General features: G+C 44.2%; 1 protein-coding gene across 16 annotated transcripts; it reads left to right on the plus strand.

Annotated features, from left to right (window-relative positions):
- The first annotated feature begins 12,276 nt into the window (after positions 1-12,276).
- SRRM1 (serine and arginine repetitive matrix 1) lies at positions 12,277-42,836 on the plus strand. 16 transcript variants are annotated; one of them, XM_059376681.1, is made up of 18 exons: positions 12,277-12,418; positions 15,071-15,160; positions 15,422-15,544; positions 17,659-17,829; positions 18,952-19,067; positions 20,449-20,562; positions 21,045-21,239; positions 21,522-21,641; positions 23,433-23,701; positions 28,701-28,781; positions 29,287-29,373; positions 31,313-31,457; positions 31,852-31,893; positions 35,455-35,565; positions 37,877-38,341; positions 38,905-39,100; positions 41,067-41,282; positions 41,791-42,836. In XM_059376681.1, the coding sequence occupies exons 1-18, from the start codon at positions 12,398-12,400 to the stop codon at positions 41,893-41,895; spliced, it is 2,667 nt and encodes an 888-aa protein (XP_059232664.1). In that variant the 5' UTR covers positions 12,277-12,397; the 3' UTR covers positions 41,896-42,836. The 16 variants fall into 16 exon arrangements, with proteins under 16 accessions (XP_059232664.1, XP_059232656.1, XP_059232654.1 ...); XM_059376673.1 differs by having other exon boundaries at positions 12,278-12,418; positions 20,359-20,562; positions 23,433-23,707; positions 31,337-31,457; XM_059376671.1 differs by having other exon boundaries at positions 12,278-12,418; positions 20,359-20,562.
- Positions 42,837-69,594: the final 26,758 nt, after the last annotated feature.

The following is a 69,594-nucleotide window of genomic DNA, read 5'->3' on the forward strand; positions in this document are numbered from 1 at the left end:
AGGTTTATAGGCCCTGGAGTAGAAGAGTTCAGTCATAGGACATAGATAACAGCTAATTTGACTAAGTACAACTGAAAGCCCTTCCAGGGAAAAAACACACATCATTTATACCTCTATCAGCAATTAGTAGAAAATCCTGTTTCCTCCATATCCTTACTGCCCTTTGAGTTACCTTGAGTTTCTAATTTTTGGCAATATGATGGATATAAAGTAGTATCTAACTGTTGCTTGAGTTTGGATTTCTCTGTTTGCCAAGAAGGAACACTTACAGTTTTAGTACTAGAATCTGTAATATTTCAGGGGTCTTGGTGGGGGGAGGGTAAATCACAATTTTTTAGACATCAATAAAATTTATTAAGTCATTTATTGACCTTTACCTTCATATTTCATTGCTTTCTTCTGGGTTCAGTTCCCTTCTCTAGGAGTGATTTCAAAGAAGGTCTTTATGTGGCAGTACTTCTGAGGCTTTGAATAAATACTTACTTTACTCTAGCGTTTAAATGACAGTGTAACTAGAGATAAAATTCTGGTTTCAAAGTTCTTTTCCTCCAACACTTTGGAGTGTCTTTCTGTGTACTGGCCATTAAGAAGTTCTTTTGTCTACAATCTAACTATATTGCCAGGAGTTTTTCTCTCCCCTCATACTGTGTTATATTTGTGAAATACCAAATCAAATATGTCACATTTTAAAAAATGGCTCGGCACATACTCCACTGAACTCAAGAGTTGGAGCATTACCAATCCTGTTTAATAATTTACTTCTGTGCTCTTTCCCTAGCTCAACCCCCTTCCGATCCCCAGGGGGAACCACTTTTCTGAACGTCCCTCACTGTAAAAATAATTTTGTCATTAGTGCGTACTTCCCTAAAACAATACAATGTTGAATTTTGCTAAGTTTTTTTTTTCCCAGTTTTTTATAAACGAGCTCATCCTGTGCACAGCCTTCCGCAACTTGTTTTTTTTTTTTTTTTTCACTCAATTTTAAAGTTTTATATTTTCTGGCATTCAGCTATACTCGATTCTGTGTCCTTTAAAACTCCATTTTAAAAATTATTTACGTATTTATGTCTTAAGATTTTAATTATTTATTAGAGAGAGAGAGAGAGAGAGAGCAGGGGAGGAACAGAGGGAGAGAGACAAGCAGACTCCATGTTGAGCATGGGGTCCCAGTTGGGGCTGATCCCAGATCCCAGGGATTATGACCCAAGCTGAAATCAAGAATCAGATGCTCAACTGACTGAGCCACTCAGGTGCCCCTAAAATTCCATTTTAAAAACATAGTGCAATCTATTCATGATTCAGATGATAGACATTTAGGTTATGTCCAGTTTTTCCCAGGAAGAAGAATTCTGCAATGAATATTTAATACATGGCTCTTGGCACACATATGCATTGTTTGGAGTGGAAATGCTGGGCCATACGGTTTTCACATTTTACATTTTATTTGATAATGACAAATTGTTTTTCCAAGGTGTTGGCACCAATTTACTCTCTCACCAGTAAAATATGAGAGTTTTGGTTAATCTACATCTTTAGTAACACTCTGAATTACCAGACTTCCTACTTTGGAATAGTCTAATAGATATTTGGTATCTTATGATCTTAATTTGCATTTCCCAGATCGCTAAGGAGGTTGATAGGTTCTTGTGTAGAATGCTGGTTTAAGACTTTGCCCATCTGTCCATTGGGTTGTCAATTTTATTCTTACTTGTATGTGATAGTTTTGAAAGAGTATGTTCTAGATACTAATCTTTTCTCAGTTATAGTAACATTGTCACAAATTATCTTCTCCCAGTTTTCAAGTTGTCTTTTTTACTCTCTCTGTGGTATCTTTTGAGAAGCAAACACTTTTAATTTAACATAGTCAAATTTAATAGTTTTTTTCTTTTATGGTTAGCACTTTATATCTGGTCTAAGGAAGTCTTCCTCATCCCTAGGCCTGAAGATACTCTCTTTTTTTTTTTTTTTAAAGATTTTATTTATTTATTTATTTGACAGAGAGAGATCACAGGTAGGTAGAGAGGTTGGCAGAGAGATAGAGAGAGAGAGAGAGAGAGAGAGAGAGAGAAGCAGGCTCCCCGCCAAGCAGAGAGCCCGATGCGGGGCTCGATCCCAGGACCCTGAGATCATGACCCGAGCCGAAGGCAGCGGCTTAACCCACTGAGCCACCCAGGTGCCCCCTTGAAGATACTCTCTTAAAGCTTGCTTTCTTTCATCTTTCTTTCTTTCTTTCTTTCTTTCTTCCTTTCTTTCTCTCCTTTTCTTTCCTTTCCTTCCCTTTCCCTTTCTTTCTTTCTCTCTCTTTCTTTCAAGTTTCACCTTTCACTTGCAAGGGTTTCATCATTGGAAATGGACTTGTGGGTAGAGTGAGGTATGGCTCCAATTTCTTTTTCCCCCAGGTGCATGACGAATTGTCTCAGTCCCACTCCCCAGGATCTGCGATGACACCTCTATCTTATACCAAGTTTTCAGATACATGTGGGTCTTTTTCTACGGTGTTGTACTTCTTTGATGAGTTTATCAATCGCTGCACAGATAACTACATTTTCTTAATTAATACAGTGGGGACAGGCCTCCTATCCTAAATTTCTCCTTAGGAGTATCTTGGCTATTCTTGGATATTTGTCTTTATAAAAATTATTGCATCAGACTGCAAGTTCCTCAAAAATTCCTTTTGAATTTTTATTGGAATTTAATGGGAGATGAAAATAAATCTCAAGTAGATAAAAATACATCTTGCCATTTGCAACAAACGCCAACCTTCCCGTTTGGGTAGGTGGTGGTTGTTTTTACCATACAACAAAACTTTTATTAACATTTTGAACAGCTGTTGAGAAAACCAGCAATTCAGTTATTACTGAAGTTAGTAATTTCTAAACTTAAATTGGGGGCAAAGGGCTAGAGTGCAGCACGAGGCCATCATTGGGCACTAGAGGGTATAATGCTTAAGTGAAGAGTCAGAGAAATACAGACACCATATGATTTCACTTATATATGGGATATAAGAAACATAACAAATGAAAAACAGACTCTCTCTTCTTAAAAGATTTTATTTATCTATTTGTTTGAGCGGGCAAGAGAGAGAGAGAGAGATCGCGTGTGCATGCACGTGCACAAGTGGGAGAGGGGTAGAGGGAGAGAGAATCTCAAGCAGTCTCCCTGCTGAGCCCAGAGCCAAAGCAGGGCTCCATCCCAGGACCCCAAGATCATGAACCAAGCCAAAATCAAGAGTCAGATGTTTAATTGACTGCGCCATCCAGGTCCCCCTGAAAAACAGACTCTCAACTATAGAGAGCACACTGGCAATTACCAGAGGGGAGGCAGGTGGGGGGTGAGTGAAATAGTTGAAGGGGATCCAGAACACTTATCATGATGAGCACTGAGAAATGTACAGAATGGCTGAATGACTATATTGTACACCTAAAGCTTATATAACACGGTATGTTAACTCTACTGGAATTTAAAATAACTTCCATTTGGAGAAGATTGACATGTCCACAAGGGCACAATTCCATCCATGTACACTGTTACTGTCCTTTGTGCCATAATTAGCACATATATTACATCTACATATCTTAAAAAGACCCCAAATTACATTGTTATTATTTTTGCTCTAAAGTCAATTGACATTGGGTGCCTGGGTGGCTCACTGCGTTGAGTGTCCTACTCTTGATTGATTTTGGCTCAGGTCATGACCTTGGGGTCTTGAGATGAGCCCCACATGGGTCTCTGTGCTCAGTGGGAAGTCTGGTTGAGATTCTCTCTCTCCTTCTCCCTCTGTGCCCTCCCCCTGATCTCTCTCCCCCACCCTGCCTAGAATAAATAAGTAAATCTTTAAAAAAAAAAAAGTCAATTGACACGTAAAGATTTAGGAAAAGAACCAAAAGTTGGCTTTTTAAGTATTTATCACTTATTTACCATTCCCAGTATTCTTCCTTTTGTCCTATAGATCCAAATATCTAAATGCTATAATTTCCTTTCGGCCTACAGAACTCTCTTCAGAGTTCCTTGTGGTGAGGGTCTGCAGGTGACAAGTCACAATTCATATATTCACGCACTACAACTCGCCTACTCGCCTAAGGATCTTTTTCTCGTGCTCACAGCCTACTGAGCGACAGTCCCTCAGTAATTCCACGGGGCCACAAAAGGAAAGTATGTGAACCAAATTTTATGTTTGCTGACTGGTTCCCATCTGGTCTCTAGCCAGCTAGACAATGTCTCTCGTTTTACAAGACAAGGTCATAAGGACCCTGCCCAGCTAGGGAATTTGGGTGTGGAAGATAGACAAAAAAGATCATTCAGAATAACAAAAGTTGTTGCTTATTTTTAAATGAAGTCAAGAATGATTTGAATCAGGAACGACTTAAGGCTACTGTTGCCAGAATGGTCCTGGGCCCCAGTTAAAGAAAACTCACCCAAGCCCCTCCGGCTGTCCCTTTCTTTCACCTGTGTTTGGGCATAGACTGGAAGGCATTTGCTGACCAGAATAAGGAAGTCTTTTTTTTTTTTTTAAGATTTTATTTATTTGACAGAGAGAGAGAGATCACAAGTAGGCAGAGAGGCAGAGGCAGACAGAGGGAGAGGAAGGGAAGCAGGCTCCCTGCTGAGCAGAGATCCTGATGTGGGGCTCAATCCCAGGAGCCTGAGATCGTGACCGGAGCCGAAGGCAGAGGCTTTAGCGTACTGAGCCACCCAGGCGCCCCAGAATATGGAAGTCTTATTTGCTCTTTCACCAATAGGATAAGATCTGTCTACATTCCTCCTCTGGCTGTTTGCTTAACACCTACATAAATGTCAAGCCATTTATAATGTTGTGGTCTTAACCCTCAGCAGATAGACCAAAGCCTGAAAGGGAGTTCTGTTGTAGCTGGCTGTATAATTTTAGGAAACTAACTTCTCTTTCCTGGGGCTCATTTTGCTCATTTAAAAAATTGGGATAACAATGATGTATGAATTTTCAAGAATTGCTGTAACAGACTGTCACTGACTCGGTGATTCAAACTACAGAAATTTATTTCCCCACCATTTGGGAGGCTAGAAGTACAAGACCAAGGTGTGAGCAAGGTGGGTTTACTCCGAAGCTTCTCTCCTTGACTTGCACATGGCCACAGAAGGCCACATCAAGATGTAGGGAGGAGATGGAAACCACCCTTCGGGCGCCTGGGTGGCTCAGTTGTTAAGCACCTTCGGCTCAAGCATCCTGAGCTCGAGCCCTGCATCCGGCTCTCTGCTCAGCGGAAGCCTGCTTCTCCCTCTCCTATTGCCCCTGCTTGTGTTACCTCTCTCACTGTGTCTCTCTGTCAAATAAATAAATAAAATCTTAAAAAAAAAGAAAGAAAGAAAGAAAGAAAGAAAGAAAGAAAGAAACCACCCTTAAAAGGATTTTACGCCACCCTGGAAGGCGCCCTCAACCCTTTCCCATAAGGTAGATAGGGGACAAAAACCTGATTGGATGGCAGGAAGGACTAATCAAATTAAAACAGCCTGTCAACAAGCCCATAAAAACCCCTACACTTACAAACTTCAGTGCCAAATCTCCCAGGTACCCTCCTACCCCCACAGCTTTGTACCATTACTTTGCTAACGTTCATGAAACCTTGCTTTGCTGCCCACCAGGCTGTTTGGTCTCCCTCTTCATTCTTTCTTCCAGTGGCATTACCAAGAACTGCAGGCACCAACAGAGAAAAAGGTCCTATAACATGTTTGTGAAGACTGAATTATCTAACGTGTTTAAAGCACTAATATAAAGGTTGGCGTAATATATTTTCTGATACGGTAAATGCTAGTATTATGAGGTCCTCCATAAAAAGATACGGTCACTTAAGTACAAGGGAATGTAGATAGGAATAGAAAAAGATAATTCTGCCAATTACGGTCCCTCGTTCCCCCTCTGATGGGTATCTCCATTGTTCTTCCAGCTCTTCTAAAAATAAGCCAACACAGTGCCTGAATGTAACATCTGCGGGGGACCTTTCTACAGGATGAAGAGCAAAACAGGCAAGTACATTTTTCTGTTGTTCTATTTGCCTGTGGCTATTATCTTTCTGACCATATTATAAGCTCCCTGAGGACTGTCTTAAACATCCCTGTATCCCTTACTCTCTCCAGGAACCCCCGTAGTGAGCACAGAGTCAGGGCTCAGTAAAAAAACCACCAAACCACTGTACAGTGTCTTTGTCATTGTTTACTTTTTTCTGAAAGGATTGATCGCCATCTAGTGAATCTTGCTATAAGACTGGAAAGGGGAGCGTCTGGAAATCCCAGATTGCGGCTCCCCTGTCTTACATATTTGATATTTGTATATGCAAAAACAGCTAGAAATCTTTGAGTTCGACGGCTCTTTCTTTAGTGATCAATTCAACTAAGCTTTTATTTTCCTTTATTGCCAAGAGATTGCTGGCCTTCCTATTGTTGACCTCATAGTGAATCTGATTCTTATAGAGTGGAAAAGAAGTAAATAAAAGTGTATTGCAAATATTAGCAACCGTAAAATAAAAATGTGCGGTATGGTGAATGCAGGAACACAGCAGTGCCAAGAAGCTGGTATCCCTGTACTAGAATACCAGACTTAATTTACTAAAAATTTGACTATTAAATTTTTTAAAGATTTTGTTTATTTATTTGACACAGAGAGAGAGAGATCACAAGTAGGCAGAGAGGTGGGTAGAGAGAGGGGGGAAGCAGCTCCCCACCGAGCAGAGAGCCCAATGCAGGGCTTGATCCCAGGACCCTGAGATCGTGACCTGAGCCGAAGGCAGAGGCTTAACCCACCGAGCCATAGGCTCCCTTATTAAATTTCTTTAAAGATATTATTTATTTATTTGAGAGGGAGAGAGCAAAAAAGAGAGAGAGAGAGCATGATAAAAGTTTATTCTTGTATCCAAAAGTTTATTCTATGATGGAAATTTTCAGCTTTGGCAGAATATTGTTTTTTAACACTCAGCTGCTGTGCCCTTGGCCAAAGTGTGTGTGTGTTGCACATATACTTGGAACTTATCATTTGCCAAACTCTGGTTTGGGTGCTCATGATAAAGAGAGGAGACACAGTTCCGCCTTCAAAAAGTTGTGTGCGTTGGGGTGGGGGAAGGGGCACAGGAGAGGAGATGAGCATGTACATAATTAGAATATAGTGGAAATATGCTAATAAATAGAATTCAAGGAGCCTGTTTGCAAAGATCTGGGCCTAGGGGTTTGGGGGGCTCAGCAGTCCCCTAAAAGATTCTCAGATGGTAAGTATTAAGTCCCACTAACCAGAAATGCTTCCTGGAAGAGGTAACAACACGTAAACTAAACCCTTGAGGAGAATCAGAGCTGGTTAGTTAAAAGGATTAAAAGTAGAGAGACTAGATGGGGAAGAGAAAGCAAAGGCTGGAAGGAAGGGAACAGAGGTTCTAGATCAAGTGGACAGAATATGTGGAAAGGTTCTGAGGAGAGAGAAAAAACACGGTCTTTTCTAAATCTGAAAGCATACAAACTCTTACACTTACATCTTTTGTTTTCTTGTTAATTTTATTTATTTATTTTAAGGAATCTCTGCACCCAAATATGGGCCAGATATCACGAGTCACATGCTCTTCTGACTGAGCCAGCCAGGTGCCCTTATATTTTCAACTTTCAAATACTTATGCTGGTAACCAGCCTCCAAGGTGACCCCCAAAGGTTCTCACCTAGTAGTATTCACACCCTCGTGCAGTCCCCTCTAACACTGAATACAGGTAACCTGTGTAACTAATAGGATAGTGTGGAGACTATGGTGTATGACTTCTTAAGGTAGGTCTTAAAAGAACCATGGCTTCTGTCTTGCTCTCTTTTGGATCATTCGCTCTGGGGGAAGCCACCTGCCATGCCATGAAGGTACCCAAGCAGCTTACGAAGGGGCCAATGTGGCAAGAACCTGAGGCCTTATGCCAACAGCCATGTGAGTGGACCTTCTTGGAAGGTCCTTCCAGGCCCAGGTGACTATAATCTAGGCCAATATCTTGAATACATTCTTTTGAAAGACCTTGAACCAGAACTATCCAAAGAAGCCATTCCAGGTTGCTGAGGCACAGAAAGAGTGGGTGATGACTCATGTTTATTGTTTCAAGTTGCGAAATTTGGGGGGTTATTCAGCAACAGATAACAAACACGCACACCGATGTGCTCAAAGACACCTTCCAGAGCAAAATGCAGCAGCTTTTGTCCATCAGGCATTTTCATTTCAGTTATGGGATTATTTTAGTCCGTAGCTTGCTCAGTAAATTTGTGCTGGGTTTTTGAGATATTTTACGAAGATTGTTATTCTGTTTTATCTAGGAAACACAAAAGCAGAGCTGAAGGAAAGAAGCAAAAGACAGAGATGGACATGGGGATGAGAACAAAAGCTGTAAGGGGTGAGAGAGTTACAAAAAGTGCACTTGCCTAAGGGATAGTTGTGTTAAGTCACCGTGACTCTAAAGGACAGAGGATAGTGGCAGCAGGTGGAACACGTCCACCATCAACGGTAATCAACAAGCAATGAGGAAAAGCAGTTGATGACTTGGAGAGATCTTGGAATCTGTGCCTGAAGGATCAACAACAAGGTTGGCTGCCCGTTAGCTTTTTGAGCCTCAGGACTTACTTGAGGACTTAAAGACCAGACCTAGCAAAGAGCCACCAGTGGCTCACTGGGGATGGCTCCTTGGCTTTAAGACCCATTTTGATCTACACAGTGTCAAAATGAGCAGAAGCAAATACCTTCACTGCCAAGGATCCTCCCCTGCATGTATAGGGAGAAGGCTTATCTGCTCAGCAGATTTTTCAATGTGGATACTTCCTGATAGAATAAATGGCTATACTATTTCAAAGAACAGACTCACTCATTAGTAGAAATGCCTTTGGTGACTGATCCTTTTACTTATACACTCATTCAACAAATATTTATTGAGCTCCAAGAATGTGCCAGATACTGTTCTAGACACTAAGGCTTTAATGATGAATAAGAAATTCATGAAGTTTCATTGTTATTTTTAATGGGGGCAAAAACAATAAGCATGTAAGCAAACTAGATAACAATGTCAACTACGATCGAGTGCTGTGAAGAAAGAATAAAGCAAGGTAAGATAGAGTGAGTGGGGAGAGTGTCCTGCTGTTTGCAGAAGACTGGTCAGAAAAGGGCTTGTTTCAGGAAGTGATATTTGAGTCACCTCTCCGTAAGTTTAGGTTTACCAACATACAGACAAGAAACTGACTTTGAAACCTAACCTGTTCTTAACTAGACCACATCTGTACTTCAGTGTGGCTGTGGCTTAGAAGTGGAGGATGTGTGCACAGAGAGGATTGGTCCTTGTGAAGAGTCTGAAAGAGGGAGCAGTAAAAAATCATAAGGGATTTTTAAACCACAGTAACTAGCTTAGGCTTTATCCAGAGGACAATGGGGAGCCACAGAAAGGTTTTAAGTTGGGGATCAAAAGGATCAAGATTATTATCTTAGAAAATAACTCTTGAGGGGCACCTAGATGGCTCAGTCAGTTAAGCATCTGAGTTTGGCTCAGGGCATGATCTCAGGGTCCTGGGATGGAGCCCTGAGTGCGAGTTCGGCTCTGCCCTCCGTGGGGAGTCTGCTATCTCTTTCCCTCTGCCCCTCCCGCTGCTCGTGCTCATGCTCTCGCTCTCTCAAATAAATAAAACTTTTTAAAAAAGAGAATAACTCTCAATATAGGGTTGAGACATCAACCCTGAAGGAAGGGTAAATAGTTAATTGGTTGTTGCTGCAATGATCCAGATGGCAATCCAAATTAAATTAAAGAGACAATGGGGCTAGAAGGCAGGCAACAGAAATGAAAGGCAAGATCTGGTGATTGTAGAGTATGAAGAAGACAGAAGAATGATGACAGGGAGAAAGGTAGGCTCGTTTACGGAGAATGGGAAACATAGAGGGTTGAGGCAAGTGAAAGAAGATAAATTCAGTTTGGGACATGTTGAGTGTGAGGTGTCTACAGGACATCCCAAGTGATTGTAATAAGAAGTTGCACATAAAGTTCTGGGGCAGAGCTGTGTCTGTGATAAATAGGTTTGGGAGATGAACTGGTCATTGAAACCAAGAAAGGACAGATAGGTCATCTTTTTTGAGTGAAAAGTAAAAGGGGTCAATGACAGAACTGCAAGGAAAGCCAACATTTATGGGATTGGCAGCAAAAGGGTAGAGACCGCAAAGAAAAGATAAAAAACACAATGACTGATCAGAACCAGTGAGAAACATCAGTGAGATGTGGCGCACTGTGATTTCATAGTTCCATCTGGTCAACTCGCGTGTTCTGTGGAAGCCAGTCACTTCCCCATCTTTGACCCCCTGACAAAGCTGTTCATTCAATAAATTTCAATGAGCCTCTACTATGTGCCAGACACCGTTCTGCTAAAGACACATCAGTGAGCAAAAAAAGACAAATGCCCTGACTTGAAGGAGTTTACATTGTAGTGTGAGGTACATATAACAAACAAACATTAAAGGGGCACCTGGGTGGCTCAGTGGGTTAAGCCTCTGCCTTTGGCTAGGGTCACGATGTCAGAGTCCTGGGATTGAGCCCCGCATGGGGCTCTCTGCTCAGCAGAGAGCTTGCTTTCCCCCCTCCCTCTCTCTGCCTGCCTCTCTGCCTATTTGGGATCTCTGTCAAATAAATAAAATCTTAAAAAAAAAAAAAAAGAAACAAACATTAAAAATAGGTAAGTATTATAGGGTGGTTAATGGTATGAAAAAAAAAAGTAGTTAAGAGGCATCAGGAGTACAGAGAGGGTGTATAAGCATTTCCAGTGGAACAGGCAGAGTAGACCCCATTGACTTGGTGATACTTAAGCAAAACCTTGAAATTTGCTAGGTATGTATCTGGGAGTAGAGCATTCTAGGCAAAGGTCTTGAGGCAAGAGCAAGCTTAGGAAGTCCAAGCAGTGAGGAGTGCTTAGGGTGCCAAGGAGGAAATGAAAGAAGCAGCAGAGGAGCATCAGGTAGAATTTTAGCCTTTGTTGTGGGAAAAGAGAGGGATTTGGATTTTGAGCTTAGGAGTGACATGTCTAAGGTTTTCTAATAGGGTCAGTCTGCTGCGTTTAGAGTTTAGAACAGATACTGAGTGGCAAGGGCGGAAGCAGGGAGACCAGTTAGGAAGCCGGTGCAGAAATTGAGGCAAAAGATGAGGGCTGTGTGGGTTTCCGGGTAGTCTGGAAGTGGGATGGAAGGGAAAGAAAAGATGAGAAGGACATCAAGGCTTGTGTCCTAAACAAAGGAAAAGTAGCCATCAACTTAGGCAGTAGACTGGGAGGAGCAGATGGGTATTCTGGGGTGTGCGGGGAGGGAGGGAGAGAAGGGTAGGAATCAGTCCAGTCCCTGGACTGGTTAAATTTGTAATGTCAACCCAAGTGGGAATGTCCAGCAGGACGCTGCCTGTACGAGTTAAAGGTGGGGAGAGAAGACTGAGCTAGAGGTCCATGAAGCTGTCGGCATCGAACTGGTACTTAGAGCCGCGGGGATGAACAAATACACAGGATGGAGTGGGGTGCCTGAAGGGAAGGGAGGAGCGAGCGGGAGTGCCTGCGTGTGTGTGTGTGTGGGGGGGGTAACTTTATGAAATATGGCCAGAGGGACACCAATGTGGCGCCCTGCATGCGATTTGGAGGCCCTCTGGGCCAGAGCAGGGCGCCGAGGCGGCAGGGCGGCCCACCAGGCCCGCGCCCAGGCTCAAGGCCACCGTTCTCTCGCCCGCTTCCTGCCCCGCGGCCGAAGCCGAAACTCCTCTCCCCGGCATTTTCAGCCTCCTCCCCCAACGAATGAGCACTGTGAAGATGCGGGCCTGCCCAGGGAACGGCCACAGGGCGGACTTCATTCATACTATACAGCTCGGCTGCTTTAGAGTCGAGCTTAATAACTCGTAAAAGCAACACAACCACAACTTTTACGAGGACACGAGAGGCCGGCAGGCTCTCTTCCGCGCGCGAGCCGCCTCGCCCGCGTCACTCTGAGGTAACAGCCTTTCTCTTCAATCGCTCCATGGAACCCCCGGGGCGGGAGGCCTCCTCCACTACGGGTCGGAGGATGGGTCAAGTCACGCTGCGCGAACGAGGCTGATCCAGCGCCACAAAAGGATTCGCAGGGCGGGGCGACCCGACGACACTCTCTCTTGTTTTCATTGGCTGCGATCGCGAGACTCTCCTCCCGGACTGGCTACTTGGGAGCCTCGGAGACCGCAGGAGCCCGCCCCCTTGGGCGCGCGTGCGCACGCGTGGCGGGTGCTCACCTCACTGAGCAGGCGCGGCCTCGTGTCGGCTGAAGGGGCGGGTGGAGCGGCGCGCGTTGCGTCCCGGCGCTCGGCTTTCCCTGCCGGTCCCGCCCTCCGTCGCGGCGGCGCGGTGTATCTTGGGATAGGGAGCGATCTCCGAGCGAGGCAGCAAGATGGACGCGGGATTCTTCCGCGTAAGTAGAAGCGCGGGGATCTGGGGTGAGGTGAGGGGCTCATCGGTGAGGCCCAGCAGGGGGCCTAAACTCGGGACGGTGTGGTCAGCGAGGGGAGGCTTCGAATATCCTGATGATCTTTCGTGCCAGCGGACGCTCCCCCCTGCCCTGCGGCGGAGACCGGTGCGCCCCTGCGCAGTCTCCTCCTCCGGGATCGTCCCCCCTACGCGGCAGCGACGGTCGCCGGAAAATGGCGGCGGGAATGGGCCGGAGCGGTACCCCGCCGCCCGCCTGCCTGGTGGGGCCTTCAGGCCGAGCTGCGCGCGCCGCCGGGTCCTGGGGCCTAGTTGGGCCGCGAGGAGGAAGTCCCTGGGGGGAGGCCGAAGGGAAGCTCTGAGGTGACTGGCGGCGGGAGGATCCTGGAGAGTACGGTTTTGGGGGTACCGCCCCAGGAAAGCTTGTGAGGGAGGACAGGAAACGGCGTTCAGCGGCTTTTCTTGAGAGAGCAGCGCCGACTCCCCCCCTCCCCCGTTCTCCCTCCTGGTCCTAAGTCTTTGCGAAGGCGCGGGGTCAGAGTTCGCGGGAACTCCCGCCCAATTTAATATTCCTTTAGGGAGGGGAACTCGGATAATAGGTAGTTGGAATGTTTGAATCTGAGACTCTCTAAGGGCAACGGGTGCAACACAAAGTGTGCACGTGTATAGGGGCCGGGACAAGGGGGGGATCAACTCTCCTTACCGCAAACCGGTGTCTCCCCCGCCCCCACCCCCCGCCCCGCGCTTGTTTTACTCTTTTGAAGTGCACTGGAGGAAAGGGGCCTCTTACCTAGGTTCTCCCCGGGCTGCGCGCCCAGCACCTGCAGGCGTCGAAGTTGGTGCCCAGGGCCCAGAGTTTCTCAGGCTGGGACTGCTGGAACCTGTTTGTGCCATATTCCACTCCTGTAGGAAATGATTGCCTCGTAGAGATTTAGGTGGGTGGGAAGTGACACTAAGGACTAGAGTTTGCGAATGCTTTTTGATGCAGAGGGACCGCATAGAGAGACCAGTGGTTTTGGTAGAAATTTATACTTTATGTAACGTTGGTTGGCTCTTTCCACTCCCTGGAGCATATAATTCTCGGTTTGCGTGTTTTTCAAGGGAAAGTTGGAAGAGGGGGAAGACCAAGACTTTTTAAAGAACATAATTCTTGCCATTCTAAAGCCAATATTGAAATTCTTTAATTGAATTTAATTGTGCCAACTTATTTTTCACCCAAAGTGGCCAGATTATTCTAAGCACCTACTTAAAATAAGCAATGTTTGTTCCTATCCTTTGCAAATGATACTGTAGTTATTTCTGTAATGATAGTTTCAATTGAGAGTTTATCAGATTTTCATTCTGTTGATGAATTTGTTTTTTAATTTCCATCAAAATATTTTGTAGTGAGTACTCAATAGTCCCATGATCCAAATGTAGTATTTTGACACAAAGGCCTATTTTTTTATTTCTGTTGGCGGTTATTTCCAATGGAAAGGAGTTCCATAGGAAAAAAGGTGGTCAATAAATTTTTATAATAACATTTGCTTTTGGTGTTAGTAAAAACTTGGAAGCAAAGGGTGTGTCTTTTTATATACTACCTATAATTGCGTAGAGGAGTTGGCTGGATTTAAACTCCAAGTTAAAAGAATTTAGGGAGTTACCTTGTTAGTACAGCCAGCCAGATAGTAAACTGAATTTTTCAGTCCAGATAGAAATGATAGCTTTCATTTGCTGAATTTCTGCCATATGCGATTTACTTTACATACGTTATTTTTGAGATACGCAACCCTTGCAAAGTAGATTTTGGCAAGTAAGGAACCGTTCTCAAAGAGGTTAAGGAACTTCTTTTGAATTATATGGCTTAAGTAGTGGCAGAATTGGGGTTCTAATCCAGGTTCTTTACCTTCCAGTAATGATCCAGGTTCTTGATCATTTTCCAAGGGACATTGGCCAGTTTAGTGCAGTCAGTAGATTTCACATCATGTAGCCATTTATTTTTGTTATTTGGTCCAGTTGTAATGGCCAAATAAATGCAGACTAATTAGCGATCACTTAATGGTCTCAAATAGTATTTGTAAGCCCTTGTTTTTCCAAAGTTATTGCTGAAATTGAGTGAGTTCATTAAGGTAAACCTGTATTTTTCCTGCATTCCAAGTTCTTCAAGTTGTGAAAACAGTCCTAGGGTGATTTTCTTTTTCCTTTTCACCCTGTTTATACGTGTTGCCACAGTAATTCTGTAAGCATGCTACTTACTGGTTGTCACAAGAGGATGAAATTTAGTGGTCTTGTTTGGAAGTACATATTTAGTAAATATTCCAGTGTGTTCTTATTTATACAAAAAACCTTAAAAGTCTTTTAACTTAGAAAAAAGTTTAAAAAGATATACATCAAACTTTTTTGTGGGGGAGGTGCTAACTATGTTATAAACAGCTGTATTGGTTGATTTGTTACAGTGAGCTTGTATTTTAAAATACATCAAGTTTTTTAAACTTTTAGCTTCGTTGGGAAAAGAGTATACATTCTACTATGGTTGTTAGCTGTGGTGTTTTTATTTACTTGATCACTGTTTTCTTCTGTAAAGGTCATAGCCATCATTAGCTGCTAAAAAGTAAGCATTTAACTTTGAACTCTTAATTAAAATGTGTTTCTTTTTCAGGGAACAAGTGCAGAGCAGGATAATCGGTTCAGCAATAAACAGAAGAAGCTACTGAAGCAGCTGAAATTTGCAGAATGCCTAGAAAAAAAGGTATTCTGGATAAAACTGTTTTTGCACCTTTATGGCACAGTTGATTCAGATATTTTGGGACTGTTTTAATTAAACATTTTCCACTTTTTAGCAATAGTGCATGCAGATTAGCATAACCACACAAGAATGAGCCATTTTGTACCATGCTACATCAAAAAATTTCATAAGTTGAAAAGGAATTTGGTTGGACAGAATTCTTAAGTGAGCTTTCTTTTAGAATTATGAACCTTGTACTCAAGAATTTCTTGCATGTTTTATCAGGTGGACATGAGCAAAGTAAATTTGGAGGTTATAAAGCCTTGGATAACAAAACGAGTAACGGAAATCCTTGGGTTTGAAGATGATGTTGTGATTGAGTTTATATTCAACCAGCTGGAAGTGAAGGTAATAATATACAAATGGCTCTTCTGAATATGTGACATAATTTTGTGAATCTATGGAAAACGATTTTTCTATGGAGTACAAATATAGGAGGGTTATTTTACAATGTTTGTTGTGAAAAGAATTCACTTTGTAAACAACTATTAAGCCTGGAAGTTTAGTGAAGGTACATAGTTTTGAAAGCTACACAGGTGAAAAATCAAACTTATTGTTTGTAATTTTGCTGTTACATGTTAAGTTACTTTGACAGCAATTTTCTAATGATAATGTGATTTATGATTTAAAAGGCCTGAACCAAAATGGAAGTTATTCCTTGCGTCTGAAGTATAGCACCATCACCTTATTAGGTCACAGCAGAGTGAGTGTCCCAATGTCGCTCTGACCCAACTCCCTTGATGATGCAGTGTGTGTTTGGAGGTGAGTTGTGTAAAGTGGCCGAACATCAACAACAACAACAACAAAAAAAACACAGGAAAGAGCAATTGGGTAAATCTATACACTGCTCTTTAAAAATACTATTATGAGATGGACGTTTATGTGAAGCATGAGGGGCAATTCTGATTTGATTGGATATTGTTTTTAAAATAATCAAGTAACTGAAGTCTTTAGTTGTAGCTGCATGTCAGCTGGTCATCAATTAACATTTTAGGCAGATTTTTTTGTTTACATTATGCTTAAACTTCAGACTGAAATAAATTGGAAGCATTATTAGAGACAGTTAATATAGTTATTCCTTTCTTCTTCATTCATGAGATAATATGATGATAGAATTAATGTTTAGAAACAGTTTTATTATGAGATAGTTTGTTATTTTGCCACAACAACCCAAAGGATAGTAAGATGTACCATATGACCTTTTGGCAAATATACCAATGTGAATTTACCTCTACATTAATCCTTTTCCCAAAGAGTTCGCCCTTGTGTTTTGACAGAACAGTTGGCATTTCAACTGATAAGGTATTTCTATTTTTAAAATAATTTGGTAATTACATTTGTTTGAGTATTTTTAAAGATTAATTTTAAGAAAGCACTTCCTATAAAATGTATACATTTTATTTAGAAAACCAGGAACGTGGGAAACCGTTTTTAAAATATTAAAGATAGATTTTATTGGAGAAATGCTTTACTGATTTGTATTTTAGTGCTTTTTTAAAACCTAAGTATCTGGTAGTATTCCCCTTGTAGTGAGCATGAGATTAAAGTTTAGAACTTTTTTAAACAATCTTTTCTTTTTTTGTGGTTGTGTACTCATTATTGCTTGTTCGTCTTTTGCAATTTAGATAAATGATATAACATTAAACTCAAGGTGGTTGAGTTGCAGTAGGGAGTCGGAAGCAAGCCAAGGGAACATCTTTCTCTACAGGGGACTTGGCGATTCCAAACCCCCAAGGTTCCAAGAAGAAACTGAAGACACCTGGAATCTGTACTTGCTTTGTGCTATTGAGCTGTGCTTGTTATATGGACCTTGTTGCTTGAACAACAGATTTAGCATTTAAAAACCCAGTTATTTTTGAGAAAACTTGACCTCTTAGCCCTTTGTGGACAGTTGAGAATTTCAGGCATTGTTAAAATAGATTTTCCTTATGTAGAATTCAGGCTTTCAGCTTAGTCTTCAAAAGTTACAGAGTGCATGCATAACCTTGTTAGTTTTCATAACTGGATGGTAGATATTTTATAGAAAGCTGTTTCATAGTGTTAGAGAAGTGAACAGTTTATGTACTTTTTCAGTTTCTCATTGGGGGAAAATTCCCAGGCAAGCAAACATTTTCCTTGTTAGTAAATACAGGAATTTGTGGATGTTTATGATGGTTTTTAAAGTTAGTAAACATAAGACCCACTAACAGCCACATAGTCTAAAAATACTTAGGAAATCCACAGAGGATTAATAGGCTGCTCTGATGCTTTTGGTAGAGTGAGAGAGAGAATTTGGTAATTGTGCTAGAGATTATATTGCTGAAAAGCTGTTAGGGAGAAATATTTTTTTAAATAGTAAAGAATATATATGTATTTAAGCCCCTATGGTAGACTTAAAAAAATACTAATTTAATGAGTTTTAGGTTGGTTGGTTGGCTTGTTTTGAAGTAACCTGTTTCTCTTCCTGTCATGTCTTTTTGCAGAATCCAGACTCCAAAATGATGCAAATCAACCTGACTGGGTTTTTGAATGGAAAAAATGCTAGAGAATTTATGGGAGAACTGTGGCCCCTCCTCTTAAGTGCGCAAGAAAACATCGCTGGAATCCCTTCTGCTTTTCTAGAACTGAAGAAAGAAGAAATAAAACAGAGACAAGTAATAGCCTTTTTACTTTTCTGTAATGTTGAGAGAGACACTTTTAAATTTTATATGACTTAGAGCTAGGATCAGCATGTTGTTCTGCTTTGCTGTAATATATTCAAACATACACTTTGATTCTCCACTCCTTCCACCGAACCCCAGCCCAGACATTGAGTTGAAAATGTCATTTTCCAGGGTTCCTGGGAGGCTTAGTAGGTTGAGCATCCCAGCTCTTGGTTTTGGCTCAGGTCATGAGCTCATGGTCGTGGGATCCAGCCCAGTGGGGTTTCGTGTGCAGCAGGGTATCTACTTCTCTCTCTCACCATCTCCCTTTGCTCTTTCCTCTCCATGTGTATGAGCCTGCTTTCTCTCCCTGGAATAAGTAAAATCTTTCAGTAAAATGTCATTTTTCCAGAGCCCAGTAATTGGGCAAATACATTTTTCTTTAACATTTTGTCAGGAAGCAAGTAATGCACCTCTGGGTGCACAGTGGAGAGTGGCAGGAAGAGGGAATGACAGACAGAGGGAGAAGCAGACTCCCCAGTTAGCAAGTAGCCCTATGTGGGACTCCTTCTCAGGAGCCTGGGATCATGATGAGAGCTGAAGGTGGACGCTTAACTGACTGAGCCACATAGGCGCCTGATAAATTTTTTCTTAATATGTGCATACTTCTAGCTCAGAAGAAAATTTGAACTTTAATAACAATGTAAAAGGTAAGCACAGGTTCTTCACATGAGCAGTGTATATTAAATCACCAAAGAGTAAGATGAAAGTGAAAAAAAAATTTTTTTTAAAGATTTCATTTGTTTAAGAGTGAGAGAGAGAGCATGAGAGGGGAGAAGGTCAGAGGGAGAAAACAGACTCCCTGTGGAGCTGGGAACCTGATGTGGGACTTGATTCCGGGACCCCAGGATCACGGCCTGAGCCGAAGGCAGTGGCTTAACCAACTGAGCCACCCAGGTGCACCGAAAATGATTCTTTTTTTTTTTAAAGTAAACTTAAGAATAGTCTTGTTGAAAAGCAGAGGCCAATTAAGTGATTTATAGCATTGGTATTTATCAAGGGTGTAAAGTCTTCAGTTTGTTTGTTGATCTCAAATGTTCAGCTATGTTTACTTTGAAAACTTGATCATTGCAGATTGAACAAGAAAAGTTGGCTTCTATGAAAAAGCAAGATGAAGACAAGGATAAGAGGGATAAGGAAGAAAAAGAAAGCAGCAGAGAAAAAAGGGAGAGGTCTCGAAGCCCAAGAAGGTATGTTACAACACACATATACCTAATGTTATGCAAACATTAGGTATGTTAGTAAAGTTAGCATTCTGTGTCTAGAACGTTCCATAGTTAAAAAGGAAGCTAATAGCACTATTCAGAGAATTTCTTCCATTTTCTGCAATTTTCACGGTGGACTAAGGCTTGTGTGTGGGCTAAAATACTTGTTTTGTTTGAGTTTGATCCTTTGACGATAATTATCTCTAAAGTCCTGATGAATTATACAAGTCTTAATTCTTAAATCATAATCTAGACTTGCCTTCCATATTGGATTTGTTTAAATACGGCATTTAATTGTTTTAATCTATTCTACTTCTTTTCTTTCCTTTTTATTAGAAATCTGTGCCCATTAGCTATTCATAATATACTTGCCTAATTCCCTGTTCTGCTTTTCTTAGATGGTTGTATTGAACCCAAAACAGATCATTTATTTGTTTTCTTCTTCTTCCAATGAGGCTATGGTTAGGTTTCCATTTTTAAACCCACGACTCAGCTTCTACTGTATTTGTGGTGAAAGGTGAGAATTCTACTAGGCTTTTCATTGTTAGAGTTCTGGTAATTTTTTTGCATAAATCTTTTGAATTAGTAAAGGGAGGAGGAAATTTCTTTGTTCATTTTAATTTGTATATTTGATATTAAAACCTCCTTTTCAGGGAAGAAGTACTGTTTTTAGAGTTAAGCACATCACTCTGATAACTACTTGGCTATTGATGAACCAGATTTGCTGTTTGATATCAAGTTAGGGAAGCCATTGTAAAGGAAAGGGGACTTCTCCTTTTTCAAAAAGGCTCCATAGGTTTGACGTATTTCTCTTCTCTTCCAAAGAGCCCATTACTTTAATGGTACTATTCATTTTTCTGGAATTCCTAGACTACCTGACAGACTCTGTGGTGGGAGCTGTCTGCCTCTAAGCTGTTTGGGTTTGAGTTGTTATCATGGAATATCTCTTTACTTTCAAGCATCCTCTTCCTCTGAAAAGTAGGTCTTTGGTCTCCTCATCTCTGGGAATGATTAAGAATCTAAATCTAGAGTCCTAGGTCAATGCTTTCCTCTTACAACTGGAATACCAGAAAATGTTGTTACCCTTTGTTTGTTTGCCTTCCTGGTTTTCTTTTGGCCCTTCCCCTGTTAAGCTGACAGGATACCTTATTTTTATAAAGAATTTCTCAGGTGTAAAGAGCAGTGTTGTATTTAAAAAGATTAATTCACACTTTCCCCTTTGACCCTCTCCCAATCCACATGATACAAAACCTTAAAAACATTACTTTCATCCTAGACGCAAATCCAGATCTCCTTCCCCTAGAAGACGATCTTCCCCTGTCAGGAGAGAGAGAAAGCGCAGTCATTCTCGATCTCCCCGTCACAGAACCAAGAGCCGGAGTCCTTCCCCTGCTCCAGAAAAGAAGGAAAAAACTCCAGAGCTCCCAGAACCATCAGTGAAAGTAAAAGAACCTTCAGTACAAGAGGCCACTTCTACTAGGCAAGTACATGAAAATTCATTTATAAGTATCACAGTTTTAGGCTATTGCTCACTGACTGCCAATAGAATAGCTCTGAGTTACAAATACAGAATCACTTGATTATTTCCCTTTTATATTTTTTAAATCATAAAATCAGCTCTTTGAAAAGATTCTAGCTCTACAGGAAAGTTTTAGTAAAGGACCCTAAAGATGACCAGTGCTATTGGCTGGTTGTATTGTTTCTTGAGATTTTATATATTGTGAGTTGCTTTTTTTCCCCAATACTGTGGACAACTGTATACTCTTAAAAATGTATGTGGTTAGAATTGTTGGTTGCTCTTTAACTTTCACTGATGTGTATATATCTTTTTGGAGCTAAGGAGAAGTCTTCATGGATTTTGAAAACATTTTAAAGAGAAACATAACCTTATTACATCATTGTATTATGACTTGGGAGTCTGAACTGCAGAAGGGAAAAAAATCAGCTTTTTTTTTTCTACAGTGACATCCTGAAAGTTCCCAAACCTGAACCTGTACCAGAGCCTAAAGAACCTTCTCCAGAGAAAAATTCCAAAAAAGAAAAAGAGAAGGAGAAGACCCGACCAAGATCTCGGTCACGTTCCAAATCAAGATCCCGGACACGGTCTCGCTCTCCTTCTCATACTCGACCTAGGCGACGTCATAGATCCCGATCAAGGTGAGCTTCAGGATTGATACAGATCTTGGGTTTTACATGCTACTTTCTGGGTAGAATTAGATAAGTAATTTCAGAGCAAGAGAGAGCATTTAGTACAAATGTTATTCTTTGGACCTACAGAGAGAATTTGAGGACATTTTCTGTGCACCATAAAAATCTCTACATAAATGGAAAACTGTATGCCTTGAAGTCCATTTTAAAAATACAGCTGTTGAGAAAGCGGTCAAGGAATTCTTCCCTTGTTCTCGTTTATTCAGGCTCTAATTCTGTTTGTTATGGCAGATCATACTCACCTAGAAGGAGGCCAAGTCCGAGAAGGCGGCCATCTCCTCGAAGAAGAAGCCCACCAAGACGAATGCCACCTCCACCCAGGCATAGAAGGAGTAGATCTCCAGTGAGACGGTGAGGGCTTTCTTTTTTCTTGTTCTTTTTCCTTTCTTTCCTTTTCTTTTTTTCTTTTTAAATTTGGAAGTGTCAGTAAATGAAAGTGCACCGCATTTGCTTTAGGCTAGTAGTGTTTGAATTAATGTCCCCATGGAATAAAAAGCTCGTGAGTGATACTAGGTGATGCCTTCGAAAGAGCCTCTCATTTGAGGTTTAATTGCCACAAAAACATAATGCAGTGTTGGGGGAAAACAAATGACCATTTTACTGATACTTTGTGTTAACTTACCTTTTAGACTCCAAGATCTCCTAGGGATGAGGGAATTTGCCACCCTCACTCTTCCTTTGGTTTTTCGTTATCACTGGCTTTTGAAAAGCAGATGACCACAGAGCCATTAAGCTACTTTTAGCCAATATTAAAATAACCTTTTTGCAATTACGTTTTTGCTTTAAATGTTTTCTTTCTCATAAAAACGAGTGTTTACAAAATTTCAAACAAGTAACAACGGGAACGTTACCCATAATCCCATCTCGTGGATATAGCCAATTTTTAGCAGTTTGAGGTCTAGGTATTATTGAAGAGATTAGACATAGAAGTAACCCTGTCAGTACGAATGTTCTGTGTTTAAAGATCATTTTAAAATTGGCATGAGGAAAAATGTTTGTATCTGTCCCTTTTAGCAAATCTGCCTAAAGTGGAGGCCTGGTGCACTGGTAGCAGAGTTTTGAGCCTTCTTTACCTCCTTGGAAGGAGCTGTGATGATTGTGCTTCAGATTATACTTAGCGTGGAAGTTTTTGTATTTGGGTCTTTGAGATTTTTACAGGGGTATGAATCTCTTGGATATACAGAGGGGAAATAATGAGCTCCATGATTTTTTGTTTCTGCAGTCAGGTTTTTCAGAGTCCCGTATTTTTTCAAAAGATAACATTTGGGGAGGGCGTTGTTGTGATACAGTGAAACATTTTGATGACTACTGCTAAAAATGATATACTTGGTTTTTAACTATTGACAGACTAACGGCGTAAATGGTCAGTTGATTTAGGCATCACGCTTTTCTAAAATTGGTTATTTTATAGGAGAAAAGTAATGCTGGTGCTTTCTAATACAAGATTAGTGGAAACAGCTATTTCTTATATTGGAGTTTTGCAAACAGCATGTTTTAATTGTGCTTACTGAGCCATTTAGCAGTCAAAATATTTTGCAGATTGTGTAAGATTCCCTTTCAGCCAGTTTTTATCTCACACTTAAGGTAGGGTTTCCTTTTTTTCAGGTTCTCAGGAATTCTTCCGCCAAAGGTGAATTCTGCAGGTACACATAATTGCAACAGAACTTACCACAGATTTGCCGCAGAATTCGAGAGGCCCCTGCTTCTAAGTTTATGTAGCTAAATGAATTCCTAACCCTGCTGCACATGTTTTTTTAAAAAAATGCAACCTAAAGGTTGTTTGACATTGTGCTATTAAATGGAAAATACTTTGCCACCCAAATTTTGAATGCAAACTCCAAACAGTGGTGATTTTCCTAAGGAAGGAAGAGACTAGCACTCAATGTGACATAACTGGAAAGACAACTCAGATGGAAGCGCTTACCAGAATAAGTTACCCACATTTAGTCTCAGAACTAGCTGTTTCCTGTCCTAGGTTGTGGTTTTGTTTCCCATTTTTTTTTTTTAAACTTACTTATATGCTTAGCTACATAAACTCAAAAGTTGGATAAAAATAGCTGTATTTTTGTGTAAACTGTACATAACCTTTAAGGTCATTTTTGACAAATATGCAGTTAATGAATGTGAATACTTATTCCACAGAAGAAGGCGTTCATCAGCATCCTTGTCTGGAAGTAGCTCATCATCCTCCTCGTCTCGTTCCCGGTCACCGCCAAAGAAGCCTCCTAAGAGGACATCCAGCCCCCCTCGAAAAACTCGTAGGTTATCTCCTTCAGCGAGTCCTCCCAGGCGAAGGCATAGGCCATCACCTCCAGCAACTCCACCGCCAAAAACTCGTCATTCCCCAACACCCCAGCAGTCAAACCGTACAAGAAAAAGTCGTGTTTCTGTCTCTCCAGGGAGAACTTCAGGTAAAGGTAAAAATCAGAAGCACAAAAACAGTATGTTCATTTGTTCTTCGTTTGGCTACAAAGTGCCCAGTCAGTTGTTGCTGCCCCTTCTCCCTTCAGAGTGTGAAGTAGCTGGGTAATATTTGTGTATGTGATACTCTGTAAATTTGCTTATCACCTTTTCTTTCCTGCTTTAAGTTCTTGGGGTTTGTTGAAATAGCTTACGTGTAAATGTGTTTTGTTTTTAGCAGTTGCCCTCTGGCAGCAAGTAGGTGGAGAAATACATGACCTGCCCGTGGGCTGAGTTGGGGTGACTTATCAAAGTTTGTGTTGTCATGTTAAGGGATCATTTTATTACTATGAGACTAGTTAGCTTTTTTTTCCCTGGAGATTTTTTTGTTTGATATCTTACTTGAGAACTTCATATTCTGTTTTAATTCTTTCTTGGCCACATAGGGAAGAACAAGGTGTCCTCTTAAAAGCTGATTTGTTTTTTAGTTTAGGCTCTAGGCAGGGTTCTTCTGAGTGTTGTCCTTGGTTTATTCTGCAGATGGATTTCTGAGGAATTTATGATCTGTGATCCTGCCAGGCAAGTAGAATGTGTACTGGTCTGAGTGAGGGTTGTGGCATATTGGGAGCTATTCTTTTAGCATAAATACACAAGGAGAAAAGCAGTAGGATCTGTTTGCATTGGGCCTCTGGTGTTTAGGGCTGAGATGATAGCCTAAAGGGTGAGTAGTGGGGGAGGGGAAATCCTGAAAGTTGCTGTAGAAATTGGTTTTTGAGAAGCAGTCTGTAGGTTGAGCTGTACCAGGCTTGTTCTGATCACATCTAAATTTTCAGGTTAGAAAAAGAAAACGGGGATGGGCACAGTTCTGACTGTTTATTGAGATATAGAGAAGCCATCAGAGTGTTGGGGTACTGGCAGATAAGGCTAATCTGTAAAGAGTAATATGTAGATTATTTTCTGAATTTTAACAATTTAATGTAGTGACCGTATCATTAAATATAGCTGGATGGCGTTTGGGTCTTCCGGGTTCAGACTTACTTTAAGTATGAGAGGGGGCCTTACGGTCACTTACTTTCATAACCTCCTGTCCTTTTGTTCAAAATTAGGACAGCTTCAGTAGTTTCCAGCCACCATGTCCAAATCTGATGCCCACTTCCTAACCAATGTTTTCTATTTCTATGAGGTAGTTTGCATTTCTGATTTTTTTCCCCCTTTATCTGGAGCCAGAAAGCTCTCTAGTGACAAAATATTACAAAAGTTTCCACCTTTTATTTTATAAAAACACATCGTTAGGATTTTTCTATTTGCATTATAGCCAAAGAGTAATAAAATTATCTGAACAGGAGGACTGAATCTTTGTTAAAATAGATTGCTAAGAATTAAGTTTTTTCAGAGTATACCCAGGCACCAACCTCTTGGGTTCTGATATATTGTCAAGGGGAGTGGGCCACTGCTTTCAAAAAAAAAAAAGTCACAGTGGATATGCGCTTAGGAGAGAAATAAGTCAGGGTAGAAGACAAAGACTTAGTTATATACCTATGGATTCTGGGATAGGTCTTCCATGTCCAAACAAAACACAGCCAAAGAGGTACACTGTGGGCAATATACAGAGACTGCCTTGTGTCTGCTGAAGCTGAATTTGGCTTTAACTACTTGGAAATTATAACATAGTAAAATGATCCCAGTCCTGTGTGATGAAATTTCAGAAGTAGAACAGACTTTAGAGACTGTCATCAAGAAACCGGTTCTCAGGTTAAGTGATTTGGTCAAGGTCAACCAGCCAAGACTAAAATTTGGGTTCTCATTTTCCAGTAGAATAGTATATGCAGACCTTGCCCAACTTTCCTACCCCAGAATGTTGTTGTGAGGGCTAGAGGTGGGAGATGGAGGGCAAGTTCTTTAGTTTCTGTACCTGGTGATGTGATTTCAGAAATTCCTTTTTAGGATACTCCATGACTAATAAGATCAGTAACGCCATTGAAGTATAATAGGTTTTACTTGTATATTTCATGTAGTAGTTATCAGTCAGGACTTTTAATATTGAGCAAATGGAGTAGGAGGGATACAGGGAAAGTATTTGGGGGAATTTAGAGGTAAATAATTTGGAGTATACTGTACATTCTCATCTGAAAGGATCTTCAGGAAGCATCTTACAGTCAGTGGCATGTTAAATCGGCATTATCTTAGTACACAAAGTAGTGCTTTGAAATCAGTAGGATATTTAATGAAGTATGTTTATAGAGGATCTATGCCTATTAAAGTTTTAGGATAGATCAGTTTAATCCTATAAATTACTTTCTGTAGATGATGATTTCACCAATTTTGGTAACAGTGATTTATCTTTATAAGTGATCATTTTGACAAGTCTGGGAGATTAATAATTAATAGGAATACTGAAGTAAATTTAAAATTCTGTTTTTTTATTTAGAAGATTCTGACTTTATGCTAGAATGATTTTGCCCTTTGAATGCTAAAAATAAAACATTAACATAATAAACTAAACTCTCATCTAGATAAACACATTCGGATGAAATATTAACTCTGTTAATATTACAATTCAATCATATTAAACCAGCGTAGGGGTATATATTATGTACTTGTTCTAAGAGTATGAATGTTCTGACAGTAGACTATAGCTAAACCATTCATGAGAGATTGGATCAAGATAAAGTCGCAAATGGATATATCTGTAAGGAAAAATATGTTTGTTCTAGTTCAGTCATGTTTATTCAGTTGGCATTTGTCAACTCTCTTGCAAACATAGCCGCATTTTTAATGTCTCTTAGAGGTAAATGCATTCTGACATTGAGGCGGCTTCCAAACACATTTTGGAACCCAGTTCTCTTATGTGGTAACTTGGACATGTGGGGTGTATAGATAACTGGATGCCTCTGATAACTTTTCAAGAATTGAAGATTAACTATCACTTTAAAGTGCAGCGTACTGACCAGAAAAATAGCCTCAATTCCTTTATAGTTTAAAAGCATTTGTATTTTATTTCTTTTGAATTTGTTAAAATACAAGGGTTGGGTTTTTTTTTAAAGATTTTATTTATTTATTTGACAGATCACAGGTAGGCAGAGAGGCAGGCAGAGAGAGAGGAGGAAGCAGGCTCCCCGCCAAGCAGAGAGCCTGATGCGGGGCTCGATCCCAGGACCCTGAGATCAGGACCTGAGCTGAAGGCAGAGGCTTTAACCCACTGAGCCACCCAGGCGCCCCTAAAATACAAGTTTTAAATGCAGTTTTGCTGCCATATTTCATGGTAACTCATTAGGATTTAACCGGTTTTTACCAAATCCAGTGCTAAGTCAAAAACGGTTATCGCGTAGAAACATTAATAAAATGCAGTTCATTTAAAAAATAGCATTTTTTTTAAAAAGGTGCCTGGGTGGCTTAGTTAAGCATCATACTCTTGATTTGGGCTCAGATCCTGATCCTCAGGGTTGTGAGATCAAGCTGTTCCTTGGTCTCTATGCTCAGCAGGGAGTCTGCTTGTGATTCTCTCCCTCTGCCCCACCTGACCTTGCTTGTTCTCATGCACTCTCTCAAATCTCCAAAAAAAAGAAAAGAAAAGTATTGTAAATTCATTTTGACTACTTTAGCAAAGATGAGATTTCTGTTTTAGATCACTAGCTGTCTAAAGTTACTGCCCCTTAGAATAAGCCTTTACAGAATTCTGAGTACAAGAGTGTGTTAAAAGAAATGTATCTATACTCTGGGTCAACATTCCGTGGTATTTGCTTTAATCAGACAAAGCAGATAAATAAGGATTCTTGGGATCATATTGGCTTCAAATTTAGTTCTTAGCAGCATGGTCTTAGATGATGTTTCAGGTTAATCGTATGGTAAGATCAATGGTTATATCTGTATATACTTTGATTTTAGTTGAAGCAGTAGATGGATATTATAAATAGAGCTTATTAATTGATGGAAATTAAAGCCTGTGCTCTAGAAATAGTCTTGGGTTCAGATCCTAGTTCACTTTAATTATCTATGTGATTTTAGTTGAAGTTACCTTTTTTTTTTAAGATTTTATTTATTTATTTGACAGAGATCACAAGTAGGCAGAGAGGCAGTTGCGGGGGGTGGGGGAGCAGGCTCCCGCTGAGCAGAAAGACCAAGGATACAGGGAAAGTGGGGCTCAATCCCAGGACCCCGGGATCATGACCTGAGCCGAAGGCAGAGGCTTTAACCCACTGAGCCCTGAAGTTACTTTTTAAGCCTCAGATTTCTCCTCCTTTAAAATGGGGGGTAATACTATCAACAGTGCTTAGTGCTGCTTGCTAATACAGCAAGCATACAAAAGACAGTTGTCTTAATTTTTCCATGTAATTTGGAAAAGAGAAGCTGGGTAATTCATAAGGTGCTCACAGCTCTGCTACTACCTTCGGTGTATTTCTGAGCTGCCTCCCCCTGCTTTTTTAAGCCTTGAAAAAATCCAGCCTTAGTGTTTAATTATTTTTCCTGCTGTGAGGGATTACTTTTTTCTGGGTAGTTTAAATCTCTCATGTTATGATGAAGGTTGTATTGGTACAGAAAGATTCTTTAGTATCTTGGTGGCTAACTCATTCCTCTTCTCCAGAACAAATCTCTTTTTCTGAAGATTTCATCAGATCTATTTCTTAACCATTTATCAGTTTTACAACTTTTCTGAACCCAGGTATGGTTGCATGCTTGGAAGCTCTTGTGCTGTTGAGGCCTCCATAGTTGAGTGGTTTTTACGTTGTGGGGTAGCACCTAGAGGTTTACTGAGTCGAATGTTACACATGTCTTCTGTACAGAGCTGCTGCTATGAAACAGCAACTCCCAGTTTCTCTTAACTGGTTTCTCTTGGGAGAAATTATCTGTATGACTAAAAAGTCATTATAGGACTTTTCAAGGCTTTCACCAAACATTTAACTAATAAGCATAGTCACACCTGCTGTACCATTAAGACATGGTCTTGTGTGGTTTTGTTTGTTTTGTTTTGCTTTCCTGTGTATGAAAAAAATTTTTTTTTCTTATTTTTAGTGACAAAACATAAAGGTACTGAGAAAAGAGAGTCCCCTTCACCAGCACCTAAGCCTAGAAAAGTAGAGTTATCTGAATCGGGTAAGTTTTCGTGTGTTTTTTTTTAACTTAATTAGATTTTTTGCACATTGCATCATCCCCTCTGGTGAAAGTCAGAAGGATATCACTTAGTGGTTAGTAGCTACGGCTTTAAAGTGAGACCAGCCTGGTTTGAATACCCACCTTTAGTGATTAACTGCTTTTTGTTTAGTTACTTAATTTATCTGACCCTCACTTCTTTCATCTGAAATGTAGGTAACAGTACCATCCTTTAGGTTTATGATGATTATCTGAAATATGTTAAAGTTCATAGAGCTTAGCTTGACCTATAGTAAATAAACTTTGATTACATTTGGTGAACATAGTCTAAAATCAGCGTTTAAATTGGCATTCTGAAGTTTTTTTGTAAGAAAAAAAAATTATCTATACAGTTGTATTGCTTGATCCAATGAGATAGAGGTGTAAGAGACCATTTTCCAATTTAAGTACGTTACATTTTCTGTATGCGTAACTAAAGAAACACTTTCTAAATGCATCCATCTTTCAGAAGAAGATAAAGGTGGCAAAATGGCTGCAGCAGATTCTGTGCAGCAGAGACGTCAGTACAGACGACAGAACCAGCAGTCTTCATCTGGTACGGATATGGATTCAACTGTTTTCTATCTGTATATCCTCATGAAAAATACTCCAGATACAAATCTCCATCCTTGTAGTGAGCATACTTATGAGAAATAGGTATCTATATAGAAATCTGTTCAAGGGGAGGAAGTATTTTGGTTTTAAGTCCTTTCTTAAAACTTAATTTTCTTTTAAATTGTTGTAAATAGTAGATCTTTACAGTACAATAGTAAATATACAGGGGTATGAAATTTGGAAAAGTATATTCTTTTACCATTCCCTAGTCTTACTCCTGAAAGCTTTTCTTCAGAATTTTTCTGTGCCATGTATATAATCTATGGTTTAAAAGGGAAAGAAAAAACAAACCCCAAAAAACTTGTATAAGCTCAGACTTTGTTGCCTCCCTTTTTAACTTACTATATCTAGATATTTTACCCTGTTCTTAGATCTGTTTGTTTTTTTTTTTTTAAGATTTTATTTATTTATTTGACAGACATCACAAGTAGGCGGGGGTGGGTGGGGGGGGGTATGGTATGGAGCAGGCTCCTCATCAAGCAGAGAGCTGGATGCAGGGCTCAATCCCAGGGTCCTGGGATCCTGACCCTAGCCAAAGGCAGAGATTTCAGCCCACTGAAGCGCTCAGGTGCCCCAGATCACCTAATTTTTTTTAATAGCTAAAACTTTCTACTGTAATAATAAATACACTGTAATTTATTGAGCCAGTCACCTACTTGGACATTAGGTTGTTTCTAGGTTTCCTGTACTTTATTTCTGTAAAATAATAAACAGTATTTATTTTTTAGTTAATAATAATATTACTAGCTTTGGGTATTTGTGACCAAGGCTAAGTGTGCTGCATTTGCTTTTCATTTGCAATATAGAGACCAAAGCACCCCACAGCAAAATCAAGTCCATTAAAAGCTCTTTAAACATGAAGTTAATCATGGGTTTAAAAATGCATATAGGTCTTGGGTGGTTTTGGTACTTGGGACTTTATTTCCTTCTTCTTCTTTTTTTTAAAAAGAGAGAGGTGGAGAGATAGAGAAAGCATGGGGGAGGGGATAGAGAGAGAGAATCTCGTCCCAGTGCAGAGCTCAACACAGGGCTGGATCTCAAGACCCTGAGATAATGGCCTGCGCGGAAGTCAAGAGTTGGATGCTTAACCAACTAAGGCACACAGGTGCCCTGGGACTTCATTTTAAATTTAAGTTTTGGTATTTGGAAACAGTTATTAGTTATTTTAAGTGAAGGAGACCAGGTGCAAGCAGTCGAAGTTTTTCATTTTGCATTTCCTACCAGGCCTGTAGGAAAGGCTTGTCACTTTTTTTTTTTTGTATGTGGTAAATGCTAAGGATGTGAGAAGTATTCAGATCCTAGTGGAACTTTCAGTAGTTTTGAAAGTGCTTTGAGTAACAAGCATCAAGTACTTGCTTGAGGTGTTTTTTGAGCTTAGTTTTTTGGAAAATCACTAGATTTTTTTTTTTTTTTAAGATTTTATTTATTTATTTGACAGAGATCACAAATAGACATAGAGGCAGGCAGGGGGAGGGGGAAGCAGGCTCCCTGGTGACCAGAGAGCCCAATGTGGGGCTCAATCCCAGGACCCTGGGATCATGACCTGAGCCAAAAGCAGAGGCTTAACCCACTAAGCCACCCAGGCACCCCAGAAAATCACTAGCATCTTAAGGGACACTTGTATCCTATTGGGGTGTGCCTTGGGAATGATTTATATAACTAAATTATATAATGATTTATATTTATGTTTGGCTTTTAAGTCATTGACGGTATATCGATGATAACTTTTTTTCAGAACTCATGGCTTGTATACATGCTTGCTTGCATAAGCGAGCTTTACTTGGTAATTTGGACACTCCCATCTGCTTAGAGTCAGAAAATGTGGGCACACGCTTTAAAGCACAGATGTAATGTAATTTTTGTTTATTGTATAATTATAGATTCTGGCTCCTCTTCTTCCTCAGAAGATGAGCGACCCAAGAGGTCCCATGTGAAGAATGGTGAGGTAGGCAGGCGGCGGAGACATTCCCCTTCCCGGAGTGCCTCTCCATCACCTCGAAAGCGCCAGAAGGAGACTTCCCCTCGGTAATGTCTTTTCTTTCAGTAGTCTTCACTGGTGGTCTGTGGTTGTGATGAAACTTCTCTAACTTAAGGGATGGGCTACAGGCTTATTTTAAAAAATTGTTAATTCCTTCATTTCAAGGACTCATAGAAGGAGATGGCCAGATTTGGGGGGCTTGGGGACATTTTCTTTGCTTTATTTGGTGGTTATTACTATTAGTGAGATCTTGGTAAGTTATGTACCACCATGTCCTGTGTGTGCATGACTAGATAAGTGAAACCATAGCATTAACTTCTGAACCATCTTTGAACATTTTTTTAAAAAAAATACATTGCCATTAGTGATACTTAACTCCATTGAAGTAAATAATTTGGTGAATGGAATTTCTTGACCTTTGTTTTTCTCCACTGCTCTCAGGATGCAAATGGGAAAGCGATGGCAATCGCCAGTGACTAAAAGGTTGGTTAGCCACTACTTTGTACATGAGGCCAAGTTTAGTGACATGATTTGCTATTTAGGTAACCTGTTCACATCCCTATGTATACAGTGGGGATGGCTGTGGAGAAGTTCCCCAGTTGTTTTAATTGATTTTATTTCTTTGCACTTAAGATTAACGATAGCACTTGTACACGGTGTTCATTTTACAGTACCATTTGAGCTTAGATTTTTGTAGTTATAGTACCTGGATATTTTCCAAGAGATAGGATCATAATAGCTCCTAAGACTTGGTGGGGAGGGCCTTTGTGGTGGTGTTCAGAAAAGCAAGAAAAATTTGGTAAAGACTTTAAAAAGATTAAAGATGAACATGAGTCTCTGGCCCTGTTCATTGTTCTCTACAGTAGGAAGGTGGGTTGCATATCTTCATTGAACCTTTTGATTAAGGTGTCTGACTGTAAAACTGTAACACTTGAGAGCTTAATCATAAGTAGAAATCTCAAATTCAAGCCTATCTCATAAGTGAGAAAACAGGCTCAGAAGTAGTGAAATGAGTTTCTTAGGGTATAAAGTAACAAAGTCTGATCTTAGACCTGTGTTGTTGACATTATGCCATTATACTGTCTTCATTAGTCTTCTGCTTTTGGGGGGTCTTTGCAGCTAACTGAGTATCTTTCTTGAAACTATCACATTGTCCTCTTTATAGCTCACTTTTTGAAGCTGTGTTGGTCGTCTCACTAATAAGAGTTCTCTTGAAAAGATTCTTTGGACTAGTCAGCAGTGTGATGGAGCAAAATTGTGTATTTGTTTTGTGGAGTATTTGACAATAAAAAATAAAAACCTTTAAAAAATAAATTTAGATTCCAAGGGATTCTGTTTCCAATATAATTATCCCTGACTTCTGTAAAATTGCTGGTACAGCAGCTAAAAAGTTGTTTTACAAAATCAGGTTAGTGGTAAGATTCCTTCCCCCTCCCGTAATCTCCCCTTATAAAACTACCTTTTCATTGGAAAGTGATTTATGAACACTGAAATCAATACTGATGTTCACTACCCTGCGTTAGGGTGTTCATATTCTTTAAAAAGGCCTCTAGTTTTATTGATGTTAGAAATTACTGTCAGGTGTCTAGGATTTGATGGAGAAAGAATTATTTGGAACTGTGCTTCAGTATTTATTATGTTTTTAAATGGGGACATAACAGCCTGATTTGGATTACTTCACATATAAACTTTAAACTTTGAACAAAGATACTTTTCATACTTTGAAACATTTGTCTTTGGGTATCGAACACTTCTCAACTTAAAGGGATATTGATCAAAAGGGGAAGTTATCTCAAAAAACTTAAAAAGGTAGTTGTCACACCTGCAGCTTCTTGTCTTCATTCCCAGCAGGGCTAGTGAAGTGGTGGTTCAGAGGTTGCTGCAGCAAGCTGGCTCCTTCTGATAGAACTTGCTTTTCTCCATATTCGAGGGCTGCGTCACATACTGATGCGTACTGAAACTGGCTCTCACAGAATTTGAGAGGGAACTTCACTACTGAACGTTTTCTACACAGTTGAAAGCTTTAGCTTGGCATGTTTCAGAGTAATAGAAACAGATGAAGCAGATAAGCAGAAGAAAAACATTAAGTATTCAACATTTTGAATAATACAGTGAACAAACTTAGAAATATGTTGAACCTGGGCTTTATGTCACTTTTTTTTTTTTAAGCACATACGGAAAAATTGAAGTAGATTGATCTGAAAGAAATTGGGTTTTTGTTGTTGTTGTTGTTTTTTAACCCTTGAAATGTGTGCCTTCTCAGCTTAGGTAGAAATTCTGTAGCTTTTTAGATCATGGAGCCATGTGGTGTCAAGACTCCCATTTTAAGTAATTATTAGATTTTTTCTAGCAGTTCCTTAAGTTACTGCAAGTCTGGTTATGGGTTGCTTAATGTTTTTGGTATTTTCTCACATAGAAACAGGACATTGAAGGTCATCACTAGAAGGGACCTTCTGGCTATTCTCAGTCTTCCCTTGTTACTAATGAAGATGAGGCACAAAATAAATACCTCAGGTTACCAGTCTGAGTCCAGTTTTTGTAGTGGGAATTTCTGATGAGATTTTATAAACTGAAATTGGGAGAATGCTTTTAAAAAGAAGCCACTAATCCACAATAATAGCCTCTTACATGATTGTATTTACTGATAACATGGGGAGTTCTGCATTGTATCACTTCATCTTCTTAGTTTGCACCTATAAACTTTCTTCTTAAATCAGAACGCAAATGTCTTTTTCTATTTAAAATCTTGAATCAATACTGTGGTTATCCGGTCTTCCTGGGTCCTGTAATTCTCAGATTAACCCTGCTAGTAAAATGGCTTCTCCTTTACTGTATTTTCTTAGTTAGTAATTCTGTCTACACTTCGTCCAAAGCTTATCTGTCTTCATAGATTGCCTCTTACAGTTTATTTTTAAATCTGTTCCAAGTGAAGTCTTAGTCCTCACAAGGCATAAGCAAATTGGAATTGAAAAGTAATGAATATAAAGTAATTATTAAATTTAATAATGAATTTCAGAACTTGTTCTGTTAGTAACAGAGCTCTCCTTAGTTTTCAAGAGGGAATCAAGCCTAGTAAACTTGAGAAAATACTTCCAGGTTCATAGGAAGCCTCAATCAAGCTGATCAAGAAATTAAAAACTATATTGTATGTGATGATTTTGTATTTGCGAATTTAACCAAAATGTGGCAGACTGGCTGGGTGTATATTTTAATATATGTCTTGGGAGACTGCTGTGAGTTAATCCAGTTGATACAATTGGATTTTTCATGTGTTTGTGTTGGTTAAGTGTGTAACAAAGCTTAGAGTTAGGGTTTTATATAATTATCTGTGTTTCTACCATATTGTTCCCAGTAAAAGCTTTAGTGCTCAAGTTCTAATCCTTTGTTTTGGGGATAGTGTTGTAGTTAGTAGTAAGCAACTTTTGAATAGTGGAAATAAAACATTTTTAAGAATTGAGAACTTGGAAGAGTGACACCCAGATTTGGGGCCTTAAACCACTGGTGACTATTAAAATTTTACATTTCTGAATTGGAACATGGAAGTTTTTCTGGGTTTTAAAACAGTTGTTCCTAATAAGGAATCAAAATCACCTGGAGAGCCTTTTCAGCATACATCAGCTAGATCATCATCTGGACCGGGTGGACAAACTCACATAAGCTCCCTAGGTAGTTGTGATGTGCATTCCAATTAAAAAACAATGTCACAGGGCAGTGTTTTCAAACTTTTTTTGCCCTGTGTCATGTTGGGAATTTCTGTATCATGACCTAGACTCTGCATATTTATATACTGAAACAAACATTTTAGAAAACAAAATTTACCATTCCCACAAGTTAAAATGCTCAGATTCTCTAAAATGTTGGTTCTCAGCCAGAGTCTTGACTAATGGTCTTGACCAGGTGTTTTGAAAAACATCGCATTGAGAAGTAGAGTAGTTGGTTGCACTTTGGGTTAATGAAGGTGGAAACTGTGTCATCTGGATCACTTGCTAACGAGAACTCCAAATCACCTGTAATTTTTTTTTCCTTTTCCTTTTGGTGATTTAGTGGTAGACGGAGGAGGAGTCCCTCCCCACCACCCACCAGAAGGCGACGTTCTCCTTCTCCTGCCCCTCCTCCTCGTAGGCGCAGATCGCCCACACCGCCGCCACGACGAAGGTATTTTATTAGTTATGTTAGTTGGAGCTAATTGAAGCAACTTTCTTTATATCAAAATATATTACCAGCACGGCATTGCTCAGCCATTTACAGAACATCACATATTATGTGATTCCGTTAATATGAAAAGTCCAAAACACCCAGATCTATAGAGATAAAAGTAGATCTGTGGTGTCTGGGAGTGGGGGTATTATAATGGTTACAGACTGAATATACCTAAAACCATTGAAATGTACCTTTTAAAATTTATGGTATGTGACTCACACGTCAGTAAGGATGTAAATTAAAAGGGGAAGTCACTCTGTTTAGTGATCATAAAGGGAAAAATAACTAACTTTACAGTGGAGAATTCCAGCAGATCCTTAACTAGGGAATCGGTTAACAGGCAGTGGTACATACTGGCATTATATAATTCCCGAATACCTTTTTTGGTATCCATATCAGTCATACAGAATCTCCAGGATTTATTAGGAAATACCAGGCAAACCTAAATTGACAGTTATTCTACAAGGTAATTAATGAGTACTTTTAAAAAATGGCAGCCCAGGTGGGAGCTCAGTCAGTTGGACATCTGTCTTCAGCTCAGGTCATGATTCCATGCTCCTGGGATTGAGCCCCACATTGGGCTCCTGGTCTGCTTCTCCCTCTCCCGTCCTCCCGACTGTGTTTATGCACTGTTTCTCTCTGAAATAAACCTTTTTTTTTTTTTTTTTAAGTTTTTTTATTCATTTATTTCACAAGCAGGCAGATCAGCAGGCAGAAAGAGAGGGGGGAAGCAGGCTCCCTGCTGAGCAGAGAGCCCAATGCTGGGCTCGATCCCAGGACCCTGAGATCATGACCTGAGCCGAAGGCAGAGGCTTAACCCACTGAGCCACCCAGGTGCCCCTCTGTGAAATAAGTCAGATAGATAGATTGATTGATTTAAAAAGTAGCAGTCGTGAAAGACAAAGGAATAGTCACACATTGGCAGGAACTAAGGACACATGATAATTATGATGTAGAATTCTCATTTTTGGAACCTGAACAAAAAAGAGACATTAGTGGGAAACCAGGATTGTATTTAGTTAATACTAAGTGCTATGGCTAATTTCAGAGTTTTGATCATTTTTGTTATGGCTCTTGAAGCTGTTAAGTGGCAAATCTATTTTTGTAGCTCTACTATAAATCAAAAGTGATTTTTAAAATAAAAGGTAAGGAGGAAAAGGTTTGTAAGGACGTTGCTCAAATATATAACTGAGCAGTATTGAGCCTGTATATGCCGAGTAAAGTGCTATAGGTGTTTGGTGTACTTAATCTAGTGCTTGAGATGATCTTGCTCAGTAGGTGGTATTCCCATTTTTCAGATGAGGAAATGGAGGTGCACACTACCATGTGTCCAAAGCTTATTATAAAGCTGACCCTATGCAAGAAAACATTCTGAGCTTAAGGTCTGAATATTTCAGAAGCAAATAAGAGGGTTGAAATGGAATGTCATATTCGGGTCGAATTTCTAAGAGGCACGTTAAGATTATATGGGACTTAAGCATTAAGTGGAAGGCCAGGTTGGACTTCCACCGGGATGCATTCTACCTAGTAGGTAGACTTCCACTGAAAAGTGGTTTCTTTGAGACACAGAACCCAAGTCTCCTTGGGAGGGTGGGGTGGGTGTAGAGGTATCTTTTAAAACATGTGCAAGTGAACTCTTCCCAAGTCCAAATGTCAGTTCAAGAGAGCACCATGTAGGAGAGCTTTTTTTTTTTAAGGTTTCATTTATTTGAGAGAGCAAGCATGAGTGGGAGTGGTTTGGGGGCAAGAAGCAGACTCCCCACTGAGCAAGGAGCACCACGTGGGGCATGATCCCAGGACCCTGAGATCATGACTTGAAGCAGAGGCAGAATGCTTAACTGACTGAGCCACGCAGGTGCCCCCAGGAGAGCTCTTAAAGCACAGACTTCCTAAGTTGCCCATAGTAGAATCCTAGCTCTTACATAATGATGGGTGTTTATGCAGGTTTCTCTTCTCAAAAAAATACCCCATTAAATTGGCTTCATATGGATTGTGTCCAATGACTTGACAAACTTGAATTCATTCTGGAAACTTCAGATTTTCTCCATTAAGCAGAGTGTCCTGTTTTTTAGTCATCTAGGATAAATAAATCCACGAAGTGATTTCTTTTTCTTAAATGAGGATAATGGCAAAGCATTTCCAGTTAAAAATGTACTGTGTTTTCCTGGTGCCTAACTACAGTTTGGCCTTAACTTCTGGTCATTTTTCTGTGCAGTCTGTTGCCTTACTCTTTGGACCTTTCAGCTTAATGGTGTCTGTTTCCTAGGACTCCTTCTCCACCACCCCGCCGGCGTTCACCTTCTCCAAGAAGATACTCTCCTCCAATACAGAGGAGATACTCTCCTTCCCCGCCTCCAAAGAGAAGAACAGCTTCTCCCCCTCCCCCTCCTAAACGAAGGGCATCACCATCTCCACCACCAAAGCGTCGGGTCTCCCATTCTCCACCTCCCAAACAAAGAAGCTCCCCAGTCACCAAGAGACGTTCGCCTTCATTATCATCAAAGCATAGGAAAGGGTCTTCCCCGAGCCGGTCTGCGCGTGAGCCCCGGTCACCACAACCAAACAAAAGGCATTCGCCCTCACCACGGCCTCGAGCTCCTCAAACCTCCTCAAGCCCTCCACCTGTTCGAAGAGGAGCGTCGTCATCACCCCAAAGAAGGCAGTCCCCTTCTCCAAGTACTAGGCCCATTAGGAGAGTCTCCAGGACTCCGGAACCCAAAAAGACAAAAAAGTAAAAATATTTTATGCTTTCTTGGCTAGGAACACTAACTTGCATAGTTCTTTATGTTGGGAAGCTATTTTCCCCCTTAACTGAGAAGTTACAGAAAAGAATAAGCTGGGAATACAGGCTTTTAAGGCAGTGTGAAGGTACTATTCACAGATACATTTTCTGTTTTCAGAATAGTTCCTTGTGACACAGACTAAATGCGATAGGACTTTATACCTGGTTCTTAGGGGTATCAAGTTTATTGGGGGATGTGCTTCCAAAATTGAACTCTGAAGTAATGCATAGAGCATTTCTTGCATGTCTGTGGAAGACAGTAAAAACAGTCAAGTACAAGGAACTGGCATCATTAATTTCATAGAGGAAGAAGCATTAACAGAATGAATAGAGGATTATGGAACTTAAACTTCTCCAGATTTGGTTGATACAAATTTGATGTGTGTGTGTTTGTAGCATCAACTAAGTGGTAAAATATTTAAGGTGAACTGTTCTATAATGGTGGTTGGTTATTTTCTCTTAGGAAAGATCTTTGCTCTTTGATACTAAATGTTTTGTTCTTCTGTTTCTAGGGCTGCCTCACCAAGCCCTCAGTCTGTAAGGAGGGTCTCATCCTCCCGATCTGTCTCAGGATCTCCTGAGCCAGCAGCTAAAAAGCCCCCAGCACCTCAGTCTCCTGTCCAGTCCCAGTCCCCCTCAACCAACTGGTCACCAGCGGTACAGGTCAAAAAGGCTAAAAGCCCAACACCAAGCCCATCTCCAGCGAGGGTAGGTGTTTGCCCTGTTTTGGACACACTTTATAATTTTATGTGGTCACTTGGAAGCAAAGACAACCTTTTTGCTTCTTTGTGGCTCAGAGCAGCAGCATTTTCTGTAGTTCAGTTGGCCTTCAGTGAAGCATGAAATTAAGGGGGTGGTGGTTGCGCCACCTTCATATCCTAGCCACCCGCTAATTGACATTATGTCTGATACTTTGAAATTCTGTAATCGTGGTGGTTAAAATTGGCCTATATAGAAAATCTAGAATAACAGAAAAGAAAAAGTTAACTCGTGATTTTTTTTATCAGGGGGAAAAATAGCTTAGTATTTTCTGCCATTTGCTATAGTGTTTGACACATTTGGGGATTTTTTAATATCTTAAAATAAAACTTTCAAAATTAGATCGTGTATTAGTACAATTCCATTTTTATAAAGGAAACAAACACAACGAAGCAGGCACCAGATGTTAACTGGTTATATGTTAGAAGAGGAAAGGATGAATAATCTTAATTTTTCTTTATGTATAGTTCCCTTTTTCCCCCACAGCAGAAATACATTATTTCTGTGGTAAATGAACCTTGCAATCTGAAATACTAGCTGAAGTGGAAAGCTTGGTATTGTCCTGTGTAGTCTTATCTCTGGCAAGCTGCATAAGTAAGAATAACCCTTGTTTTTTGTTTTTTGTTTTTTAACTTTGTAAGTTTGAATGGCATTGGAATATTAAAATATTGGAGTTTAAACTGCATTTTCCCCTCTTTGGGTCATTAATCTGATCTTGAACAAGTTTATTTTATAAAATCAGTGGTTAGAGGTCCATCTCATCAGTAGGTTTGCCTGAATTATTTTACAAACAGAGCAAAAAGATGGAGGAATTTTAAGTGACTGTTTAGAAATGGGAAATTTGAGGATTACTGATGGGATTCACTTGTCACAGAACTTGCCCTTTGCATAGTTTTGCTATGAACAGTGGGAACCTTGAACAGCCTGGAGCAGGGCCATGTAGATGTGGAGGTTTTTGGGGGAATACAGCACAGCACTGTAAATGTGTTTTCTCCTCCTTACACTTAGTGACATTTTCTCTTTTTTAGCTCGCTTTATTGTAGGAATATGTGTAACATCCAGTATCTGTGTTCTTTGACTATTTATGTTACCCATAAGGCTTCTGGTCTACATAGGCTGTTAGTAGTTAATTTGGGGGAGAGTCAGAAGTTCTCTGCAGATTTTCAACTGCATGGGGAGTTCGTGCCTCTAAGCCCCATGTTGTTCAAGAGTCAGCTGTATACATTAAGGAGCAGACTCCATTCTAGAGCTAGAAGAAGTCCTATAGTGGCTGGAGATGGGGCATTCACACGAGCATGTGTTGAGAATAATAGCTGTACTTACTGAAAGCCTGCATCCCGTTAACACTAGTATTGTGGGCGGTTTACAGATAGACCCATTTAATTCTCACCACAACTTTATCGGAGATTGCTGTACCCATTTTATTTAGGTTTACAGAAGGGACTCAAAAGAAGTCTTGTCTGGGTTCACATGGTGAAATGGGTTCAAAAGAAGTCTTGTCGGGGTTCACAATGGTGAAATGGGTTCAGGAGCCAGAATTCACCTCAGACTTTTCTTGGTTTTGCACGTGCTGTTTTCCTTACGTTCGGAGGTGGCTCCGGATCCTGGCCACTTGACTGGCAGCTTGTGGTTGGGAAATGTGGCTTCATGTGCACTTAGCTGGGGAAAATCGTAAAGAATCCATTCCTTCAAGGTCCATTCTCATTTCAGATCTGTGAAGAGCATCTTTGCTTGAAGTGTGGTTTTCACCTCAGCGTGCATTCTTGGCAGGGATTGCCTTTGGGCCTTTTCTCCCCCTGAAGCCTTAGGGAAATCCTGAAATTTGTCCATTTAGTTATTTCTTGAGGAAGTAAAACGTGTAGTTGTACAATATTTTAATCTGATTAGTTTTATTGTGATTTTTCTGGATTTCTAGAACTCAGACCCAGAAGGAGGTGGAAAGAAGAAGAAGAAAAAGAAGGACAAGAAACACAAGAAGGATAAGAAGCACAAGAAACACAAAAAACACAAGAAGGAAAAGGCCGTGGCGGCAGCCGCAGCAGCAGCAGCAGCTATCACCCCTGCGGCCCCCACTGCCCCCACGACCACATCAGCACAGGAGGAACCGGAGGCAGAGCCTGAGCCTAAGAAGGTATATGTGCCTTGTACTTCTTACAGTTCACTAAGTCCTTTGATGTTGAGGAGGAGCTAAAGATTTTTTTTACAATAATGGCTGCTCGGTTGTTAGCTCTCTGCTGATCTATTGTCATTCTTGATGATCTGCCAAGAACGGGAATTTGCCAAGACTAAGAAGAAGAATACGAATGGCTGCCAAAAGCCTAATTTAGCTTTTTAAAAATAATTTGTTTGGGATACAATTAACGTGCCATTCACCTATTGAAAGTAATGTGATTCAGGGGTGCCTGGCTGGCTCGGTAGAGCACACAGCTCTTGATCTCAGGGTTGTGAGTTCGAGTCCCACATTGGGTGTAGAGATTACTTAAATTTAAAAAAAAGAGAGAGAAAGAAAGTATGTGATTGAGGGGGTTTTAGTGTATTCATAGAGTTATGCAGCCACCGTCATGATGTGGTCCTGCCCTGCGTCCTACACCTCTTTGCCAGTGTCTCAGGACTCACCAGTGTGACCCCTCTGGTTTTAGGAGACCGAAAGTGAGCCTGAAGACAACCTCGACGACTTAGAAAAGCACCTGCGTGAAAAGGCGCTGAGATCGATGCGGAAGGCTCAAGTGTCCCCACAGTCTTAGGCGGGAATATGTGTCACGATGTACATTTTATTTGGTTTGTACGCAATTCAATTTCAAAATTGCTAAAATGTGTTTGAGCTTTAGACTATAACATTTGTTGTAATAATTGCTAGGTTGAAGTTCACCATGTAAAAAAAAAAGGGCATGGATTTACATTGCAAAAGGTGTCCACAGTGTATTAGTGACATTCTTTCATTGACCGCTGACATAAATTCATTTATAGTGAAATATTTTAAGCCAAAAAAAATCCCCTTTTTAAAAAAGGGGGTTTCAATATTGTTGGCATTCTTATGGTTTCTTTTTAAAGGCCTTGGCTATTCCCAGAGGTTTTCCTTTCTTTTCATTTTTTTTCTTTATTTTTTTCTCATTTGAGTCTTAGCACCCATTTAAGTTATGATGCTTCCAACCTTGTATGGTTTGCAAGCTTGCCCAGAAATAAGACCACTGTTGAACTACCACAAAAGTATAAATGAATATTTTAATGCCACAATCTTTCCTGTTGCCTGTGGAGTCTCTGCTGAAACGAATCAGGATTTGAACTCTAGGATGAGACAGAAAATGAAAGCATGTTGTTTGCCAGGACACTGTGGGTTTATATTGATGTGTAACAAGTTGATTTGGAACACTGGAATTTCATTCTATTCTGTTGTGTTTTTTTTTTTTTTTTTTGTAAAGGCAATTAACTAGTCCCAGGAAGGATCCTTCAGTTATATAAAAGTTTGTTTTATGAAATGTCATGGCTCCATTCATAATTTTGTCTTGTTCTTCCAATTGGTATATACAACTTTCAGAGCTCTCATGTTTGGAAGGCTGGAAGGGCCCAGACTTTGAAATAGTGTCTTGTTTTCACTGTTTTTGTTTTATTTTTTGTTTTTTTTTTTTTTAAACTAAAGCTATATAAAGCTTGTGGATTAAACAGAATAAATTTCTAAATTTAAAAACGTTGGCCACTCACTTTACTCAACCGTCTCAGTACTGCAGGAACCCACCTTTTTTTTTTTTTTTTTTTTAAACCTTACGGTTAAGCCTGTGTTTTTATCCCCATGGCACTTTTGGCACAGTGAGGGCTGGACAAGGGAAATAAAAGGTGGTGAAATTACTCTACCATCTTTATTTTAATAATGTATGTGACAAGTGCTATGAAGGGAGAGTGTATGGTACATTTGGAGCATACATGATAGGGCAAAGTTAACCAGGCACTTCGAGTAGAGCAGTATCTGTTTACAGCCTGAGAGGCAGAAGGAGCCTGGCACATTCCAGGAAGTGAAGGAAGGAAGGCTAATGACCGGAGCGACCTCCCTCTTCGGTTGTGTGTGTTTAATGATAAGTCATTTTTGCCCTCAAGATTTAGCAGAGCAAAGTGACTTGAGCAAACTTGGGGTTGGTTTGTAGAAGGTAAAACAGCAACACAAGATAGAAATTAAGTGTAGGAGCCCCCAGGTGGCTCAGCCAGTTAAGCAGCTGCCTTCGGCTCAGATCATAGTCCTAATTAATGTCCCAGGATCGAGTCCCACACTGGGCTGCTTGCTCAGCGGGGAGCCTGCTTCTCCCTCTGCTTGCTGCTACCCCTGCTTGTGCGCTTTCTGCCTCTGTGATTTAAAAAAAAAAAAAATGGTGAAAAGGAAATCTTAGACATCATGAATCTAAGCCGAGGAGGGTGACACATGGGCAGTTAATGTGATAATTTTTGGCAGTTCAAACCACAAGAAACGTCTACACATTTTAAGACTCAATGGGATGGTTTTTACCTGACGGATATGGACATAAAGGACATACAGGTGTCCTTTTTTTACGGGTGGGTTTTTAGAGTGATTTGAAAGGAGGCGACACTTAAATGAAGCTGTTGCCGTAAGTGAACTAAGGTGGTGTGTGGTGGATAAGTGCATCTAACCTGCGTGCCGCAATGAAAGGCTTCAGGATCTTTGGCGTGAATTCCTTATGATTTTTTTAATTCTTTGATTTAGGGAAAAGCACAGAATATTTCTAAAATGGTTATTGATGACTTATCCCTTCTAATGCGAGCACACCAGTGAAAATTGCTGGGGTCCCTGTACCTATCTAACCTGCCATTCGTTCATTCACTCCCATTGGTTCACTCGCCCCATTCCTTCAATATGCTTTTTTTTTTTTTTAAGATTTTATTTACTTATTTGACAGAGATGACAAGTAGGCAGAGAGGGGCAGCGGGGAGAAGCAGGCTCCCTGCTGAGCAGAGAGCCCGATGGGGTACTGGATCCCAGGACCCTGAGATCATGACCTGAGCTGAAGGCAGCAGCTCAACCCACTGAACCATCCAGGTGCCCTCAATATGCTTTTGTTCCTCCACTTGAACTGCTGTTAAGGGTAGCAGTAGCCCCTATTTTGCCAGTGTGAATGATCAGTTCTTTTTTTTTTTTTTTAAGATTTTATTTATTTATTTGACAGAGAGAGAGGTCACAAGCAGGCAGAGAGGCAGGCAGAGAGAGAGAGAAGGGGAAGCAGGATCCCCACCTAGCAGAGAGCCCCACCCGGGCCTCCATCACCCAGGACTCAGACCACGACACGAGCCGAAAGCAGAGGCTCAACCCACTGAGCCACCCTGGCGCCCTGAATGATCACTTCTTGATCCTTCACTGGTCTGTGGGTGGATTGGGCTCAGTTGTTCACTCTTCTGTTGAAACACTTTCTTCACTTGAGTTCTAGGAGACAACACTGGAACCTTCCAGATGCAACACTGGTTTTCTTCCTATTTCACCAGCTGGTCCTTATGTATCTCCTGGCTCCTTTCAAACGCAAAGTCTTTGTCCTTGGTGGCTTTCTCCACGTTAATCCCTACTTCCTTGACTTAAATGGTATCATTGTGTTGATTGGTGAAGTTTGCAGTCTAAACTTAACTTGACCTAGACCCTATCTACCTGCTTACCTGATAACTCAGTTTGGATGTCTGAAAGAGATACAAATTGAACATGTCCAAAGTAGAATTTTTTTTTTTTTTTTTTTATAAAATTTTTTTTTTATTTGTTTATTTGACAGACAGAGATTACAAGTAGACAGAGAGGCAGGCAGAGAGAGAGAGGGAAGCAGGCTCCCCGCTGAGCAGAGAGCCCGATGCGGGACTCGATCCCAGGACTCCGGGATCATGACCTGAGCCGAAGGCAGCGGCTTAACCCACTGAGCCACCCAGGCGCCCCCAAAGTAGAATTTTTAAATGCCATCCTCTGAGCTTATCGCCACCTTATTTCAATCCCTGTCCTCATCATTTACTCCAAACCGAGTCAATACTGTCGGCAGTATCATCTGCTCTCCTGCACTTGGGCACACAAAGGCCATTCATTGCCAATGGCCTGAGCCACGTCGTGGTAGTGCTCAAAGCCCTCCAGTAGCTTTCTGCCTCCATAAAATCCAGATTTTATTCTGTGACCTGCAAGACCTGACAGCACAGGGTTCAGTCTGCTTTGGCAACGTCACCACCACCCTCCAGTCTGCTCACACCATACCTGCTACCTTGCTTTGACCCATCAAAGTTGATTCCCTTTCAAGGACCTTGGTTCCCACTGTTCCCTCATCCTGGAGGACACTGCCTCCTGATCTTGTGGCTTATTTCCTTCCTTGATTTTCTCAGGCAGTCTTTTTGAACTCCCTCTTGTTTTCACGTACAGCAATTATCAGTATGTGGAATGGTACATTTTTGGTCCCTAGGATCTTGGTCTTATTCTGTGACTCTGTTGCCAGTGCCTGATACATGGTAGAAGCACAGATACTTGGTGAATGGGTGAATGAATTTAATTGACTTGTTGCTATACTTGCCAAATACCACTAGATAGGGTTTGAAGTAAAGAAAACCAAAAGAAGGGCACCTGGGTGGCTCATTCAGTTGAGTGTCTGACTCTTGGTTTCGGCTCAGGTCATCATCCTCAGGGTCATGGGATCAAGCCCCGTGTCAGGCGCTGGGCGTGGAGTGTAATTGGGATTCTCTCCTTCCCTCTCCCTCTGCTTGCTCTCTCTTAAAAAGAAAGACAATGATTACTGCCCTAAAGGAGTATTTGCATACTGGGAATAGAAACACAGCAAATAACAATTTGGAGTGGACAGAACATTGGACAGGTTTCTACCCTAGCTTTCTGTATAACCTTGGTCAAGATACACTTGAGCTAAGTGCTACCATCTCTTTCCGAATGAGGGAAATAATGGTGGAAGCCACCTCAAAGTGGTTTCAAGAGTTTTTTTTAATTGGTACTTCTCATTCAATGATGGCACAAAGATGCCCATTTTCTCAGCTCTATGACGTACGTCCATTCTAGTGATGAAAATGCTTAGTTTATGTGCCTATGAAAGATTTTAACCAATCACAGCCCCATTCAGTGCCATTTTCTTCCCTTTTGCTTTTTAGATGTAACTCAGCATAAAATTTCCTATTTTAAAGTGTGTGACTCAGGGGTATTTAATACATTCGTCAGGCTGTGCCACCACCACCACTTTCTATTCCAGAATATTTTCATTGCCCTAGAAATAAACTCTGTGGCCATTAGCAGTACCTTCCCATTCTCCTGACGGTCCCCACAGCCCCAGCCACCTGGCAACTACTTCCTGTCTACAGATCTATTCTGGACATGTCATTGGCATCATACAAGAAGTAGCTGCCTGTGTCGGGTGTCTTTAATTTAGCATAATGTTTCAAGGCTCAACCCTAGTACCTCATTTTTTTAACTGAGGGATATTCCCTTGTATGGATATATCACATTTGTTTATCCATTCCTCAGTCTGAGTATTTGGGCTGTTTCCATTTTAAGGCTCTTATGAATAAAGCTGCTAGGAACATTTGCACATGAAGTTTTGTGGACATGTTTTCTCTTGGGTGTATATATACCTAGGAGTAGAATTAATTGCTGGGTCATGTGATGACTTAACTTTTTAAGAAACCAGTGGACCATTCCAAAGCTGGTGCCCCCTCCTGCATTCCGACCAGCAGTGTATGATGGTACCCATGTTTCCACATCCTTACCGGCGCTGCTTATCTGTCCTTCGATTATAACCATCCTAGTGGGTGTGAAGTGGTATCTCATTGGGGTTTGATTTGCATTTCTCCAACGGCTAATAATGTGGAGTATGTCTTCATCTGTTGATAAACCACAGTATCCTTTGAAGCTGATTTGTGTCTGCATGGAAGTTTTTCAGAATTTGTAGAGTAGAGCTAATAATTCATTTGTCAGGTGATTGGTAGTGCTCTCATACCCACTTCGGAGGTTTGGGGTGGAGGGCTGTGACCAAACAGAATTTGTCACCTTTTATAAAGAAGATCAGGATGTTAGGGAGACTGTGCCTTATGTAAGGTAAGGGGTAGATGCAGGTCTAGTTATATTGTCCCTCCTACCATCTGACAAAGAACCAGTATTTTTCTTTTTTCTTAAAAGATTGTATTTATTTGATAGCACAGGCAGAGGAAGAAGCAGGATCCCTGCAGAGCAGGGAACCCCTGTGGGGAGCTTGATTCTGGGACCCTGGGATCATGCCCTGAGCTGAAGGTAAATGCTTAAAACAACTGAGCCACCCAGGCGCCCCGTTCTTTTCCCCTTTTTGTATTTATTTATTTACTGACTTTTAAGATTTTATTTATTTGAGAGAGAAAGAGAAGGGGGGAGGGTCAGAGCAGACTCAATCCTAGGACTCCAGGATCATGACCTGAGCCACCCAGGCAGCCCCCCCACCTTTTTTTAAGATTTTATTTATTTATTTGACAGATCACAAGTAGGCAGAGAGGCAGGTAGAGGGGTGGGGGGGAAGCAGGCTTCCCGCGGAGCAGAGAGCCTGATGTGGGCCTCGATCCCAGAACCCTGGGATCATGACCCGAGCCGAAGGCAGAGGCCTAACCCATTGAGCCACCCAGGCGCCCCCAGGCAGCCCCTTTTTTAAAATAAATTGATTTATTAGAGTGAGTGTGTGAGTTGAGCAGAGGGAGAGCGAATCCTCAAGCAGATTCTCTCCAGCGCGGGGCTGATCCCAAGACCCCAGGATCATGACCTGAGTTGAAGTCGGACACTTAGCTGACTGGGCTTCCCAGGTGCCCAAAACCCAGTGTCTTTCTGAATGTATCTGTCTATTATATCATAAAGGGATTTTACCAAGATGTCCTTTTATTGTAGGTGTATGAGAGGGGAGGAGAAGCTGACATGCTCCCAGGAGTAGCAGCCTGGGAGCAGAGGGCTGTAGATTCCTAGGGGGAGCAGTCCTACTCTTCAGGTGGAAACTAGCGGTTTCCCGCAGGCTGAAAGCCAGTAGGGATTGTAAAATGTACTGAATTGCAACCAGTATTAAAAGAAAAAAAAAAATAATAGTAATTTAAGGGTGAATTGCAGTAGGTTAAGTCTTGTTTGATGACGTGTGTGTCTTTGCCCGTGTGTGCATGTGTGTGTTTGTGTCCTGGGCTACAGAGTAAAATGTGTCCATTCATAGTCAGCAAAACAGAAAGCCACTACCTCGCAGAGCATCTGGTCCACCGGTTTATAAACTGCCCCGCAGTGCCCTAAGTGGGGTGAATTACAGTTCAGATGTTCTCTGAGAGGAAGGTACAGTGGGTGTGCCCACCTTTGTGGAAGGACTGGACGAGAAACCTAAGCCTTGCAAGGTCTTGAGTCTGTTTTGCAATGTAGATCTAGACATAGATCTACATAGATCTCTTTACCTTGGGCTTTTCCCCTTGTGTTCTGTTTGAGTAAAGGGATTCACAACCCCAGACTGTGTGAAAACCACGGATCCAGCCTAGCCCTTGTCTACAGAAAGTCCAAAGGGGAACAGACCCCCACGGTCCCACACACCATAGTAAATGCTGCCCCGGGTACTTTCCCACTTCATCGCACTGCCTCGGCTGGCGCTGTTAATGTCTCCTAACATTTAATCATGCTGTGGTGAGAGGAAGCAGCCCCAGTGCAGTGAGCCAGGTGCCTCTGAAGCAAGGCATGGAGGGGAGCTTTCAGTGGGTCTTGGTAACAGGAAGGAAACCCCCCCGCATCCAGACATATAATGCAAGAATGGCTTTTATGAATCCCAAGAGTCTGACATCTGTTCTTCGTACACAGCCAGGCAGGGATCCTTCTGGCATTTGAAGCATGGAGCCTTTGGCCTACATAACCACCAGGTCTTAATGGGAGGCGAGTCTGGTCTCAGCCCCAGCTGGTGGGAAAAGCCCTCCAGACCAGCAGGACCTCCCCAAGCAGCCAGGATGTGCTGAGCACCAAGGCCGGGTCAGGATTCATAGTCTGTGATTCCCCACTTCCATTCTCTTGTTTTTCTCTTGCTTTTCTCTGCCTGGAATGTCCTTTCTTGTCTCCTTATGTCCAAATCCTTTTTGGACTTAAAAATGTATTTAAGATGATGTTTTCCAACTATAAAGAAAACACATGCTGACTTAGAGAACTGGGGAACCAAAAATAGAAAAAAAGTTGTTGGCCATCCCACCATCCAAATACAACCAAAGCCACCTGTCTCAGGTCAAGTTCTCCACCTGACTGTACCCAATTCACACCGAACTCCCCTCTTACATATGGAACAAACCAGACTTTTTTCTCACCTGTTTATAAGTATACATCAAGGTCATATCATATACCCGTAATCAGTATTTTTTTCCCTGGGGCATATTGTGAACTAAAATCACAGAATACATTTTAAATGTTTAACCTGGACATTTGGAAGTTAGATAAATCACTCCATGCCAACAGCAAAACACAGCTACAGTTCTCCCTGGTTCTTACCTAGTCATTTTATAAGATTTGTAGATGCCTCTCTAATTAAACTTTCAGCTCTACAGGTACATTGGTAACAAGAGCACACCTCTCCCAAGGCTTGGAGGAGGATGAAATGATGAACAAAAGCCAGGAGGCGCTGCCCCAGGAGCTCATGGCATTTGATGGGGGAGCTGGGTGTTAGCAGAGGGCCATCAGCCATCTGTGGCGACAAAACCATGTGACTGCGGACAGAAGATCAAGGCAGCATGGCAGTGCGTCCACGGACAAAAATAATGTTCTGCAGCCACTTCTGTGAGCCCGGGCAAGTAACTTCATCTCGCAGCCTCTGTTTCCTCTTCTGTAAGTTGAGGAAAACCATCATGCACAGGGCCTAGCCTGTGCACAGCCCATCAGGAGGGCTCCACCAGTGGGGGTCAGGACCATGCGTCATCACATCTGCGATGGTGCCAATTGGAAGTTGCATTGTTGCCTGTTTAAACTGCATCCCATTTTAGGGAATTTACAATGTGGAGAGAGGAAAAAAGCATTTTGGGTTCCATCTTCCAGTGTGTACATCTTACACTCTATACAGTATTATTATGCCCAGAAAGGCCTGCAACACCGAGGAAGGGCTCCTGACTCAGCCCAGGGACACTTTTTTCTGTCACTTTAAACCTCTCCACTTGCTGCCCGGCTCCTTCCTCCGGTCTCAGCCCTCCTTGGCTTCAGCGGTGTTCCCAAACTTCTCCACTAGGTGGCGCCGCGGCCCTGAGTGCAGGCCGCAGGAGCTGACGCCCTGAAAGTCAATCCTCCTCCAGCTCCCGACTTTTCCTCTTTTGTCCCTTGCCCTCCATCCCTTTCTTTTTAGCCACAAGAGGCCCCTGTGCTGGAAAGCTCCACAGGGTTCCAGAGCTTGACAGTCGCAGAGCTCTCGCAGCCCCCTGGCTCTGTCCAGTACCTCCCAAACCAGAACTCCTTCGCAGCCAGCTCCCAGATCTCTCCAGTTCCTTGCACCCCTTCGGTGACTAGAGACTCCCTGCTTTCTGAGGCTCGTCTTCTGGAAGGAATCCAAGTAATGGTCAGGCACTGGGGCTCTGACGACTCCCCAGCTGGGTTCTCATGTTCTCTCTTTGCTCCTTGTCCAGCAGGTGTGTCTACTATGTTTCTGGCTGAATCCCCAGGACCTGGGGCAGGCGAGGCGTTCATTTGCTGAACGAGTTAGTGAACGAGCTCAGTTGTTCTGTGCCTCAGTTTCCTCACCTGGGAAATGGTAGTATTTACCTCAACGTCGTGAGGATTAGACGACACGGGACTTGGCAGACAAGCTTAGCCCCATGCCTGGCCCACAGTACGTCTTCAACAACAGGTATTTCTACCTTTTTTTCCACTGATACCTATGGGTGGCTCTACTCAAATGACGTGAAAGTTCTCCTTTAGAACAAATTGCATCCTGATTCCTAAAACTTCAACACACTGGCCTTGGACTTAGTTCTGTCCCTCAGAGCCACAAAGAACATGTACAGCCTTTTCTAAAGGACTCCGCTCAGCTTAGCATACATGTATTCCCCATGTGCCAAGGGCTGGGGTCACCAAGACAAAGACATGACCGTAGATTCTTCCTTTGGGTACCTTTTGGCATAGCCAGGGCAGGAGACAAGTGAGCAGCAGTGAGTGCCCAGTGAATACTTGGGATGAATAGTGGCCTTTACTACACCTCATTTCTTTCTCCCACCTGTGTTCCTGGGCATCCTGACCCCATTTTCTAGGTGAAGAAACTGAGGCACAGAAAGGTCACATCAGCTGGTGAGCAGTAGAATCAGGATTTGGATCCCGGATGACGGCAGAGCCTACACTTTAACTTCTAAGCCATGTTATCACCATACCTTGGAGGACACTTTGGGGCCCCAGGGGGACTTTCCTGTCCCTGAGCACTCCACCACCATTACCTTGATGTCACGGCTAGTATTCAGCCTCCCTGCATCGGATCCCCATCCCTCCCACCGTCAGACCTGAATTTAGCTCTATTGCAATCCCATGGGCTTGGGTCGGGGTGGGCTCGGGGGGCTTAGACCAAGCCACACATCATCCCACTCCCCCGTCATGACGATGGACACATCTTCGATCAGAGCCAGCGGTGTCAAGAGGAGTAGCAGGGCCTGGGGGGGAGAGAAGCTGCTGCTGGCTTCGGCAGGAGTGCGGGGAGACGGCTTCCCCGCACAGCACGTGGAGGGGATGGGAGTGCAGCAGCTCATTCCTTCTGGGGATGAGACCAACACACAGAGGACGGCAGAGCCTAGAGAGTTCATCGAGAAATAGAAGTGGGTCCATGGTTTTATTACTTACCATTGTTGGGTAACGAATCTCAGCTTAAAACAAAGAACATTATTTCCCATGGTTGAGGGTCGGGACTTGGAAGAGGCCCAGGTGGGTGGTTCTGGCCCAGGGTCTCATGAGTTTGCAGAGAGATGTTGGAAGTCTGCACTCATCTGAAGGCTTGAGTGGGGCCAGAGGATCCCCGTCCAAAATGGCGCTCACGTGGCTAGAGGCAGGAGGCCTCCGTTCCTCACCAAGGGGGCTTCTCCGTGGCCGGTGGCTTCCACCAAAGTGAGTGATGAGGAAGACAGAGGAAAGGAATAAACAGTGCCTTTTATGGTCTGGTGTCTCAAGTTGTGTACTGTCATTTCCACTTTTCTAAGCTCAAGTGACTAAGTCCAACCCACCATTCAAGGGGAGGATGATTTGGCTTCCCTTTTTTTTTTTTTTTTTTTTTTAAAGACTTCATATATTTATGGGGGAGGAGCAGAGGGAGAGGGAGAATCTCAAGCAGACTCCCTGCTGAGTGTGGAGCCCAGCATGGGGCTCGATCTCACCACCCTGAGCTCACCACCTGAGCGGAAACCAAGAGTCAGATACTCAGCTGACTGCACCACCCAGGCAGCCCTAATTAGGCTCCCTTTGAAGGAAGTGGCAGAGATGCCGTGGACAAGTTTTCAATCATCATTGCAGGGAGCTGCTGGATCAGCTCATACCTGAAGACCCATCTCTGAACCCCTTGGATACATTATTATTTAATTAGTTATTAGTGTTCATCAATTCCCTTTATTATTTAAGCTAGTTTGAGTTGGGTTTTCTGATTCATGCAAATCCTAAAGGTCCCCGTGTCTCATGGGAAGTGCCTTTCTCTTCCTCATCTCATTCTCCAGATCCACCTTGTCTGGTTGTGTCCCTCGGAAATGCTGTGGTGAGAGCCGGGCCCAGGCTCTGGGAGAGGAAGGACAGGCCTGTGCCTCTGGTCCTTCATCCTACAACAAAGTAGATGCCATGGCTCCATCACCAGTGAAGATGGCGGTGGGAGAACCACCCTATTCTCTTGACTCATGACCCATCCTCTTCGTCCTTCCACTTGCTCCTCCTGCTAAGACATGAGTCTGATGTCCTAGACTTGCCCTTGAACAATTGGCCACAATTCCCAGGATTCCCCTGGTCAGTACGCTTTGGGGCGGGGGAGAAGGGTTGGCGCACTGAGGAATCGCAAGGCCTAGTGGGAAGAATTCTAGGTCGGTCTCCACCCTGCCTTGCTGTGTGACTTTGAGCAAGTCCCTGCTTCTCTCTGGGCCTCCAGGTTTTCCCTGAGGAAAGCAGAAGTTTGGACCAGCGTGTCTGAGAGGCTTTCGGATGTTCTTAGTTCCCTACGGTCCAAAGCAGACAGGAAGTTTCAGGAGAAGCCTCCCTTCGGACAGCTGGGTCTTTTGTGACCACCCACCTCCCAGGGGAGAGGAAGGCACCCACGGCGCGCCCTTTGCCGTCTGCCATCTCCTTTGCTTCTCCGCACAGCCAGGATGGAGTCTGGAGGAGCCAGAGCTGCAGGGTCCACAAAGCTTCCCCTCCAGGGCCTGTCACGAAACAGCCGCTGTCATTCGCTCTTCACCCACCATGTGCCAAGCGCTTCATGTGTGACCGTTGTGGTCCTTCACACGCCAACCCTGATGGCTGGTTACTATTATTACCCCCTTTGACAGATAAGGAAACCGGAATCCAGGGGGTAAAGTAAGTACAGAAAATGCAGCAAAATGAAGCTCCAACGCAGCTTGAATGTCCCCAAGCCTGTCCCACGACAGTGTCTCTGGGTATTTATGGAGCACAAGGGTAGGTGGGAATAGGCTGGCCCAAAGCAAATTGGTCAGAGCCTTGGGTTCCTGAACAAACTGAGCACTTATCCCGTGGCCAGGGTAAACCACACGTCTCTCTGGACCTGTTTCCGTGTCTGTAAAATGGGGATAAGGATTCTTGCCTGGATTGTGAGGACCAGGGAGAGACATTTTTAGTGAAGACCTATGTGGGCATTTCTTGCAGACTGCTGAGAGCTGTTAAGTCTAATAGATCATTGTTTTCCTTAATCCCAATGCGCAGGAGCTGAGGCCGGAAATGGGCAGGCTCAAGAGGGCGGGCCAAGGGGCCCAGCACACAAGAGGTCCCAGAGAGAGGAGGCAGAGCAGGAGGAAAGGCCAAAGCCCTGGGTGCTTATCTAGAACTTTCCCTCCAGTCCAAGGCCCTGCAGGGGAAGGGAAACTTCTGGACTGTCATCATTGAGTTCCAAGCATTCCAGAGGGCTCACGGGTGGGGGAAGTCTGTCATCGCCTGACCCAGCATCAGCCATAGAAAGGCCTGGATGGCTTGGCTCTACTCCTCCCCTCTCAGTCCCTGTCTTTGCAGTACCCTGGTCTCACTGACCAGCCCCCCACAGCCTGTCCTACCAAGGGGACACCAACCTCCATCAGGGACGACACTTCCCAGCCCTACCGAGGCCATCAATAGTACTCCGGCCTGGGGATGTCACACCAAGCCACCTTTTCAATTTCATGTCCCTGATTCCTCCTGAACCCCTAGTCTGTCTTGCTCCCAGCGAGAGCGAACTATCCTTAAGAACAAGAGCCTGGGGCCTGCTAGGGCTGTGCACACACTCAAACCTCTGACTGTGTCCCGCTCCTGCTCTGGGCTCCTCCTCGAGGCACCTAACTGGAAAGAGTTCTGGCTACACAGGAAGGAAACGCAGCTTCTGCCCCTGGCTACGCTCCTCTCAGGCTGTGTGACTCTGAGCAAGGGCCCTTTGCCTTCCTCAAAAGCATTTGTGTTTTTTCCAACCGTGCTAAGTCAAGGCCAAGCGGGCTGTGGATATTCCTGAGTGGGGGCGTGGGGGGAGGGAAGGTGGGAGAGGGGCCCGAGGAGAGGCGGAGAGGCCAAGGGCACGCGCTGGGATTCCAGGCCTCGCCCCCACCACCCGGAGCCGCTCCATTCTTACAACTTTTACACATTCGGTTTTCAGGTGAGATTTTTGGGTTTTGTTTTGACAGCTTTACCAAGGGAAAACAGATAAAAAAATAAATGGACATGTGTAAAGTGTACCATTGGATAAATTTTGTCCATCAATGGTCAACACAGTGAACATATCCATCCACTCAAGCGTTTCCCCCTGTCCTCCTTTAACCGCCCCCCCATTCCGTGATTCAGAAGCCACTGATCTCCTTCTCTCATTGCCTTTTCTAGAATTTTACGTAAGCGGGAGCCCACAGTAGATACTCTTTCTTCCAGCTTCTCTTACTCAGCGTAACTATTGTGAGATTCCTCTATGTTGGCTCCTGGCTCAGTGGGTCGTTCCTTTGTAATGCTGGGCAGTATTCTATTGCGTGCAAACCCTACAATTTGTTCACCCATCGACCCGCTGGGGGCAGTTCGGATCGTTCCGGTTTTTAGCTATTAGAAGCAAAGCCACTATGAATGTCCTTCACACAAGATTTTATCTGAGGAAGTTGGACTACTAAAAACCAGCCAGACAAACAAAACCAAAAAGGAGATGGAAAGGATAATCCCTGAAGCAACAGGCTCTGAAAGACCCAGAAGTTGTAGTGGGCCAAGCTGGGGACTCCAGAATGGAAGGGAACTGCCCCTTTCGGGCCACCCACAGGTGCCAAGCACCTGACCACTTTGCCCATTTAATCACAGCCCGTCTGTGGGACAGGTGCCACAGTGATTCCCAGGTTACAGACCAAACAGCTGAGATGTAAAGCGGTGAACGTAACTGATGACACACTTCTAGGTGGTAGCACCACTGTGACTCAGATCCAAGGTCTGGCTGCCGCGGAGCCCAGGCTCCTAGCCACCACCTCTCTGTACGAGACCCAGCGCTGGTTCCCTGGTTTGCTTTCATTGTGTGTGTGTGTGTGTGTGTGGTGGCGGAGGGGGGTTGATATTGGCGCTGGTGCTCCCTGAGCCGACCCACTGGGAACACGCCATCAGCCTGAGAGGCACACTAGGGAGCTGGGGCCACACCAGCAGGAAGAAGTGACTCAGCCACGTGGCCCCGGGGCGCCTGGGCCTGGCAGAGAGAAACGAGAGCGAGCCCTGGTTATGCAGAGGCCATTAGACTTTTCACTGTTCACAGGAACCGGGGGGGTGGGAATGTCCTATTTTATAGGTAAAGAAACGGAGGCTCAGGGGAGTCTGCCTGTTAGGATTCAAGTAACAGAAAAGCCTACCCAAAGTCGCTTAAATGATAAAGTCATTCATCTCACAAAACCCCCAAAGTTCTACATTTGGCAAATTCGGGCTCGGTCATCCAGGGACGTCACAGGCCATCAGGGCACACAGGCTCTTTCCCTCTTTGTGGGCTCTTTCCTTGACACCTTGGCCCATCCCTTCCTCACAGTCCCCAAATAGCTGCAAGCATGTCGGGGACCCACAATGGCACCCGGAGACAGACAGGGAACTCTCTCCTCCCTGTCACCCATTTTAAGAGGGGTGAGACCCTCTCAGCGCCCCTGCAGACTTCCCCTCACCTCCTATTGGCCAAGATTGCCTAAACCGATCAGTGGGTAAGGGAACAACACCCCTTGGAGGGAAGGGGTAAATGTGGGCGGGGGGCTGTCCTGGGGTGGGGCTTTCCTGGCAGCCCCAGGTGCCAAGAGAAGGGCAAACAACATCCAGGTTTTGCTTGTGAGGAAGGAGGGCTCTGCCTCAGAGGAGAAGAGAGATTCTCAAGGTCGTCCATCTGTTGAGGCAGAGCGAATTCAAACACACGCAGAGACATTTTGCCTTGCCTATTATCCTTCCAACATCTTTATTATCCTCACTCCATAGAGGAGAAAACAGGCTCCCGTTGTGGAACCCAGGCCAGCCCCATTGCTCCACGAGGAGCCTGTGTGTAATAAGAGAGTAACACTTTATGTGCCAGCCATCACCTATGAGGTAAGATACTATTATTATCCCCATTTCACAGAGGGAAACACAGAGGCACAGAGAGACAAAGAAGCTTGACTGAGATAATGCAGCCAGAAAGTGGTGGCCCTGGTATTCGACCTCTGCCTGGAATTTGGGGATCCATCACGCCAACAGGTGAAGGGTGGACTGTGAGGGAAGCCCAGGCGGCTGAGTCAGAGGGTGGGTGGGGCAGCCCCCGGGGCTAAATCGGGAGCGCTGAGCCACCACAGGCGAAGGGTGGCTGGGAATGGGGCTGCGGCCAGGCCAGCTGGCAGGCCCGGCTGAGTCTGCAACATGAGCCTGGGAGCCATCCCGGGCCACCCACCTTGCTCTCAGGTTCCAGCTCCCCTGTGCGGCCCCCTCTAGGAGCCTCAAGTACAGATTCAGGTTGTCTGGGCTAAGGGCAAGCAAGTTTTAGGGGCAGGTGAGTGAACCACGGACACTTCAGTCTAGGGGAACTTCAAGGAGCTTTTGGTTCCGTGCACCATTTTCCAGATAGAGAAACTGAGGCCAACCTGTATAAAGGGTTCTGTTTGTTTTTGTCTGTGTCATTCACTGCTTGATCCCTGTTGCCTAGAACAATGCTTGGCCTATAGGAGGTTTTCAGCAAACATTTGCAGAATGAATGACTGACTCCTTGAGTGATTGCCGTTTTTCTGAGGCACTTAGGATTGCAACAGAAAGCTGGCCATCAGAAGCGCCTCTTCTCCAGCGCCTCCCCACACAAGTGGCTTGTCTAGGGTCAAGTATGTACCTCACAAAGAACATGGGCTCTTGAGGGCACAACAGCTAATACATGACTCCCCCACCACCCAGTCACACTGGCCCCACTTCAATTACAAAGACAGAACCCACTCAGCCCAGCCTGCTGAAGCATAAATGGGGGTAGGGGGTGGAGGTGGGCATACTGGCAGGATCCTTGTGCAAGGCAAGGACAGGAAACAGCAGCTAGAGCTCCCAAGAGGCCAGAAACAAAACCAGAAAATCAAAAATGTCATGACTCCCCACCCTCAACCCCCCCCCCCCCCTCCCCCCCCCCCCCCCACCCCCCACCCCCCCCCCCCCCCCCCCCCCCCGCCCCTGTGCCTTAGCTTTGGAAAGGCTCCTGGCTGCCTCCAGTCCAGCTTTTCGGGTCCTCTCCGTTCAGACAGTCAACAGGGACTGGTACCTAGGTAGGTCTCTATCGCAAATTCTAGAAGAGTGAACCTGATTGAGAAGCTGGGGTTGGCAGCCACCCCTGGACCAGGGGCCACCACCCACCGCCCAAGACCAGGGGGCTGCAGGAGCAGGCTGAGCATGGGGTGGCTTCTCTAAGGCCAATGTGGATGGTGGAGGAAGTGATGCCTCCCCAGTGCAGTCAGCTGATCTAAGCCCCATCCCAGCCCCCACCTTCCCAGACAGAAGTCTTGCATATCTCCATGATGGAGCTCCTACTAACCCACACGGCACAATATCTCCCATTGTCCCTAATTACTCATTACTGGTGGAGGGCTCTTAAGTCATCCTTTCTTTCAAACCAGCCATTGCTCATGTGCTCAAGTCCGTGACTGCAGTGTTTACGCAAGCTTAGGTCAAGGTAACCCAACGGCTCCCTCATTCTGTGGCTATAAACAACTTTTACACCTTGTAATCCAAACCCCATATAAGGGAGGATCTGATTGGTTCTCCCACTCGCCTTCTTGTCACGGCTGCCCCCGTTGGTCAGAGCATTCACACCAAGCTGCCCGCCCCACCCTCGCCATTGGATGCCAGCCAACCTATAGAATGGCCGCCCAAGACCGGAGGCCCGCCCTTTCCCTGGACTGCGTTGGTTGGGGTCATTTTTAGCTTTGGTTTACACAAACGTTTTCTCTGCTTATCCTGATTTTCCTCTGGGCCTAGGCCAGTTCCCTGTGCTCCTACCCCCGCCCCAATACTTTGTTAATTGTTTACAGAGACTTATTCTTCTCCTTCCTGGCGCTTCCCCACCTTTTTCCTGCTGATTGTACGTTTTGGGCACAGCTCTGCTCATTTCAAGTATGGCCACATACATGGCTTTGGGTAAGTCGCTTCCTCCCTTTGAGCCTCAGTTTCCCCAATGATTCCCAGCTCACAGGATTATTGAGAGGATGAAAGGAGTCCATCTATGTGAGAGGTCCTGTCCCAGAGCTGAAAGCTGTCCGGGTTTCAGCCCTGAAAGCTGTCCAAAGACCAGAAGGGCAAAGCTGGACCAAGGAGAGAGAACTCCACTGAGTTCAAGTCCCAGCTGGGCATCTGACTTGCTGTGTGACCTTAAGAAAGTCCCTTCTCCTTCCAGAGATCAGTTCCTTCAGCTGTCGAATAAGGATTGGACCAGAGGAGCATTTCCCAAACTGCAAAAAAGGAAAGGGTTAAGGGAATACTACAAAAAGAGAGGGAGAGAGAGACCGAATCTTTGGCCAAACATGTTGGGGAAAAAACCATTTAACACTAAGTCAAATATTAGACTCTGACTGAGGCTAGGCTGTGCAGTATGGTACCCACTGGTCACATGTGATGACTTAAATTAAAATTAATTAAAATCCATTAAAATTTAAAATTCATTACCTCTGTCTCATGAGCCATAAAACCAAGGGCTTGATAGACATGTACGACTGGTGGTTACCATGTAGTACAGAAGCAACCGGAGAATGTCCTTGCTCACAGAAAGTGCTAGTAGATGGTGCTGCAGTCAGAGAAGGCCTGTTCCAACTTAGCCAGGGTCTCCCACACATGTTTGACCACACTACCCCTAGGGCACATCCACGACCAACGTGAGAAGTAATACGGCTCCCAAGAACATGGTCAGATGTTGAGCGAGAGGAATCTCTTGGGGCCCTTCCAACCCCCGAGAGTGAAGAAGGGGGAGCATTCTGGTAACTGAATTCCTCCTAGGAGAGGGAACTGCCTCCTAGGGGAGGGAACCGCCTGTGTGCAGCAGCTCTCTTGGCTCAAAAGACACTGTAATTGTGGACGCAGCTGGGAGGCACTGGGAAGGAGTGGGGAGAGAACGTAGTTGTTCGTGGTGTGAAAGGGTGTGCAACCAGGAAAGGGAGAGGAAAGAGAAGAGGTGAGTGGGTTGAGGCTTGAGGAGGGTCTAGCAGTCTGGTGGGAAGATGGGGCCCAGGCAGGAGGGAGCCCGGGGAGAGGGGGTGTGGCTAGGATGGCCGAAGGACCGCGGAGAGCAGAGAGGTCTGATGTGCAGCTGGAAGGCCTCTGCTTGTGGTCGCAGGGCAATGTAGCGCCGCTCAACCACCACCCAGGAGTCAGTGCTTGTCCCCTGCATCCGGACACGTGACATTGGGGAAATTCAAGAAAGGTCGCATGGAAAAGAAGAATTGCAGAGGCAAGCTGGAAGAAACAGACCCCCACCATGAAAGTCCCCAGAGAGAGATGAGAAGGTGTGTGGCTCTAAGACATGCCCCCCACCATGGGGCGCGTGAGAGGCTCAGTTGGTTAAGCGTCTGCCTTCGGCTCAGGTCATGATCCTGGAGTCGTGGGATGGAGTCCTGCATGGGCTCCCTGCTCAGCAAAGAGTCTGCTTCTCCCTCTCCCTCTGCCTCTTCCCTGCTCATGCGCTCTCTCTTTCTCAAATAAATGAATCAAATCTTTTAAAAAAATAAATAAAAAATAAAACATGCCCCCAAATGCTCTGACACTCCTTTTCTTTGCCCTCTTCTCGGGTATTGGTCCTGTGACTGCTCGACCAATAGAATATGGTAAGAAAGACCTAAATCTTAATAAGAGACTGGTAGGTTCCACTTCCTATTCCTAGAGACACTTATTCTTGGCATCCAGCTGCCACGCTGTGCCCAGGGCACACTGAAAGGCCAAGTGTAGGGGTTCTGGCCAACCAGCCTCAACCAAGATTCCTGCTGACAACCAGTGTCAGCTACCAGCCATGGGCTTGAGGAAGCCTCAAGATTGCTCCAACGCCATTCACCACGACTGCAATCGCACAAAAAACCCTGAGCAAGAATGCCTCGGTAGGCCCAGTGAACCCCCGGAGCTGTGAGAAAAAAAACAAGATAATTTTGTTCTAAGCTACCGAGTTTTGGTCAAACCATTTCGTAACAATAGTCTCCTTGGACCCGGGGACAAGCCATGGATCCCATCACAGTGGAATGGGAGAAGGGAGCCAACTTCAGGAACCCTTAAAGCACAACGGGGCCTACTAGGACTTGGTATGAGATGAACTTGGTATGAGATCAAGTGTCTGCTATGACCTTGAGGAAGGAAGGGGCTCGAAGACTGTCCGGGTGAGAGATGGAAAGATATCCACGGAGACTTGGAAGTTTCTGTCTTGGGCAACTGTCCTCAGGGATAGTATGAGCTGAAGTTGGGGGTGGGGAGGTAGGGGGAGAGAGGAAGAGAATGGATGAGTGGGTTGGGAGGAAGGGGAGAAGACTGGTTTGGGACACACTGATGCATTTGTGATGCACCTTCTGGAAAATACCAGAACCTGCTGATAGATTAATAAAAACGAGAAGTTTTGGCTTGCGTCCCCAGTGCAGAGATTTGAGAAGTCTAAACCCAGAACTCATTTGTAAATGCCCACGAGCGTTCATTCACCTACTCTTTCACTTACTCAGCCATCCAGGCAGCTCGAGTTAATGTCTGACAGCACAGACCCCCACAGCCAGGCCATCTGGGTTCAAAGCCCAGCTCGACCTCTTCCTAGTGGCAGAGCCGTGGGCAGGTGACACAGGCTCTGTGCTTCCAATTTTATCTCTACATAGAGAAAAGAACAGTATCTATTTTACTGTAAAGATTAAAGAGTACATACGTGGAAAATTCTTAGAGCGGTGCTTGGAACATAAGTACCGATGACCTGTGAGCTACTAATATTCAACCAACACTTGGGGCCCCTGCTGTAGGCGGGACCCCATGGTGCACAGAGGACATAGCCGGTCATGAGGCAGACACAGGCTCTGCCCCGGGGAGCTTCCAAGCTAGTCCTTCCTCACCACCGGGGCCCTACAGTTCCTTAGGTTTTCTCTCTTATTTGTGGTTCCATTTGCTCCTCGGAAGGGCCCAGAAAGCTGCTATAATAGTGACCTTATCCGCACTTGACAGAGGTGGAAACTGAGGCCCAGAAAGGAGAATTGCTGTCCTCCTTGCACAACTGATATCCTCCATGTGCCGTCACAAATCTGTGTGTCCCTTCCACAGAGGCTCTGGGACATGAGGGGTCCAGAGGCCGCATGTCTCCGGTTGGCTGGCCCTATTTTCTTTCTGCCTGGAACACCTCTGGGGAATGAAATCTCCAAAGTGACCCACATCTTGCCCCCGAGCGAGGGGCCCCACAGCCCACTCATGCCGAAGGTTCCAGAGGCATGAGGTGGGGGCCCTGAGTGTGAGCTGCCCCTCTCCTTGCTCAGTCTCCCAGGTGTGGTGGGTGTTTTTCCACTGGGTGTGACACACAAAACCCCACCCAATACCATCTTCACGGATGCCTGAAATTCCACCATTCGTGATTCATTCTTTCAGGTTGAGCAATTGCTCCCAGGACCATCTTTTAACATCCCAGATTCCTCTGGGATGGGTTACTAAAGGCCCCGGAGATGATCACTTTCCTTCTATGGATAAAGAAAGTCTGCTCCAGAGGGAAAAGTGATTTGCCCAAGGACATATGACCAGTCAGTGGCAGAGCGGGGAGGAGAAGGCAGCTGGGCTCAGCCTCCTTCTCCACCCCAGCTGGGAGGGACAGAGAGATGCTACCTGCATCTTTTGCAACTTTGCGGCCTTCGAGAAGCTTCTCTCCCAGAGCCCACATGATTCGGGTCATTCCTACGGGGAGACCGACCATCCTTCCTCTTTCTACGGGCATGAGTTGTGTGGGGCTGCTGCAACCCTTCCCCTCAAGGTGCCGTTCCCTGGTCCCTGCTGTTGGATCCTTGAGTGGCCATGGTTTCTGGCCTTTCCCAGGCCTGGTTTACCTCCTCCTTCCATTCTGTGGGCAGCCCCAGATCCCTCCAGGGCATTTGTTTTCATTGTTGATATTGTTTAAGAAAGCCAAAGCTGGTTTTTGTTGCTTCCTCCTGAAGAGCTCTGCTTGGCATACCCACCCCTCATTTCATGAGGAGCATGAGGCGTGGAGAGGAAATGTGGAGAGGCAGAGCCAGGACTGTGAGCCAGTGGCCTGCTTCCCAGTCCAGGCTTTCGCTCACACCACCCTGCAAACTCTGAGCAGTTGAGTCTGAAGGAAAGAGGAAAGTAGAGAGGAGTCCAGGTCAACAGGCCTGAACACAGAGAGTACTGGTTAAGTTAGAGGTTTTGGAGTAAGACAGACCTGAGTTTGAAGCCTCTGTCTGCGATGTGTTAGTTTTGGGGCCTTGAACCAGTCATTTCATCTCCTCAGAGTCTGCTTCCCTGGGACATAAGGTGAATAGGATCTTGGTATAGACACAGGTCTGCAGGGTACTGTTGGTAAGTGGAGGGCTGGGGGGATTTTGGCCTTCACATGTCTTCCTTGGCGGGGACCCTTGTGCAGTGAACAACCTGGACAATCATACAAGACAGCCCCATGGATAGATAGTATTGTCCTTATATGGTTGGTATGAGGATCAATGAGATAATGTATATGAAGTTTATGACACAGTGCCCAATACTTAGTAAGTACTCAATAAACAGTAGCCCAGTATTGTGACACACCACCACAGGTTCAGTCTGGAAGGTCTCTGGCAGTCTGTGCTGACGCTGTAAATCCTAAGCTCTTCCCTTTCTCACCACCCACCCCCAAACCTCATAACCTTTCCTGGATGGCCTCAGTGCCCTGCCTCTCCCTCCATAGCTCTCCAAGTTTGGCTGGGCTGCTGGGCAACAGGGTTCTGGCCTTGTCTGGCACACCACGGCTTTCAGTTTGGCGAAAGCCCCAGATCTGCTGGGGTCCAGCTGGCAAGGCCCTCTTGTTCCAAGTTTCTGAAGGTTCCAGCAGCCAGCCCTGCCCCCCAGGCTCCTCCCTCAGACCCCAGGCAGATGGAAACCAGGATGTAGCCTATACCAGGAGCCTGGCTGCTGCAGGCCCAGAAGTCCCCCCTAGCGGCTCAAGCCCCCTTTGGCCTCCTCCCTGCTCTCTGGAAAGGCCTAAGTGCCTAGAAAAAGGAATGGCTGGATGAGGGCCTTTGGGAGAGCCACGTGGGCAGCCCAGCGCCTGCCAGCTCTCAGGCTGATCTCACAAAGCCTCCTTTCACCAGAGCGAGGAGCCGGCCTGCCTGTAGCCTGGGAGGTGATGTCCCAGGCCTGGGGGGTGTGGAGTGGGAGATCGGAAACTAAGGAAGGGGCCGCCAAGGCTGGGAGAGGTAGAGGTGTTGAGCCACCCCCTCACGACGACCTGATGTCAAGCTGACCACCCCACATTGGGAGCCACAGGAGATCAGGGTCTCTGGGGCCTGGGGCCAGAGTAGGGATGGGGGTGCTGAGTAAGTGTGGGAGCAGATGGAGGGAAAGAGTTAGTCATGGGGTTCTGAGCGGGGAGGAAGGCTGGGCCCTCAGCCCACGCTCTTGTTGGCATCTGCGGGCCCATAGCAAGAGGCTGACGTGGTGTTGGTCCTTGAAAAACCCTTCCAGTAACAACTGGGGCATCCCAGCCAGGCATCTTTCGCATCCCCCCCTTCTCTATGTCTTCTGCCCAGGCTTCCAGGATCTCTCTCTCTCTCTCTCTCTTTTTTTTTTTTTTTTTAAGATCTTTATTTAATTATTTATTTGACAGACAGAGATCACAAGCAGGCAGAGAGGCAGGCAGAGGCAGAAGAAGGTAAGCAGGCTCCCCGCTGAACAGAGAGTCCGATGCAGGGGGGATCATGACCCAAGCCAAAGGCAAAAGCTTAACCTACTGAGCTACCCAGGTGCCCTGTCTTCCAGGATCTCTTAAAGGGACTTGCATCTTCTCACAAATATATCTGTCCCCCTCCACTCCCCCTTCTCCACTCCCAAGGCATAAATCTAATCTAAGCTGATCAGTGAATTAAAGCCCTCACCAGCTGCCCACTGCCCAAAGGACCATGGCCTTGGGGTCCAGACCCCCACCTTTGCCCAGCATCTATTGCTTCTTCTGATCTTCTAATTCTTTTATTCCTAGGAAGCCATCTAGCAGAGGTTGCCAGCATGGTTGCAGATAAACTGATGTTTGAAATTCACCAAACTACTTACTGTGGAATAGGAGAATATATTAATAAGAACTTGAATTTCTGAAAGCAGAGGTTGCCAGCATGGTTGCAGATAAGCTGATGTTTGAAATTCACCTAGGAAGCCATCTTTCCCCCATTCTCAATCCCTGTGATTTAGGTGGGGCTCACACCTAGGGATAGTAATGTGACCCCAGTTTGGCCAATGAGCGTTTTCTTCCCCACCCCCACACAGTGACAGGTTCAGGCACAGGCATGTGACCCAAACCACTCCAGGGGGATTCAATTTCAGAATCTGTGTTTAAACATTTGGATGAATGACTCTTTCCTTCCACAGGGCTTGGAACTGGGAGGGTATAAGCCTGGAGCTGCCTTCATTTGGAAAGAACCTTCTCTGCAGTGAAGCTAACAAAGGAAGCAGAAAGATGGGAGACCAAGTCCCAGTGGCATCATTTGAACTCCTAGATCCAGCTGTACCTGAAGCAGATAAGCTGAATCATTTTGTTTGTTTGTTTGTTTGTTTGTTTCTTGAGTCTATACATTACCATTCCATTTAAGTCTCTTGGAATTGTGTTTTCTGTCCCTTGCAACCCAGGACTTACGACCAATACAGTGGCCTTCCCTCCTGTGGCCTCAAACCACTTCTGCATTCCCATCTGCCTAGCTCTGGACTCGCCATTCCCCCAAACAGCCCACGGGCTTGGTGACTTCTGTGGGGCACTCTACTTGGGGTGGACTCACTTTCCCCTTTTGTACTTGCTCAGCATTTTTTTTTTTCTTAAGATTTACTTATTTGACACAGAGAGAGAGAGAGAGAGAGCATGAGCACAAGTGGAGGGAAGCAGAGAGAGAAGCAGACTTCCCACTGAGCAGAGAACCTGATAAGGGGCTCCATCCTGGGACCCAAGGATCACGACCTGAGCTGAAGACAGACACTCAACCGAATGAGACACCCAGGCATTCCTGTCCTTGCTCAGCTCTTAAACGTCCAGTTAACATGCCAGTTCCCTCATGGAGCCTTCCCCAGCACCTTCCTGGGGAGAATTTGCTCTTTGCTCCTGTCCCTTCTGGAAGCATTATTTGGCTGGTTCCTGGTGATTTGCTTGCTTCTATACCCAGCTCCTCCACTAGATTATTGAACTTCTTGAGAGCAAGACCTTTGGTATTTGTTCTGTTCTTAGTGCCCGGTGCCTGGCCTGGCACAGAGTAAGTGCTCAAGAAATGCTTCTGGACTGATATGACTTGCCTTCAGTCTTGTCTTCGTGGCTGGGTGTTGGCGCTGTGGGGGTGGGAATGGTCTTAGCAGCAGGCAGCTCTGCAGCACATTTCCACCTCTGTGCAAATGCTGTTTTTCCTCAACCTAAAATGTCTGTCTTCCCTCAGCCTAAATACCCTGCTCGTTCATCAGGAGACTGTGCCCCTCACATGTGACAAGAGGGCTGTTTTGGAGGCAAACAGACTTGAGTTCAAGCCCCGATTCTTCTACATGGCCCTTGAGTGACGAGTCACAGAACTTCCTTGAGCCTCGGTTTCCTTAAAATAGCGAACACGTGGTGCTTATTTATGTGCTGGGCATTGTTCTAAGTGCTTTCCATGTCCTGGCACTTGGAGTTTTCTTACCCGCCCTGTGAGGCTGAGGAACAATTATTGTCCTCATTCTAGTGACAGGAGAGCTGAGGCCTGGAGAGGTTAAGTGCTGCCCGAGGCCACGACCCGGAAGTGGCCAAGCTGGGGTTGGAACTCGGGCTTTCCGGCTCCAGAGTCAATGCTCTTCACACTCAACTGTCCTGCTCCATGCAAAATGAACATAATGCTAGAACCTTCTTCATAAAGTTGTTGTGAAGTCCAACTTTCACAGAAGGTGTGTGGACGATCCAGGAGAGCTGAGCACGGCTGTTACCACTGGTGTGTTCTGAGCCTGGAGGAGTCCAGGCTTCTCAGAGAATCTGGAATCTTGGGGTCAGGCTGCAGGGAGCAGGGCTGCGGCTGGGCCAGAACAGCATCCCCTTGGCTCTGGCTACATTCTAGGGCTCTCTCTGCTTGGCAGAAGGACTCTGCTCATAATGCTTGTTTGTCCAGATTGTGGTTCAATGGCGTCTGCATTCTCTGCACGTCCTGCCCTGGGCCCAGAAGGGATGGAGGGTGACAGAATAGGCTCCAGCCAGGCCAGGGAAAGTGGTTGGGAATTAAGAGGTCTGGGAAGGCAGGATGAGCCTAGTTTCTAGAAACCCCAGCTGTGTCAGAGCTTCGTTGCGAGAACTTGGGTAAATCGCATCCTCTCCCTGGGCCTCAGTTCCTTCATCTGTGAAATGGGGACAGTGATGGCACCCACTTTATCGGGTGGGGGAGGGTGAAAGAAGGTGATGTATTTTGCAGTACCTTTGTGGACACCCAAGAGACAACAGTTAATTATTAGTTTTATTTGGCTGTTTGCTGAGCCAGGCTGCCTAAGGTTCAGTCCTGGCTCTACCGTTTCCTAACAGTGTGACCTTGAACCAGTTACTTAACCTCTCTGTGCTCTGTTCCTCGCTTACACCCTGGGGACAAGGACAAGACTAATAAAACAACGATGTGTCTGGCCCATTAGAAGTCCTCTGTAAGCTTTAGTGCCTCTGTTGTTATTCTCCAGCTACAAGACCCTGGCCATGGCCTGTCCCTTCCCATGCCTCAGTTTCTTCGCTAGTTCAGTGAAGTTTGGACTTGAGTGTGGGGGCTATGTGCTAACAGATTCCTGGGCCCCAACCCACCTACCGAATCGGTCTGTCCTTCTTGTTCTTGCTTATCGACGTATCCTCAGAACATGGCACATGGGGGGCCCTCACTAAATATTTACCAAATCTATGTTTTTCATTAAACAAACACCAACTTAGTGCTTTTTTTTTTTTTTAAGGAGGCTCCATCACCCAGCGTGAGGGTTTGAACTCATGACCCCGTATCAAGAGTTGCACGCTCTACCCACTGAGCCAGCCAGTCACCAACTCAGTCCTTTTTATGTGCCAGGCACTCTTCTGAGTGCTTTATAGATATGAATTTATTTATTCCTCGCCACCTTGGAGGGAAGGACTATTAGTATCCCTGTTTTTTTTTTTTTTTTTTTTAAGATTTTATTTATTTGTTTGTCAGAGAGAGAGCACAAGCAGGGGGAGCAGGAGGCCGAGCAGGCAGAGAGAAAAGCAGACTCCCTGCTCAGCAGGGAGCCTGATGTGGGACCCGATCCCAGGTTCCTGGGATTATGACCTGAGCCGAAAGTAGACACATAACTGACTGAACCACCCAGGCATCCCCCCATTTTTTTGTTTAACAGATGGGGCAGCTGAGGCAGAAAGTGAATGTGCTAGGGGATTTGAACCCAGGTCCTCTGGCTCCAGATTCATCTTCTGAACTTCTCTGACCCTGTCCTCTCTATTCAGGAGTTGGGGTGCACAGTGTTCCCACCTATCCATGGGCATCCCTTACTCATCTCCTGGGATTCTCCCATTTTTGGGGTAGGAGAAGGAGGTTGGTGGGATGTGGGGCGTTGAGCAATTCGCCTAGCCCCTAGAGACAGCCTGCCAACACCTGCCACTCGGCCAAGTCCAAAAATGGCTTGGGTGCAGCTCCCATCCTGCCGTTCTTCCGGAGCCTGGGAAGGGGACAGGAAAGGCTCTGGGGCCTGGCTTCGGTACTGACTCATGGAGAGGTGGGGGGGCCGGGGAGGTGGGGGGAGTCACGGAGTCGGGAAGGACTCAGCGTGCGTTGACTTTGTCTTCCTTCCTTGGACACTCACTGGAATAAGACTGAGGCCCGGAGCCAGAGGCCGGAATCCACACAACCCAGAGCCTCAAGATGCTGACGGACTTGGCCGAGGGAGGGATGTTACGTTGGAACCTGGCCCCAGCATTCCTCCGTGAAGAGGAGGGTCTTTGCGTGGCCATATACACGGGCGGCCACCTCGGATGCGAAGGGCACTGCCCTCTCCCTGGCCACAGCCTACAGGAAGGCCTCGGCCAAGGAAACGGGGAAGACTTGCGACCGCAAATGGGAGAAAAGGACAGGAGCAGCCAAATGAGGCCTGAAGAAAGAGGCAGCCTGTCCAGAGTCCTATGTTCCCCCGGGTGGAAATGTTGGCCAGACTTTTGAGACAAAGGATATTTGATAATCAAATTTCATTTGTTTAGCGGTGGCTCCCCACATTGTCATCCCTAACCTCCTAGATCAACTGCCAGCCACACCCGGGCCCCCGTACCACTTATGGGCGGTGGTGTTCCAGAACTGGAAGTGGGGGTGTGGACAGCACACACGAGGCCCTAGACGGGTCTGGAGAGTGCCAATTCAATGGATGCGGTCCCGGGAGGCCAATGAGATGGGCCACCTGGCTGTAACCTGCTCATCTCCTGGGCTTCTCCCCACGTGGCCAGCAGGGCTCCGAATTTGGTGGTCGAGACTACAGACTGAAGAGCTCGATCATACAGGTTTGACTCACGTACTGCACATGGAAACTTAGGTCCTGTCCTAGACTCTCTGGGCCTTGGTTTCGTCTATAAAATGAGAATAATGGGGCGCCTGGGTGGCTCAGTGGGTTAAGCCGCTGCCTTCGGCTCAGGTCATGATCTCAGGGTCCTGGGATCGAGTCCCGCATCAGGCTC

This window comes from Mustela nigripes, chromosome 14 (assembly GCF_022355385.1).
Source record: "Mustela nigripes isolate SB6536 chromosome 14, MUSNIG.SB6536, whole genome shotgun sequence".
Taxonomy (NCBI): Eukaryota; Metazoa; Chordata; class Mammalia; order Carnivora; family Mustelidae; genus Mustela; species Mustela nigripes.

Coding starts and splice junctions, on each gene's coding strand:
- SRRM1 (XM_059376668.1), top strand. CDS start 12,398: ATGGACGCGGGATTCTTCCGC. Junction 21,240..21,521: donor CGTCATAGATCCCGATCAAG/GTGAGCTTCAGG, acceptor TTGTTATGGCAG/ATCATACTCACCTAGAAGGA. Junction 29,374..31,312: donor GAACCAGCAGTCTTCATCTG/GTACGGATATGG, acceptor GTATAATTATAG/ATTCTGGCTCCTCTTCTTCC.